This window comes from Danio aesculapii, chromosome 24 (assembly GCF_903798145.1).
Source record: "Danio aesculapii chromosome 24, fDanAes4.1, whole genome shotgun sequence".
Taxonomy (NCBI): domain Eukaryota; kingdom Metazoa; phylum Chordata; class Actinopteri; order Cypriniformes; family Danionidae; genus Danio; species Danio aesculapii.
This window is the reverse complement of record NC_079458.1, coordinates 41,040,263-41,112,351: the sequence shown is the minus strand read 5'-3', so window position 1 is coordinate 41,112,351 and position 72,089 is coordinate 41,040,263.

Here is a 72,089-nt window from a genome sequence, read left to right as displayed (position 1 = left end):
ATCCAGCCGAGCTGTTCTATCAGTAAATATATATGTAATAAATGTAAAAAAATATACTGCTCATGACACCGTGAGCCTGTCATTTTCAGATATAATTACATATTTATTTTTTAATATAAGGGTGAATGATGTGACATGCACTTTTAGCTGTCCATGATGAAATCTACTATAGGTATCTGTTAAAAAGACATACATTTATGTTGTTCCTCTGACAAGATATTATTACAGCATCCCACAGCTTTAGATGATGTTTACAGACTACTTACATTTCATATCATGTGGTTTGACTGTCCGAGTTAAGTGTGACCATACGGATGACAATATATCTCAGCATATTACATTTGTTGTGACATGATTTACACACAGTCTCATAATAAATGGATCTGCACAAAAACTAAATGTTCAATCTTATTGTAAAGATTTATGGTGAAGTCACTATAAGAGTATCCATTTTGATTTTATATCAAATAAACTTTGTGTCACAACATTTGACAATTTCAGACTGTAACAAATTAGTCAATAAAATTAATTCAGGATTATTCAGTTTCTGTACCTGAATACCATTACACTCATCAGTAAAACTGTCAAATGGTGATATTCAATCTATCTTGAGAAACTGTATTTATATTGCAATATTTATAGCAGAAAAATAAAATAATGCAATATCCGATTTTTCCATTTAATATTTTCATATATTAAAGACATTACCAAAAATACTCAGACAAAAAAAAAAATAATATATATATATCAGAATTTTGTATCGAGTATTGTATAGAAGAAAAACCTTTATATATATATATATATATATATATATATATATATATATATATATATATATATATATATATATATATATATATATATATATATATATATATATATATATATATATAAATATAAAGGTTTTTCTTCTATACAATACTCGATTACAATTATCATACGACATACAATTATTCTCCAAAACACCCTTGTGGAGTTCTCCAAATATATATTCTGGCCTCCCAATCTGTATTGTGGTTAGGTACAAACATTTACCTTTCTAAAAGGTACCGCGCCAGTAACTGGTACTGCACTTCTTACTGAGAGTGTTTCAAAGACATTGAGTCACATATGCATGCAACAATGATCTCTTGCTCATCTCTTTCTCCAATCATTGTTGTGTTGGCAGTCAAACGGCTCCAAACATGTAACCTAACCCACCCGCCCTCGGCTCAGCGTCTAACGATGCCAACTTCAACACTCGACGCCTGACTGTGTAGAACAAGCGCAATACAGCCACTTCCCCACCGCTCCGCTCGACTGCATGCAGCGATGCTCCCCTGACATGACAGCTTTCCCCCACACTCTATTAAACATATCCTTAAAATCAGACGCTCTTTTCTTCCCACCATTCCTGAGAACAAAGAGACTCAGTGCTCGTCCTTCCACCGGAACATGAAAAGAGGAGCTGGCGATTATCCCTCTTACTCCATTCACGTTTCGCATTATATTGGCGCATTAGAATGCACCTCAAAAGGCACTTTATCTGTGTAATAAGGCACGCTGAATGAAAGATTGCCCCCTCTCCTCCTCTCATTTCATTATTCATGAAAGGTTCTCTTCAGTTCTTCCTGGTCACTCGCGATTTCTTTCATCCAAAACCCCGGGACAACCTAGAAAATACGGTTTTTCTCTGATAGTTATCAGGATTAGCGTATTCATTAAGCTCTACGGGAGCAAAGGTTGTTCCTGTTTGGGGAGGATGACCCTTGCTTTGCCATTCACTGGAAAAGCGCTTATCCTTTTTTAATGTCACTTATCATTAAAAGAGGAAAATCACACAATGGGACATCCATACCAGCGACGAGAGTCAAAGAGGAATGGCAGACAACAAAGAGGACAGAAAGCCCCCATCTGCATGCGCCTCTAATGCTAATTCAAGAAAACAAGACAGAAGAATAAATGCATATAGATTCATCTCGTCCTGGAGCTCCTAATCACTTTCAAAGCACCCCGAGACTGTTTCTTTAATTTTCATGTCTCTACAATACTGATTATTTGTGCGGGGCATCAACTATACTGACACAAACACTGAAGGCAGAGCGTTTTGCATTCCCGCTTTAATGGAAGTTGGAAATCCATCTAGAGAATTATGATAAGTAGTTCCCATTGGATCAATAGATTGCATCGGGAGCCAATCGGAAAGCAGGAGGAGAAAGAAGACCACCAGTTATGTCAAGCCTGATGTATTGCACAAACAGCCATTTCCTCAATCACGTCGCTTTTACATAAAGCCCCATTCAGATAAATGTGCTTCGTGGCTATTTGTTAGTAATCTGGCTTCTGTTTATTTGCTCATTACTGAGGCTCGCTGAAGGAAACATCACCACCGGTTTGGCTTACACCACAACAACTTAAAGGCGTAGTTCACTCCAAAGCAGAAAAAGCATGTCAGCATTTAAGTCTCTTGAACAAAAAGGAAGGTATTTTGATCAAATGTTGGAAATTCATTGACTTATACTGTATGGATATATGTATGTATGTATGTGCATCTCAGACTTTGTTTATACCCACTTCAGTGTCATCTAATCGTGCTCAAAATGACAGCAAAGCATCTTATAGGGTTTGTTCAACCCCCCGAGTATTGATTACTCGCCCTCATGTTGTTCCAAACCCCTGAGACCTTTTATTGGTCTTTGGAGCAAAAATGAAGACATTTTAGATGAAACCCAAGAGCTCCCTCATCCTCTATAGAAAGCAAGAGTCCAGAAAAATACCAACATTAGGGCTGCATGTGCGATTAATCAAAATCGAATCACAATCGCGATTTGAAACGTTGTGCTTAGCTAAATCGCCATAGTCTGCGATATGAAATATGTATTATTTAATATCCTCCACCTAGAGCAAATGCATGCATGGCGTCTGTGTGTGACAGTCTTACTAGCCAATTAAGTGAGCACACTTTCGTTCTGCCCACTTTTCGTCTGCCGCTTCACAAGCATTATTAGATTAATTAAAATCAAAGAAAGACATCAGTAATATGGGAATACTTTGGTTTCAAAGTCACATAAAATGAAAATGTAATGTTTTGAAAACTTCATGTGTATTTCGCGTGCATCAGCGACTCGTGATGCAGGTATGTGCATCATCTGTAGTAACTGACAGTAATGTAATGTACTATAAAACTATAATTGGTCATTTCATTATCATAGGACTGTTCTATACAGATGCATTAGTTTCAGACTTTTAAAGCAGTTTAATGATTTAAATGCTTCTTTCTGGATATTACGACATTCAATGCGACTACACGCATGACTTTACGAGCTTATGACCTACTAACTACGGTTTGATTTAAAAACATGTTAACAAATTTAGTTACAAATTTAGTTTAGCCTCTAGTGTGGACTTTACCTTCCAGTTTAAGAAAGAACTTATGAAGAGCTGGTGCAACCCTAGGTGATACTGATAACTAATGCCATAACGCACTACCTCACTAAAGACACGGTGCTTTTCAATGCAGTAACCAAAGAGGAACATACACTTCCGTCTCGCACCTGTTTTAGCCATTTTGGAGTCCCACAGCTTTACGTTTAACGTCATGATATTTTGTGAAGCATCTTGGATAATTATTTTGTTTTAGACAATATAAGCTACAGAAAGGCTCTTATCAGTCATATTAGTTTGAGGAGTGTTCTGTATCTTTATAATTATTATTTTTTGTTTGTATAAGCTACTCCATCTCCCTAATTTGAGTTCAACTTGTTTACAGAAAGGTAAGGTCATTTTATTTGTGCTTACTGTTTGCTCTAGAGAAAAATGAGTGTTTAATTCTGAATATTTAAAAACTAAGTTGAATGACTGGAGTAAGTTCTACCTTTTCAGTTCCTTTTTTAACTAACACTCGCTGCATTTTAACGGTAAGAAGCTACGATACAGATTACTGAGCTGAAGCTTGACTACAAAATTAAATCGCAAATCAAATGTCAAAAAAAATTGCAACTAGATATTTCCCCCAAATTGCACAGCCCTGAACAACACAGTCTTAACAGATCATATGCAAGCTATGAGAATACATGTTTTCAGGACTTTATTAAAGAGTTTCTTCTCCACAGATTCAGTATAGCAGTGTTTCCCAACCCTGTTCCTCAAGGCACACCAACAGTACACATTTTCAACCTCTCCCTAATCAAACACACCTGAATCAACTTATAACATCAGGAGAGACTCCAACACCGGAAGTTAATGGGTCAGAAAAGGGAGACATCCAAAATATGTACTGTTGGTGTGCCTCCAGGAACAGGGTTGGGAAACACTGCAGTATAGGGTGCTATGCTCATTATGTGTGTTGCATTTGGCCATGCTGCTGAAATATATCCAGGATGTATACCCTAGGGATACTTGATTTAATCAAGGCAATTTTCACGTGCATTTTGTCAGTAAAACTGGTCCTAGTGAATCTCCAGCACATGTGTTTTAGGCATAGAACAATGACCAGTTTCAAGGTTTACTAGGATTTGGAAGTCGGTTTTAAAACCGCTAAAATTTTCTGTTATACCTTTCCTACGGTATATGTAAGGTTTTTGATGACTATTTTATTTAGTTTTTATGGCAACAGTATCTCCAGCAGGAAAGGACCCTCCACATCAAAAGCTACTGGTCAGCCCATAATTCAGGAAACATCTCAAAAACAAACCACTTATAAACCAACATTCAAGCATGCTATAGAGCTGAACAGTGCAGTGGATTTACTTTATATTCAAAGAAAAGAAACATATCCGTTTTTAGCTGTAAAGACATCTCTGTTTCTGAAAATAAAGACAGCAGAAGTCAATGATTTACTTGAATTATTCAGCTTGACATGTTTACTGCTCCAAAATATTATTAAAGTGTTTCTTAAAATAAAATATATTGGGAAATAATTTACTTAATTGGTCGATAATGACATTGAGATAATTGTTCTGCAATAATGACAGCTGTTGGCTACACAATGAACTACAGCTGCAGTAAATGCTGCACATCAAACTCGATTAATCGCCCAGCCCTAATCTGTACCATTGCCTGTGCTTTATTTCAAACCGAGGAATTCAGGCAGGAATATAGTATACAGCATATACTCTCGTGAACAAGCCCTATACTGACAATGAGGAGTAGAAACTGTTAATGTGAAACAGAAGTATCTACACAACCTCATCATTTTCAAACCTGGAATAATCTGTACCATTGCTGTTTATGGAGGATGAGGGAGCTCTCAGATTTGATGCAAGATATCTGAAATTTGTGTTTTGAAGATGGACGAAGGTCTCTGGGGTTTGAAACGTCATGAGTACGAGTAACTAATGACAGAAATTTAATTGTGGAGTAAAATAAAGCTTTAACTCTTTTCTGGTCATTGGAAATATGATTGTTTAATTAAGAGACAACGCTTCCCTGCCACTGATGAGTTTTTACAGCATGTTTTACGTATTTTACTTGGTATACTGCTTTCTGGGAGCAAAATAGAAGATGCTTGAGGTTAGGAATGTTTGTGCTTTATACGCACACATACAAATGTGGTGTGTTTATGTGCACATTCGCATATGCACACGTACACACACACAATTGTATACATGGGTATTGGTGTGTGTATTATTTTCTGTACTTTGCACTAGAAATAAAGCATTTTCTCAGTTTTTTTTATCAAACATGTTGGAATTTTGATTTCATTTAAGTGAAGATAAAACATGAACACAAAGATAGAATTAAATGTTGAGTTTATTTTGATACTGTGTGTAATTTGCTCACATATTACCAGTGGAAATATTCTGACAGCTGTCAAATTTAGGTGAAAATCATCAAAAATGCTGGGGGTGGCTGTTTTTTTGTGCTGGCAGGGAAAGAGTTAAAATCAGCTGTAAACTGTGCCTTCACTTCAGTGCTCTGAAACAGAAACTAGTTTCTTTTACCTGCATGACAGCTGCTTCGGACAAAATCTGTTCTGTGCTTCTGAAAGTCATTAAAATCTACCCCATGTTCTCTCAAACATGACACACTGCAAACCCTTTTCATAAACAGCCGAATAAAAGAAAGACCCTGAAAAGGATAACCTTTCAAATCTGTAGTGAAGCACGCCGGGTGTGTGTTTGAGAGGTGCAGCATCTCTGAATGAGAATACTGGAGGGCTTTGGCCTTGGATGACCAGCTCCGACACACACACACACACACACTCACACACACAATCACACACTGTCAGCCTGGCACCTGATGGTCTCCATCCGACAGAAAGCAGTCAAGGTGAACCAACGCCACACGAGCTCCCAATTAACCCTCTCGGCTCGCAGGGCCGCGCGCCACCATTTATCACACCGTTTCAATTAAAGCGGCTTAATAAAATGATTAAATAATCATTTTCATCAGCTGGGGCTTAATGGAACTATATATTCTTGTTAGACAGGACACGGTTGCGGCGTGGTGGAGAACGCGTGTCATGCGGCGGGTTTCTGGTTGTGGCGAAATGCAAATGGGGGAAATTACCGTGAGGAAAAACACAGGGAATGGAAATGACTTTGTCTTCGGTCCGGCTGGCATCTCCACAGAAACCCATTTAATGTCACTCACATGTGCAGACAGGATGAAAGTGCGCTGACAGAGTCAGGAGCAGCGGCTCCATATTCAGACACGCTTCAGCAAACACTCAGAAAACCTGCGACTGTTTGTTTGTCATGAATGGCGGCGCTGCTGGTTAGCAGCAATGGCCAATCTCTTCTCTTCCAATCTATAATATAACAGCACATATTTTGCTCACAGTAAGAATTAGTCTTTGTGCAATAATAGCAACAAAACCTGCAATCTGGAACTGGTTTTATTAGCACGACAAAAAAATCAGTTTGTGCAATGAATAAATGTATTAAAGTAGCATGCATGTGTTTGAGCCTTCTTAAACAGATTGTTTATTTGTCACGAATGGGCAATTCGCAGGAATTACAGTCTACTTTATTACTGTGTTACCAAAAATTAGTTTGAGCAATGAATAAATGTATTAAAAGTAGCATGCATGAGTGAGCCTGCTTAAATAGATGGTTTATTTGTCATGAATGGACTTTGGCACGGTTTAGCAGGAATGTTCAATCTCGTATCATTTGTAAGACAACATCAAATATTTCCCACACAATAAGAGCTAGTCTTTGTGCAATAATAGCAATAAAACCTACAATCTGGAACTGGGTTTATTGGAATACAATCTGGAACTGTTCCCAAATCTACTGTCTACTTTATTACTGTTACCAAAAATTAGTTTGAGCAAAGAATAAATGCATTTAAGTAGCATGCATGTGTTTGAACATGCCTAAATAGATTTAAAGACACGCGTTAACTACAAATGCACTTCATAACATCAGTTTTGAGATCATTTCTTTTTTTGTGAGCATATGTGGTTTCATATTACAGTACGAGGAAGAAAGCATGCTATTTTGTATTATTCTATATTGTTATTAAGGCTAGGTTAACTAGCATTGCATTATAAAGGTCCAAGATAGCTTGAAGAATGCAAATCACAATACTGTGTTTATTGTCTTCATGTTAATCAGATTCAGCTTTTCAGTCGTCCGGATAGCTTCTAGTATGAATGAAACAAATATTATGTTATGTGTGGGCCGTTTTTTTAATAATAATAATAATAATAATAATAATAATAATAATAATAATAATAATAATAATAATAATAATAATAATAATAATAATAATAATTAAAAGCAGCAAAAATATATTTAAAAAATCATTAAAACTTATTTGATAAATTAAGGAAAATAAAAAATAATTAAATTAACAGTAACAACAATTAAAACAAATAATAATAATAATAATATTAAAATATAAAGTAAACAAATTAAATAATTTAAAAGATAATAAATAAAATAAAATGTAATTAAAAAGTATTAAAGGTAAAAAATAATAATAAAAAGATTTAAATAAATTAAAAATAAATAAAAATGTCATTTAAAAGTAACATATAAAAAAAAAAGATTATATCTATATTTATTTATTTATTATTAAATAAAAGTAAAACAATAAATAAATTAAATTACACACAAAGATAATTTTATAAATGCTTTAGTTCTCTCTATATATTAGATTGCTGGGCCAGTTTGCATGTTCTCCCTGTGTTGGCATGGGTTTCCTCCGGGTGCTCTGGTTTCCCCCACAGTCCAAATTCATGCACTATAGGTGAATTGGATAAACAAATGTGTGTATGGGTGTTTCCCAGTAATGGGTTGCAGGTGGAAGGGCATCTGCTGCATAAAACGCTGTGGCGATCCCTGATAAATAAAGGGACTAAGCTGACGGATAATGAATGAATGAATGAATGAATATATAATCTCTCAGTGAATACATGTCAATATTCTTCATTGATTTCCTCATCGCAATCAAGAGCAGAAAATATGGTAATATATTAAGTCTATATATCACCAAACCCTAGAGTTAGTCAGTCGATCGCATGATGGACACATAAGCAGAAATAATATTCCTCATTGTGTTGCAGAGCTTTCATGGTGACCCTGGTGGGCTCTTCATCACCTCTGACCGGTAACAACAGATAATTGATATTAAAGAGGCGCATCTAATCGAAGGCTTTTTTTGTGATTCACCCCCACAATGCTATTCATACGCCGGGTTTGCTCAATGAGGCCTGGTTGATAGCTTTCGGGGCATTATTTTTGGCCTATTATTGCAGTGAACGCTCCTCCTCTGTAATTACGCCTCTTTTCCATTAAGCTGCCAGACGAATCAGCGGTGCTGGGAGGAGCTGAAGTGACAAGCTTTCAATTCCTCCCCAAAAACACCACTGATACACAGACAGATGGAGATTTAATGTGCATCTGCCAGCATCTGAGTGAGTGATATGGAAAATATTGATGAGTGTGTAATATGAGGAAAACTAAAATATGAATCGAATGCTAAATCATTTAAATGTTACATATTCATACATATGAATAATATATTAAATATGATAATTATTGAAAAGAAAACAGAGTTACAGTAATGACATTATTTGTATAATATATGCGTTTAGTGTGTGTACATATATATACACTCACCGGCCACTTTATTAGGTACACCTTACTAGTACCGGGTTGGACCCTTTTGCCTTCAGAACTGCCTTAATCCTTCATGTCATAGATTTAACAAGGTACTGGAAATGTTCCTCAGAGATTTTGCTCCATATTGACATGATAGCATCACACAGTTGCTGCAGATTTGTCGGCTGCACATCCATGATGCCAATCTCCCGTTCCACCACATCCCAAAGGTGCTCTGTTGGATCAAGTGAACTCATGTTCAAGAAACCAGTCTGAGATGATTCACGCTATATGACATGGTGCGTTATCCTGCTGGAAGTAGTCATCAGAAGATGGAGACACTGTGGTCATAAAGGGATGGACGTGGTCAGCAACAATACTCAGGTAGGCTGTGGTGTTGACACTATGCTCAATTGGTACTAATGGACCCAAAGTGTGCCAAGAAAATATCCCCCTCACCATTACTCCATGCTTTCATGTTGTTGATGCCAAATTCTGAGCCGAGTATCCGAATGTGGCAGCAGAAATGGAGACTCTTCAGACCAGGCAACGTTTCTCCAATCTTCTATTGAACAGTTTTGGACCCGGTGTGGTCTTCTGCTGCTGTAGCCAATCTGCTGCAAAGTTGGACGTGTTGTGTGATGCTCTTCTGCAGACCTTGGTAATCTTATTTGAGTTACTGTTGCCTTTCTATCAGCTGGAACCAGTCTGGCCATTCTCCTCTGACCTCTGACCTCAACAAGGCATTTGCGTCCACAGAACTGTCGCTCACTGGATATTTCCTCTTTGTTCAGACCATTCTCTGTAAACCCTAGAGATGGTTGTGCGTGAAAATCCCAGTAGATCAGCAGTTTCTGAAATACTCAGATAAGCCCGTCTGGCACCAACAAACATGCCACGTTCAAAGTCCCTTAAATCCCCTTTCTTCCCCATTCTGATGCCCAGTTTAAACTGCAGCAGATCGTCTTGACCATGTCTACATGCCTAAATGCATTGAGTTGCTGCCGTGTGATTGGCGGATTACAAATTTGAGTTAACAAGCAGTTGGACGGTTGAGTGTACCTAATAAAGTGGCCGGTAAGTGTATATATAAAACAGTAATATATTTATTTTATGTACATAGACAGCAAGTACCCAACTATGCACACACATACAATACACATATATCTTCTTATGTCAAAACAAACTTTTATTTTAAGTGTGATTATTAATGATTAATCTTTGCCCAACACTATAATACATGTTATTTTAGCTTTTTTATTGTTATTTAAGCCGTTTAGTACATCAATGTAAAATAAATGAAAATAAATAAAATAAGATATTTAAAATATATTTTAATTTGAATTTATAATTAATGATTATTTTAACTAACAAAATAATTGTACTTTTATTTTACTAACTCTGCTACACCAATACAGCTTTAACATCATGACAAACAAATCAGAAATAAATAAATAAATAAATAAATAAATCTAAATATGTTAAATTTCATAAACAGTGTTTGTTTTATAGATATTCTGGTATAACTTCACAAAATCAAAAAGGATCAAGGAACAAAAAGCTAGTCCAAATACTTGCAAATACACTTGCTACCAGCAAAAGCAGAATGCAGAGAAGTCAAAATAATCAGAGAGAGGATCTGAGAAGCCAGTGAGCTTGTCTGTCTTTCATCATCCTTTTTCCTTTTCACTTCCACTTTCTGACTTCTCAGTTTGTACACTTTTAGTCTTGCTGTCATTTAATAAAATAGAAATAAGTATATTCTATATGATTTTGCCTTGTGATGACCCCTGATAAATAAGGGACTAAGGCTGAGGGAAAATGAATGAATAATTTTGCCTAACAATTTCTCACTTCATTTGTAGTCAGCACTAGTGAATGTCTGAAACAAAAAAAGCTATTGAGTGGATTCAATCAAGTGGAATTTTTCATCAGATCTGAATCCTTTGGTTTCTGGATCTCTCCCCGGACACCAGCTGCTCAGCAAATAAGCAGCGAAATTCCAACACTCCCATCCAAAAATGAATTTCTGTCAAACTCTGGAAAGCACGGAGGTCCTGGAGTGTGTGGATTCAGCTTGATCCCGGGACGCATGAGACGTGAGATCTTACACCGTTATTTATTATTAGATACAGATATTTAGAAAAAACAAGTGGTGCTTCTGCTGTTTTTGCATTTTATTTATCAATTACTTCCCAAATAATGTTGAACAGATTCAGGAATTTTTCACAGTATTTCCTATAATATTTTTTCTTCTGGAGAAAGTCTTATTTGTTTTATTTCAGCTAGAATGAAAACAGTTATTTATTTATTTATTTATTTAAAGGTCAATATTATTAGCCCCCTTAAGCAATATTAGTTTTGGATTATCTACAAAACAAACCACTGTTATACAATGACTTGCCTAATTACCTTAACTTTACCCTAATTAACCTAGTTAAGCCTTTAAATGTCACATTAAGCTGAATACTAGTGAAGAATATCTATTCAAATATTGTTTACTGTCATCAAGGCAAAGAGAAAAGAAATCAGTTACTAGAAATTAGTGCTGATAATTCAGGAGAGCCAATAATCCTGACTTCAGAGTTTGAACATGCAGAAAAAGGGGAATTTATGGGCGCCTAGTCACTCGGGTTGCCAGATAATGAAAAAGTCAGCGTTGTCCTCCATCTGCAATGCCCAGGATGTTTAATTCACAATAGTGCGTGCCTGTGGATTCATCCCGACGGGTGGTTTTGATAGCACCCATTTTGCTATTGTGTGCGGATCCGGCTGCAGCTTTCTTTGGAACAGGATTGCACTTCATAAATTGAATTTACACATCCTCAATATGGCTATTGTCACGACTGAAGCTTCGGAGCATTAGTATGAATTACTCAATAACCTTTTTATCACGCACTCCTAAGCAAGCGCTGGGAGGTGAATGACTGCTTAAAAGGGGCACCTTTCAAATGCTTTATCACTTTCCTGATAAAATATATTATAATTCTGTGCATTTTGAATTTCTATTTTTGTTCTCATATGCCTCTGGGAATGAAGACTAATATGGAAATAGTCAGATCCTGGTGTTCAGTATAGTTGGATATTCATCTGCCAGTTGAGCAGCGTCATTGTGCCATTGTTCAATTCAATTTCAATTCATTTAAAAATACTGTATTTGTCTCCAAGTGGAACTTCACGGCACATTAAGTTAGCTTATAATACACTTTATATAAGTAAGAAAGAAAGAATAACATTGAAATAAAAAAATAAAATATGTAAAAACAAACAAAAATTCAATAAATGTAAATAAATCATTCTGTTGAATCACCGTAACCATGTATGATCTATCAGTTAGCTTATATTAATACACATTATAAAAGAATAAAGTGTAAATAAAACTAACTTAAATGAAATTAAATTAATTAATTAAATAAAATTTATCAAATTAATTAATTAAAATTGTAATAAAATAAAATAAAGATAAAATAAAATAAATCCTTCTGTCGGATCACCGCATGCATGTATGATCTATCAATTTTAATTTAAAAAAATCATTAAGTAAACTCAAATAAAATTACAATTTAAATAAAATTTAACTAAAATAAAAATAATTGAATTAAATTAAATACAGAGAGACAAATACAGTATTTTTAAATGAATTGAAATTGAATTGAACAATGGCACTCATTTCTGCTGCTACATTCGGATGGTCGGGTCACAATTTGGCATCAACAACATGAAAGCATGGATCCATCCTGCCTTGTATCAGTGGTTCAGGCTGGTGGTGGTGGTGTAATGGTGTGGGGGAGATTTTCTTGGCACACTTTGGGCCCATTAGACACGATGCACAATTGAGCATCGTGTCAAAACCACAGCCTACCTGAGTATTGTTGCTGACCATGTCCATCCCTTTATGACCACAGTGTCTCCATCTTCTGATGGCTACTTCCAGCAGGATAACGCACCATGTCATAAAGCGTGAATCATCTCAGACTGGTTTCTTGAACATGACAATGAGTTCACTGTACTCAAATGGCCTCCACAGTCACCAGAACTCAATCCAATAGAGCACCTTTGGGATGTGGTGGAACGGTACTTCCAATTCATGTGCCATGTCAGGATTACAAAGGTTTAATGATGGTCTTATGCTGTGTTCACACTGTAGGATGGATCGGCGACTGCATGACTTTACAATAGGAAGAATCACCAACAACGTTGTCTTGGTCCACGAACTACATCTCACAACCAAACACACGTGAGAAGTGACATGGAAACAACACAAGGTCACGTAGTATATCTTGTGTTATTAACTACATAATGAGAAAGAAGCCTTTAGTGGGGTACTTTTTTCAGTTTTGACCCGGTTGTGGTATTGCTCAGATGGCACATCAAACAGACACAGGTGCTCCTGCCAAATTTACACTAGTTTTTCCTCCATTTCTTAGGTCCAAAATGAGCTCTTTTCACTTCTCCCCCAATCTCCCGCTGGCCTGCAGATACCCATACTAGTGGATGCTGCTCTCTGATTGGCTGTGTAGGTAATCACCGATGCTATTTTCAATCATAAACACTTCACAAGGCATAATTTGAATTGCAGACAGCTCCAGATATTAAGCATGCCAAATATCTCACAGGTGTCAGCAACTCATCTGCGATTCTCTCAGATGACGTCTATGATAGTTTCCACTGTGTGCTTGTTATTCATGTGAACATGCACCGATTTGCCTGTGATTTAAGACATTTGTCTGCGATTTCTCAAAACCTGTCGGTTTTCATTCACTCTGAACTCAGCATAATGAACACCTCTTTAAGTAAAGTTACCCTTTTTATAATTATAATAAAAACATGCCTCCATACAAAGCCAATAAGAAGCACATGTTAAAAGCAGGAGTAAAGGATTTAAGTTTTTCATTCCTCCAGAAGATCTTTCTCTCCTCATAATCAACACGATGACTCAGCTACTTCCCTGAGTTACGGATGCTAAATATATCTTGCATTTACCCACTGGCACATCACTTAAAATCATAATGAATTGTGTTTTATTTCCAAAGACATCTTTTGTGATCAGGGATATTTTAGCCTTTAATGCAAAGCGATCGATTTCAATAAAAAAAGTGCATGAAGTCTCAGAGTCTATTAGAGAGAATATTTGAGTCTTCTTCTGGTCTTTTGTCTGCTTCTGTCAGAGTAATATCATTAGTTCCTGGCAGCGGTGTGTGTTTGAACATGCTTGAAACTAAATGAAGATTAGTGTAATGTTTGGAGTGCATATGAGTCAGGTTTCTTGACAAAAACACAGTAAATCTTCAGCTCTCATTGTGTGTTCTGATTCACACCTGCACAGGACGACTCCCATGCCTAAAGCATGAACGCGTCTATACTGTATTTATGCAGCGTTATTCAACGGAAACACAATTACACAATACTACAGAAACAGGATCTACATTCCAGTTCCTTAGTTTTACAGCTGAATACGACTGTGGATATGTTTTTGTACAGTATTCATGTTTCTGTCTAGACAGAAAGAACAGCAGATACGATTTATTTATAATAGTCCTATATTAAAACAAATCTGACATTGCCTTATTTTGTCTTTCTGTGATATATATATATATATATATATATATATATATATATATATATATATATATATATATATATTGCAATATGAGTACAATTTAATCAGATGACTTAAATGACTTGTGTCTTAAATGAAGTGTTTAATTGTTTTCCGAAGTTTCTAACAGTATTTGGGTACAATAATTGAATAATCAAATGTAAAATAACACTGCACAGTCGTTTTATAAATAATTCACTAAAATTAATCATTAATTTACAAATTAATTGGTACAATTTCTTGTTATCTGGCCTGTTATCTTTTAAAATCTTCACACAGTCACAGGCCTCACATGCAAATGATAAATTATAATCCAGACTCAGTTGCATAGCCTGCAGTGTGATAATTATGAATGACTACATTGCGATATCGAAGCTAAACTAATATATTGTGCAGCCCTGCTAGCAACACGCCACACCATAAGATTCCAGCAACAAGCAATTTGTGTGTCTGCACCAAAAGCGATGCGGCAGAAACATTTAAATACCAAATGCTGCACTCCTAACTAAACTGGATTGGAATTTATTTGTTAAATTCTTTAAATTGGTAAAGACATTTAATGTAAATAATACATATTAAAGCTCTTTAACGTTATTAAAATTCAAACCCCTGCTTGTTATTTTATGTTTTAAGATCTGAGGTGAATTATCTGCTGCTGCTTTCAGTAGTACGACAATAAATGACATGTACATGACATGTAATGAGCATTTAACACTGAATAAAGCACATAATCAGTACCTGAGGCGATCATTCTCATGGTTGTTTATGCTGTTGTTCTGCTGTGATGTTGCCGAAAGAGACAGCATTTCTAAAATAGAAATTTTGCATGTTGCCATTGCAGATTGCTAGGACAATAACAATAAAAAAAAAAGAGCGTCGTGGTGCCGCATCGCGTGTAGTTAAGACACTGTGTAAAGCAGTGATTTCATCCAATGAGAACAAAAGGGTCACTTCCTGATAAACTGACGGCAAACATCAGACAGAGAAATGTAGTTGAGAACATTGGGAGAAGCCTCTGTGGTGTTTTTTTCTTTAATAAATGAGTTGCGCCTCAGAAGACAAAGACGAAATGCAATGAATGCTAGGGATGCACCAATACCATTTTTTTAAAACCGATCCAATCTCGATACCAAAATTCTGAGTATCGACCGATACAGATCCGATCCCAATACTGTGCCGTTTATTTATTTATTTTTTGCCTACTGTATGCTTGCTGTAAACTAGGCTACATTATTTGAGCATTCTTTATGACATTGATCTGTTGTGGTCCAGCTTATGTTTCCATTATTAATATTAAGATTTTCTTAGAAATCTGTAATGGGTTACCACAATTGACCTTAATCGTTGGTAAAATAACCAGCCTTTCAGCAAAGCCTGATATTTTTCTGCAGGTTTGACGCAGACTAAACTAAACTGTCTGAGGCTGTTTTAATTCATAAACATTCCCTTTTCTGTTAATGACTATACAAATTTGCGCTCGTCAGTTTTACTTTTATTAATTTAATCAACTACTTTGACCACAATGAGCCAGGCTTTACAAACTATTCGCAGCACTGAAAGTATTCCCCTTGGAAAAATAAAGTCAGTAGAATGGATGAGAGAACAGATTTTACAGATCGGCACACATCGTGTCTGCACAGCCAGTGCATGAATGAACTTGATGTATCACTGAGACACAGCGCGTATCTACGAACACTTTCCAAACTTAGCAGCACAAAGGGAAGAAATGAGTGCGTTGAGGATCTGTCCAATGTATTATTGAGCCTTTTCTAATTTAATATTTCAAGTAGGCCTACATTGTGTGTGAAGAGCAGGTAATAACTCTCTCTACTCCAGTGTTGCGATCTGCTGATCTAGCAGACACAGCTCAACATGATTTAGAAACAGCAATATACTCTTTGTTGCAGGTCAAAATGAGCCCATTTAATGTAGAACTAAATGCGTTTCACCACTGATTACTTATGTTAACAGGAACAATTAGTCTTAGAGAAAGTTCATGTTGTCATGAACACGACACGCAGTTTGAATTGAGATTGAATTGAGAATGACTGACAGGCGCAGTGGAGGGAAGCGCTGAATTGAATATGAATTTAGCCACTTGAATATTCATCTGTGCTTCACATTAAACTGTAGAACGGCTTCAGAACATTTGGTATAGAGTAGGCATACATCACAACTTTCTAGTGCCTTATAAAAGGCTACATCCGTGGCTTTTGTTGGCTTATAAATTAAACAGAATTTAGTGCATACGCTAGAACGAATTTGGATCGGTACCAGCAAAAATATGCGGTATCGAACCGATATCTGATCCAAGTATCGTGATCGGTGCATTCCTAATGAATGCAGTGAATTCGATGGCTTTTGCAGGCGTTAGACGCTTTTTGGAAGCGCATTCAGATGCTCAAGACAGTACTGGAGGGAATAGTAATAGAATAACAATACTGTCAGTGCAATTGCCTAGTGGTTAGCGCACTGACATATGGTGCAGTAGCACTTCAGGGCGTCCCGAGTTCGAATCCCGGCTAGTGGACATTTCCCATCCTTACCCCCTCTCTCTCTCTCCCACTTCACTTCCTGTCTGTAAAACTGTCCTATCGGCTTAATAAAGGCAAAAAGTCCAAAAATAAATCTTAAAAAAAAAAAAGAATAACAATACTAATGCACTGTGATGACGGACTGACGGCTGAGGTCTTTTAGAAATCAGCAAAGCAAAATTTCAGATATTTCACAATGTGCTGGAAGTACTGCAAAGTCTATTTATGCATCCCTGAAATGCACAATTTTATCATCACATGAGTTTAGATTGATGGAACTAGTGTTAGTTGCTCAGCTGATGCATATTGACTGAATTAAAACGCAGCACTCGTCTTCTGAACGGTGTGAAAAAGAGATTAGCTTGCACGTTTTCATCTCTGTTATGTCAGAGAATGTCAGATCTGCACTCTCTGAGGGCTTCAGCCATGAGAAACTCTTCTCCGGCACTTCAAAGTATGATTTAATGGAATTAGTCGGTCAATAGTTAAGAGGCTGGGGAGCCAAATGTCAACAGATCTCATCAACAGAGAAAGAACCGAGAAACAAGGGGACGTTACATAATCTATTACATTAAGATGGGAAGTTCGCTGCTCCTCTGAGTTTCACCGGACTGGAGAGAATTGTAATTAAAAAGGGTTTCGTCCCGCTCTCATAAGTGATGGAGAATACACAACCACAATCCTCCACCATTCCCTCAGTTCAGAGTGTTGAGACGTAAAAGGAGAGTATGCAGACGTGATTCTGCTTCAAAGGAACGCGGCGGGAGGAAAAGGTTGAGTAGTTTGTGCTTTGATAGCTTTGTTTTCCAGCAGGAGTTCTTCAGTTCAAGAGAACTGGTGGGAATCAAAGAATCGCAGGTACTTTCATCGCTAATTCATTTGTAGATATATTAATGGATGATATTCAGGGCTCAAATTAACATTGGTGAAGGAGACACAAGTGAAAATAGTCTTTGTCAAGAGAATAAATGAGTAGCCATGGAGTTTAGGAATGTTTCGTGTTAAATTATTATTATTATTTTTTATAAACATGACAAATAAAAATGAAAGAGTAAACAGTTTCAGGAAATATAAAGCATTCAAAATGCAATTAACTCAGCTAAAATGAAAATCGTCATCATTTAATTGTGCTCCATTGGTTTCAAACTTTTTCCAGTTTCTATCAAAACTCATTTTGCTAGCTAGAGGGTTATTTTGGCGATCAAGTGACTGAGATGTAATCGGTTGTGTGGCCCGGTACCAATTTATCCACAGCCTAGTACCAATTGATCCACGGCCTGCGGTCCAGGGGTTGGAGATCACTGGTTTAAATAACATGTTTTTACATTGTATTTATGCTACCTGAACGTAAATAGATTTGTAATTAGGGGGCAAAACCCCAACGGTACAAAGGCACTTATTGTTTTTTGTTCCATTTTCAACTATTATTGTTGTTCTTCCGCTGTGATTTGAACAGAAGCCCATATAACCGTTCGTAGGAAAGTTATGAAATTTGGCACATGGATAAAGGACATTGCATTCTTTAAATGGATCAGATTTGGAGCCTGTAAGTCAAACTCTCTAGCGCCACCACTTGTCCAAAGTTGCACATTTTAAATGCTAATAACTTTTGAACCGTTGCAAAATCTATTTTTTTTCCTTGATTCATTGGCTTATGTCATCATAAGGTTTAGTTTTCTCCCTAAAATTAATAGTTTGTAAATAATACTATTTCAGATTCATCTTAGACCATTAGTCCAATTGTCACCAAAATTGAACCAGGTCACCTTCAGACCATGCTGACAAAAAGTTATTAAAAGAAAGTTGATTAGTGAAATAGTACGCAAACGAATTGTTTGAAGATGTCGTAAAATTGAACATGAGACCATATCTCCACAATGCTTTGGGTTATTCTCACCAAACTTGCTGTGTGTTATGACAACTATGGTCTGAGGTTGCCTGCACAGTTTTGGCGAGAGTTATAGAGTTATAAACTAATAAATTATTCATTTGTTTTTGCTTACATTTCCAGTTAAATGAACTTGAAAAGTATTCAGAACTCATTGTTTCGCTTGATCTGGGGCTATCTACAGAGCTTGCTGCTCATGGCCTCTGGATTGCTTGGCCCTCCTATTGCTGCTTGCAGCTATATTTATTAATTTTTGTAATTACACGGTTGACCATCTGTCAGGCCTTAAACCCACCCATACCACCAAACCAGTCTTTAACCTGACCTGTATCCCACCTCAATAGTGTTCTGACTTACATTATGAACACAGTAAGTGCATTGTATTTATAGTTAGATGCAAGTAGTTGTTAAGGACACTTCATATAAAGGGTTTTTCTATTTGGGTCATTTCAATTTATTTCAGGCTACCCAAACCTGAAGAGTGCCTGTACAAAAGGCTTCCAGGGATTTGGAAATATTGCGAGCCCTACATTATAAACAAAAGGCTGTAAAAGCAACTTTACCTGTTCATTATGATGACACTTGTGTCTTTTAAAAGCTTCAAGACACATAAAAGCTTCAGAAAGATGATGTATTCTGACTCTTAACATTTGACATTTGTGTAAACCACAGATATCAATTCAGCCATTTAACCAAACAAACACTGATCACAGGGACAAAATAAAAGTGAGCATGTGCTACAGCACATGTGTCAAACTCAGATTCTGGAGGGCTGCAGCTCTGCACAGTCCAAACCTTCAGGCTTGTTTGAGACCTACAGGTAAGTGTGAAGCAGGGTTGGAACTCAACTTTGCAGGGCTGTGGGTCTCTAAGAACTGAGGCCCCATTTAAACTGACACATTTTAGTTTTAAAACAGTTATAGAATGAAAACAATCCACACACTGGAGTTTCTGAAATGCTCTCCGTCCACACAACACCGCTAAAAACGCACATCACGCGACTACACACACACTCTGGCATGCACTACAGCGTATGCGGATGTCTGAGCTTCAGGCAGTCAGTGGGTGCTTTGAGCACACCTCGCCAGGTGAGAGCAGCGCACGTCAGACAGTTCATCAAGGATCTACTGCTGGATCTCATCTCACTATAGTTGTTAAACGTGATATTTAATTCATCTTGTTTCTATCGAATAACTCTTCAGTCTTTTGAATCTATTACTTGTTCTCAGGTAACGTGTTGTGGCTGAGCGCAAAGATAAGTTCATTTAATAATGTAACCACGTACACTGATTCTGCACATTTGACTCATTGTTTGCCTTTATTTCCTGTATTGTATAAACTTATTGTATGTTATACTCTTTATAATGGCCGTTATTGATTATTAAAACTGATATTCAGTGAAAGAGAGGGTATGTGTTTCACATTTTTCATTTCATTTTGTTTTGTTTTGTTATAAATATGCCTACAGTGAAGATAACGGTCATATAAATATGTATCAACACGACGCCTCAACATTTTTATTGTCTGTTAAGTTAATATCAACATGAGAATAGACAGTTCCTCATATCATGTTTTCATTTTATTGTTAAGATAGTGAAACACCACAGCCAGGGTGATGTGAATGAGGTTATAAAGTACACTGTTCCCTTTGCAGATTTACTCGGTGTACTCTCGAGTTTGTTTTCAATATCAAACTTGCGAAGTCTGAACTTACAAGGAGAGGATGCAGGACTGAACTGTGTGCATTTAATATTGAGGAAAAGCCCCAATCAGATAGACGAATATCTGCAGTCACGTCTCAGATGTCTCTGTTTTTCCCATCCACACTGACACAAAGAATTTTAAGACCAAAACGGCCTCTTCAATGTTGTCAAAATTCTACGTTTTAGGAGCTGGAAAATTCTGCTGTATTGTGGACGGATGGCAGACCCGCTGCAAAACGTATGTGTTATAAAACTAAAATGTATTAGCGTAAACGGAGTCTGAGTTTGACACCCCTGTGCTACAGTATAGCAAAAATTCATCATCCCTTTACTGCTGTGTTAATAACCATTTTTCACCATGCTAATGAGTATTATCCATACAGAAATCCCTTCAGTAATGATAATAAATATAATAATAAAAGACATATGAAATTGTTTGTCATCAAACACACACTGTGTTACTACAAATACCAATTCAGACATTTAACCAAACAAACACTGATGACAGGGAAATAAACATGAGCAGGTGCTAAAGTATAACGAAAATGCATCATCACTTTACTGCTGTGTTAATAAACATTTTTCACCACGATAATATTAAATGAGTATTACCCATACAGAAATCCCCTCAGTAATAATGATATTTAATAATAATAATAAAAGACATATGAAATTGTTTGTCATCAAACACACATTGTGTTACTACAACCCTGCTTTAAAACACAAAGCACACCGGATCTATAGCGCTTTAAAAAGCATCTGTCTCAGTCAAGAAAACCAACGACTGTCTGTTTTTAGCTTTAATTAGATATGATGTCTTAATCTGCGCACAATGGCACTTTACCGCAATTATGGAGCATTTTACGGAGACCAAACAGAAGGTAGGAAAATTCCCTCAATGCCTGTTGACTCTGACGGAAAGCTCATTAAAAAGACGACGCAAATCTGTCGTATTTTTAAGTAAGACTTTTCCTCGGGCCCCTTGAGGACAGTCTAGCTGTAATTTATCACAGCCACTAATTATGCAAAGGTTTAAGTCGCTCTTTTATTTCAGGGGGAGAAGAAAAAGAGTATCACAACAGTGAAATCATCAGCGAGCCAGAGAAACGACGGAAGTGAGCGGATGAAAGAACCATATGTCAGGAACCGAGACTGTTGCCGTATGATTACAAGACACGCGCAGAAGAAGAAAAAAAAGAGCTATTTCAGTCTTTATTCTCGCCTCCAAGCTTTTAGAAATGAGACATAAAAGCTGCAAAAAAAAACCTGAGAAGTGTTTAACCCGGCTGATTTATCGAATTTCATCAAGTTCCTTTTTTCCCTAATCACTGTGACGAAGTTGATTATTGTTTTTCTGCAGGAGAGGCTGCGGTCGCCATGGCAACAGGAGCGGATTATTCACAGGTCATGATGTTAATGACGCAGGGAATCGAATGATAAACAGGTGATAGTATTGTTATTGTAGTCGGCATCGTTTCAGGGCTCGCCGACACACATTTACATATGACTTTAGGGGAGAATAAAAGCGGTAAACAAGCAACCTGCTAAAATAAAAGGTGAAGCAGTCTTTGTTCGTGTTAAAATGACGCCTCGACGCTCCAGTGAGCGTTTCACAATGCACACAAAACCGTGATGTGTATGCGTAATAGCGACTCCGCGTCGCCTGATACTGTTTAAAAAGCAATCTTGTGTGAAACTAAAATCATCTAGCTTATTAGTTAAACCAATGAAAAATGAGGCAGGTTTGTTTCTCTGGCACACACACACACACACACACACACACACAGCTATCGCATTATTGAAAACAGCATTTATGCGAGTCTGTCACAAAAGACTTTCCTCAGCTGAGAGATTTTCATTTTCAGCATGAAGTCACACGATCGTATTAATTAAAACCCAAATTGTTTATCTGGGTTATATGAAAGTTACCTTTAATTATGCGAGTATAAAAGCCGCACTTTACTGTGAGGCTCACGGAAATGTTCAGGCTGACTATTCCACTTTGATACTAGTGTATTATTATTATTCAGATGGGTCTGATATGTGATATTCACAAGCTTTAAATTAGGGTGGATGATTGCAAAACCAATCATAAAAGCTAAATTATTTCTTTGAAAATAATAATAATGATGATTTTTTGAGTAAATTTAAGTATGGAATTAAGTACTTAAAAGGGAGTGGAGTTTTTGAATAGCTTTAAAAAAAAAGGTCACCTACAAGTTAATGATGCTAAATAACTGTAAAACCTGAACCAAACCTGAACGTTTATAATGTTGATTAGCACAAAATTAATATTAGTAATTTTCTTTCATTTCTTTCAAAGGCAAAATCAAGGTTAAAGTGAAGCGCTAACAATGAAAGTGAAGTTAAAATTAACAAAGATTTAAAAACAATAATTGAGGCAGCATGAAGGCTCAGTGGTTAGCACTGTCGCCTCACAGCAAGAAGGTTGCTGTTCAAAACTTTCGTAGGAAAATAAGTCCAGTATAATAGAATGAAACCAAAGATTAAAATCTGTTGTCAGACACAAACATTTATATGAGAAAAGGCTCTCATTTTATTCTGATGTTCCCTTTAGTGCATTTTGTTGAATTTAAGTTACAGCGCATCTACATGCCAACTAAATCTCAAAAGATCATAAGTAGACTGCAGACTGTTAGGTAGACTGTTGGGGTTGGGGTTAAATTTGACGTGCTTGCAACATTTCTTATAGTCAGTTAAATGTGTTGAAGGAGCATATCAGCAGATATTAAGCAGACAGTCTACTAATACTCAAGTGACCAGTAAGTGGCATGTAGTTGCAATGCAACTTTTAGTCAACAACATGTGCAATAGGGACCATCAAAATACAGTCTTACTGAGAGAAGACTAATTTATTCTGTAATGGCGCCCTACAGCCGCATAACTTCCACCTTCCTTTAGCATGTCCAGAAGTTCAACTTTTGTGCGATGGTTAGCATCTTCTTTTGCCTTTGGGTGCTACCACAGGTGAAGGTGCAGAACGTTTCATTGGCATTATGGGTAATGTTAGGTAAAAAACTTGCAAACATACAGTCCAGCACTTCAGAGTCACACTGCTAGCGGTCAAAGAGTTCTGTAAATTTGGCAAGCTGAACGCATTCTGTACTGTACAGGAGACACGCCATGCTGGAGATTGATTGACAATGGTCTACAGTCAATCAGGACGCAGAACACAATGCACTAATCAGGACGCAGAACACAATGCGCTGTAGAAAAAAAGCATGATAAATGACACACAAAAATAAAGAAATCTGCAAAATTGCAAAAGGTGAGCCACGTTATATCATTACTGTATAATAAATATATACACACACATATACACAAGTACTCTGCTTCTCTGAACTGATTCATACAGTACTGCTGTAAACTTATGTACAGTATTTACGGCAGGTACATTATAAGCAACTGTAATTGAATTACCTATATAAATGAACATTAATCCATTACTCGACTTTTTCCCCGAGCAGGTAACTAGTTTCATTACAGTAACTAGTAATTAAATTAGACTGATAACAAGGTAAAAAGCATAACAGAACCGCTCTTTTTTGCTGAAAATATCTATACTGCTGCTTTAAAGTGTTATTTTTAACAAAAATACAGTGGTATTGCTTAAAGTGTTGGTTAGTTTGGACAGATAACAAGGCAAAAAGCATAACAGCCACTTTTTTGCTGAAAAGGTCTATACCAGGGGTGGCAACTCGGTCCTGGAGGGCCGGTGTCATGCTCTGTTTTCTGATCAAACAACTGCTTATAGATAATTAGTGATCTTTGAGACACTGATTAGCATGTTCAGGTGTGTTTGACTAGAGTTGAAGCTAAACTATGCAGGACAACGGCCCTCCAGGACCGAGTTTGCCCACCCCTGGTCAATACTGTTGCTTTAAAGTGTATTGTGACATGTTGTGTATACAGAGTCAAGATAGTTCTCTCAACAGCACAACAGCCAGACATGCTCTGATATCAGAACCATATTAATCATCATCAGCAAGAGTTATGAAACCAAAACTGCTGATTGGTGGAAAATGATCTGCAGGTTGTGCTTGATGTAGTGGATTATAAGAGGTTACAGTTCTGTTAGTTTTAGCTCTTACACAATCCTTCAAATAAAGCCATGTGTCCACATGTGCAGTCTTCAGTGTGTCTAATGAATAGAGAGACTGGCGTTTCTCTTTGTCACTGGACAAAGTGCCCGAAGCAGCCGTTTCCATCACTTTACACCGAGTCAACAGAGCCCAATGAGATCTGTCAACATCTTCATTACCTGAGTGAGGTGAAGTGCTCTGTCCACTTATAGCACAATGACTGGCCAAACCACACATCCACTTTGTTTTTGTGTTTACACTGAACGCCAGACACTAAAGGCCTTTAGAAAACAAGTCATCGCCTTCAGAGACACCAGTAATGCTTGACTTTAGCTTGAATGGGGAAAACAAATATAAGGGGGTGTTTACCAGACATCGCTTTCAGATAGAGGTGAAAAACTTTATGCATGCATTAAATTACATGACAACAGCATTTTGACAAATGACAAACAAAAAAAAGAAGCCCAGCTTGCGTGTTATTAATTATGAATCAGCTTTAAAATACATTTTAAAAAGCAAAAAATAAATGCATGTTTGAGCTATAAACAAATAAATAAAAGGGGGTGTTTCCCTGACATCAGCATTTTCACTGATAATAAACAAGAAAAAGAAACGCAGCTTGTGTTTTATTAACTTGCAGCTTTAAACTAAATGTTCAAAAGCAAAGAACAAACAATGCATTTTAAGCTAAAAATAAATATATACCAGAATAGTAATAAATTACCAGACATCGCTTTCAGATAGATATGGAAAACTTTTTGGAAATATGGAAAAATTGCTTCTGCCGCTGGACGTGACCGAATTGAAGGATAATATTTGTGCTTTACATGTTTGGCTGGTACTATGATGTGCGTCAAATCAATAAATAATTTCATTTAACTCTTTCCCTGTAGATAACGAGAGAAAACGCTTCCCTGCCTTTGACGAGTTTTACAGCAATCCGTGTTTTAGGTGTATTACGGTAGGGGAAGCCCTAACGCATGTCCTATGTGTGACATGATGTCAAATGCTCCGGGGTGTGAAATCTGAGATAAAGTAAGATCGTGGATAAAAATAAGAGTTGTACAACCTTCCTTGGGTTTAATCCCTGCACTGTAAAACCCAACAGTCATCTTTATCAAATTAAATGAGTGTAGTTAACTCAAAACTGACTGAAAGTTAATTCTCCAAGTTTTGAACTCCGTGTTGAAGGCAATGTGTTAATTAAATTCCTGCTTTAACTTAAACTGAGTAAATTCACAGTACTCGTATAGATAATTTTTTTTAACTCAAATGTTTTGTTGCAATCGGTTTCCTCAACAGGGTTAAGTTGCCCTAACTCATTGGGTTTTACAGTACTCAGTTGATTTCAGTTCTCTTCATTTATTGGGTTTTCCTGTGCTCAAATTGCTTCATTTACTCAAATGGATTAAGTTCACAGTACTCATTAGGATTAGTTTTAACTTAAATGGTTTGTCGCAATTGGTTTCCTCAAATATTTTGGGTTATTTTAACTTTTTGGGTTTTACAGTGTACCCTTTTAGATCTTAGGGCTTGACAAGAGACCAAAATCAAGAAGCTTTGTTTTTATGATTTGTGTCATTGATTTAGGTTGCACACCTTACATAGTACACTGAAAAAAAATATTCAAAGATGATTCCTTGGATTTACTAAATTTTTTTTACGTTGAGTGGTTGCAAACAATTTATTTGTGTTGAATTTAAACAAACAAATTAAGTTAAACATTGCTCAATTTAATTTGTTTGTTTAAATTCAACACAAATAAATTGTTTGCAACAGTTTTTTCCAGTGTAGGCTACCTAATATGTTAAATAAAAGAAATAGATATCGATATATATATATATATATATATATATATATATATATATATATATATATATATATATATATATATATATATATATATATATATATATATATATATATATAGAATTGCAAAACGGTTCGCAAATTTCTGGGAATTACCACCAAAAACTTTTTTTTCTATTGTAAAAAAAAAAAAAAAAAAAATCCTAAAAGAAATCGTGAAAACCTAAGGGGTCTGCTTTCTATAACTTTATTATCAATGTTTAAATCTATATTATGACTACTTTTTAATATCCCAAATAACATAACTGTTTTACTTTTATTTAATGACAATGTGTTTACATCAAACCATAATTTCAGTTTTCTGTTTTAATTTCCCTCCACTAGTTCTGGTAAATTATGCCCAGAGCAAAAGATACAGGTATCATCCACATTTAAAATAATGATAGTGATTAACAGTTTTTTTTTTTTTTTTTAGCAATTGACAGCCCTATACAACATTAAAAAATACACTAAAATCAATCAATAAATTTTAAAACAATTAAAATCTAAACTAATTTTGGCTGAACTGAAAACTAAATCATAATTCAGATTTGCCAAACATTCCTCTTTTTTCCCAAGGTCATGGATTTTATTCACAGAGAACTGATAAAGGTATACAGCAGTTTCGGTGCACAATGTGTTGCTTTGTATAAAAGCATCCACTAAATGAGTAAAAGAAAAAGCTGTGAAACTCTATTTGAGCACTTTGTCCTTGGTTGATTAATAGATACGAAGCTTTTCACTTCTTTTGACTTCAGTAAATGGGAAATGTAATATTTGTAGTGAAACGTATGCCAGTGGAGAGTCTCTCAACATGCCGTCTTTGTCATTTCAGTATAAGTTACAAAGCCACAAAAGACCTTTAGAGCAGCTTTTCCATTTGCAGAAGTCGTTTCTGAAAACCTACGATAATTATCAAGTCCTCAATTACTGAACAGTGAGAAATGTAAATATTAATTCATTTCCTCCGTGCTTTTAATCAGCGACGGAAGCTGGCAGTTAACTGAAGGCCTGGTGTGACATTATCTCAAACAATCGAGAGGTGAGAGAGAGACGTCTGCGTTTGTCTGGAAATTAATGATACGACATGATGGAGGTGGAGAAAGTGGGATGGGGGCTGGGTGTCTGTGTTTCTCAAGGTAAAAACTCGATATTTAGCGTTTAATATAGTCTCTATCTATGGTTTTCTCTCTTTCAAGCACTTTTCAGTGGGTGTGTGTGTGTTGTGGGAGCATTTATTAAAACATGCCACTGTAATCCCTCAATGGGTGCTTCTGTTTATGTACATTATTTGAGCCCCGGCTGGGTCATTTGGCATTTCTGTGTGGGGTTTGCATGTTCTCCCCGTGTTGGCATGGGTTTCCTCTGGGTGCTCCGGTTTCCCCTCTTAATCTAAACACATGCGCTATAAGTGAATTGGATGAACTACATTGGCTGTAGTGTATGAATGTGTGTGTGAATGAGTGTGCCCATACACACTCATTCACATACACATTCATACACTACAGCCAATGTAGTTCATCCAATTCACTTATACTTAACCACAGTACTGGGTTGCAGCTGGAAGGGCATCCGCTGTGTAAAACATGTGCTGAAATAGTTGGTGGATCATTCCACTGTGGTGACCCATGATGAATAAGGGACTAAGCCGAAGGAAAATGAATGAATGAACGAATAATAATAACAATAACAATAATGTGGTCTTTACACCAGGTTGCATGCATCCCTACACTGTTCACAATGTAAAGAATCAAAATTAGTCATGTAGCATTTTGCGTTAGCATGTTGCTATGCTATCACCAAAAACAAGATCTATTGAACAACATTGCACTTTAAGCTGAAGAACTATCTTGCAAAATTGCTAGAAAAATATTATGTACTGCCATTATGGTAGACAAAAGAAATTGAGTAGAAATTAGTTTTCTAATTTTAAAAATATGTTGAAAAAATCTATATATTATAAAATAATAAGTAAACTAAATATTATAAAAAGAATGTCAATTTCCAAAAGAGTATTTTTGCAGTGACGCCATAAGAGAAGCATTTTTGGTTTCTTAAAGAACCTTTAAAACAGCTTGTGTAAATGAACAACAAGGGCTGGGCGATAAACTCAATATCAGTATTTATTGACCGAACAACCGTGACAATAATGATTAAAAAAAAAGTAAGAATTGCTATAGTTTTATTAAATGTGGCTGCTGAGCACATGCCTTGGGAGGAATGCCAATAAGCTTATGGGGTAAGCTTGTAGTCTCAAATGGAGGCTTGCATGATGCGCAGATGGCGTTCAAGCAGCGCACAAATGACGCGCGCGCATTTCCAGGAAAACCTGGTTGAAAAACATGTGAACTCATGCGAGTAGAACTAACCAATCTGCTTCACACTTGGTATGGAATATACACATTTCAGTAATAATTACTAATTAGCTCAGACAAACACACCCAAACACTGCAGCGCTTTTCACTTTTCTCCATAAACTTGCATCGGAGCTGCAGCAATGGTTTGTCCATTTGTCATCCTCTGAGAAAACGCTTGATAGTCGCCTGGTTAGTTGTGAATAAAAAAGCATGCAAGGATGTCACCAAAGTGGCTTTTTGGTTTCTTTTCTTGTGCAACCTATCCACTAGCTCCCCATCTGAAAGATTGTTAAGCATAGGGGGTTAATATAGTCACTCAACTTCACAATCTGTAATGTTGCAGTGTGTATTTGAATAATAATGGCTGGTTCCTTTACTTGAAAGCTCAGATTTGATTATCATAATTTGTTTTGTTTACGGAGTTTGAGGTGTACTGTATCATTATTATTCACACCTTACAGAAGCTGATCTACCTTTATCATTGCACACACTTTGTAACATTATTTATCAAGTTTATTTTATCGAGTCTCTTAAACACTTGTTTACATTATTTATCGAGTCTCTTAAACACTTGTTTATTGTATTATAAAGAGATCAGATACTTTGTTTAAATATGTTTTAGTTTTTGACTAGTAAAACTATTTGCTTTAGTAATGTTGGTAAATTAAAATAAAGTGGTTAAATTAAAAAAATGCTAATAATCCTAATTGTATTGTTAAAAATATTCAATAATTACCAATATGAAACTTGATATCGTGATGTATTTTCTTGCAATTTCACCCAGCCCTGAACTGAACCGCATCAGAAGTATTTAACTATTCAACAGAAATCAATGTGCAAACTCTTCCCTCAATAATTAATCACAGCGTTTCCACTATCATGTGCATTCTGGGATTACTTACTGTATCCTTACAATGATATATTTAATGCTGAGTTTAATGTTTTAAATGTTATCTCTCCCACACACTCTTTATGGCTGATTCTGAAGCTCTGAAATGACCTTTTGTGAGTACAACTGTTAAACAAAACAAACGATATACATCCCACTGCAGAAAATTCATTAAACCATGCCGCAATTCAACACTACGAAAATAACCCAGGCATCATTATATTACTCCAGGCCTCCCCATGTGGTGCGTCTCACATGATATAATCGCCCTTTTAAAAGCGACGGGAAACGAGTGCAGATTTACATCAGCGCAGTAACACACTCACACACATGCAATACCAACATGCTTTAATGCTATTTCATGTCACTAAAAAAATTCCTCTACATCGTCCGGCGGTTTCCTGCACCATAAATCTGAGCGGATTTGATGTGTAACACAGAAATGTCAAATCAATATCATCAGAGAGAGTTTAAATGAGCAGATCACACTGACACAGATCTTTCATCTGCAGTTCTCTGTGACAACTCCAAATGATTCATATTTAATAGCCCATCCATTTCACTCTTCAAAGGCTTGTCACTGGCTTCACAAGTGGCATGCAAATCATCTCACTCCTGGGTTTTACAACAGCCTCTCCAGCGGAGTATCTCTCCATCGCAGATATAATCTAACCTGCCTCTCGCGCACAGATCAATGTGTTCAATGTAAATGTGGGCTCGTCACTTTCATAAATGTTATCTTTTGGAGGAGATCTGGCAGTGGAGGTGGAGTGGAGTCTTTGGTTTGTTTACTGCTAGACTCTCTTACTCGGCCACAGCAGGAGGTTCATGTCTGCTCGCCGCTGGATCTGGATTTCGGCCATCTCAAACCTTCACATTCAGCTCGAGGACAGGCCCATGTTACATTCTGTTGTTGGTTTACTTCTTTAGTGTAGCATACATTGGGTTTACTCAGTATAAATGGGTTATCTTAGAATAGAGAATTATGTTAGATATGCAAAAATGACTGGTCATCCATGCAGATTGTTTGCTTTATGGATGGATGTACGGATGGATGGGTATGCGAGTTGAATGATGGGTGAATAGGTAGATAGACTGGACTGATAGAATGGACTGATAGATTATAAAAGGATGGAAGGATGAAAAGATTGATAAATGGGACAAAAGATTACAGGATAGACTGAAGATAGGGCAATAGATAAAAGGATGGAAGGATGAATAGATTGATATATAGGATAATAGATAAAAGGATGGAAGGATGAATGGATTGATATATGGGACAATAGATAAAAGGATGGAAGGATGATTGGATTGATATATGGGACAATAGATAACAGGATAGACTGAAAGATAGGACAATACGGGTGGAAGGATGAATGGATTGATATATGGGACAATAGATAAAAGGATGGAAGGATGATTGGATTGATATATGGGACAATAGATAAAAGGATGGAAGGATGATTGGATTGATATATAGGATAATAGATAAAAGGATGGAATGATGAATGGATTGATATATGGGACAATAGATAAAAGGATGGAAGGATGATTGGATTGATATATAGGATAATAGATAAAAGGATGGAAGGATGAATGGACTGATATATAGGATAATAGATAAAAGGATGGAAGGATGAATAGACTGATGGATGTATCAAAAGATAAAAGGCTGGATTGATGGAAGGAACAATAAAAAAATGATGGAAGGAAGAATAGTTTGATAGAGGGAACAACAGAAAAAGGAGGGACTGACAGATGGAATAAAAGAAGGAAGGAAGGAATGGGACAATAGATAAATTAATGGAAGGGAAGATGAAGATGAATGGAACAATATATACAGTTATGGAATAATGAATAGAATGATAGATAGAATTATGGATTGATAGATGGAATAACATAAAAGGATAGAAGCATGAATGGACTGATGATGTAACAAATGATAAAAGGCTGGATTGATGGAAGGAACAATAAAAAAAAAGTATGGAAGGAAGAATAGACTGATAGATGGATCAATAGATAAAACCATGAAAGGAAGAATAGATTGATAGATGGATCAATAGATAAAAGCATGAAAGGAAGAATAGATTGATAGATGGATCAATAGATAAAAGGATGAAATGAGGAATGGTTTGATAGAGGGAACAACAGATAAAAGGAGGGACTGATAAATGGAACAAAAGGAAGAAGGAAGGAATGGGACAATAGATAAATGGATGGAAGGGTGGATGAATGGAACAATAGATACAGTTATGGAATGATGAATGGAATGATAGATAAAATGATGGATTGATAGAGGGAATAACAAAAGGATGGTAGGGTGAATAGATGAATGGACTGATGGATGTATCAAAAGATTAAAGGCTGGATTGATAGAAATAACAATAAAAATGATGGAAGGATAGAATGAATAGTAGAAAAAATGATAGAAGGATGGATGAACTGATAGATAAAAGGATGGATGGAAAAAAAGTGAATGAATAAAGGGATGAAAAGATACAAGGAAGGATAAAATGAAGGGTGGATGGATAAAATGATGAACGAATAAAAGGAACGATAGATGGAAGCTAGCATGGACGAATAAAATGATGAATGGATAAAAGGAAAGATAGAGGAAGGTAACGGATGAATAAAATGATGAATGGATAAAAGGAAAGATAGAGGAAGGTAACGGATGAATAAAATGATGAATGGATAAAAGGAAAGATAGAGGAAGGTAACGAATGGATAAAATGATGAATGGATAAAAGGAAAGATAGAGGAAGGTAACGGATGGATAAAATGATGAATGGATAAAAGGAAAGATAGATGAAGGTAACGGATGGATAAAATGATGAATGGATAAAAGGAAAGATAGATGGAAGGTAACAGATGGATAAAATGATGAATAAATAAAAGGAAAGATAGATGAAGGGTAACAAGGATAAAATTATGGTTGCAAAATAGGATGGATGGATAAAGGAAAGATGAAAGGAGGGATAAAAGGAAAAAAGGGATGGAAATAAATTTGGATGGATAAATGGATGGATGGAAGGAAAGATGGATGGGAAATAAATAAAAGGCTGGATTGATGGATGGAACAATAGATAAAATGACGGATGGATGGATTCCTGATTATTAGATGAATGAATGGATTAAACCCTGCTTCTTTTAGAAGTTCCTCATTTAGCGACGACTCGTTTGTTTTAAACCCCTGCACCTACAGAACCTGACGCATGTGTGGACAGAGTACGTTCATACAATAAGTAAATACAGCAGTTCTATCAGACTGTGACTGTGAGGTCTGTGTGTTAAATGTAAAGCTGCACACACTCATTTCACACACACACACACACACACACACACTCTTCCTCACTGACAGATGGAGAAGCACAGACTGAAAGAGATAAACATCTGGCACCTGTGTCACATCTATGCGTCTCTACAGGTCTGAGTCCATGTAAACCGATAGGGCTAATCCCTGCTTATAATTCATCTCCGCTCAGTCCATAAATATAGTGTCAGAGCAGCAGTAAATAATGCATTATCTGCTCCGGCATCTCAGGAACACAATGTGTTTGTCCATCTGCTGATCATGACAGAGGAAGAGGATTACAGCACAACCGCAGTGACCCCCACACTTCCTAAATAACTCCATTTTAGCATCACAGGATACAGATTGGTTACTAAAAACAGAAAGAAAGAGAGACAAAGTTCCCTATTCAGTCTCTCTCAGACACCTTGGTATATATATATATATATATATATATATATATATATATATATATATATATATATATATATATATATATATATATATATATATATATACACACACACATACAAACACACTCACCGGCCACTTTATTAGGTACACCTGTCCAACTGCTTGTTAACTGCATTTTCTTGGCCCACTTTGGGTCCATTAGTACCAATTGAGCATAGTGTCAACACCACAGCCTACCTGAGTATTGTTGCTGACCATGTCCATCCCTTTATGAGCACAGTGTCTTCATCTTCTGATGGCTACTTCCAGCAGGATAACGCACCATGTCATAAAGCGTGAATCATCTCAGACTGGTTTCTTGAACATGACAATGAGTTCACTGTACTCAAATGGCCTCCACAGTCACCAGATCTCAATCCAATAGAGCACCTTTGGGATGTGGTGAAATGGGAAATTCGCATCATGGATGTGCAGGTGACAAATCTGCAGCAACTGCGTGAAGCTATCATGTCAATATGGATCATGTCAATAATTCCAGTACCTTGTTGAATCTATGTCACGAAAAGTTCTGAAGGCAAAAGGGGGTCCAACCCGTTACTAGTAAGGTGTACCTAATAAAGTGGCCGGTGAGTGCTTTTCCTAACACTCTAATACCTCATAAGCATTTATAAATCTTAGTTAACATTCATTTTAAAAACTAAAATTAAAAGCTTTTAATTATGGATGATGGTAGTAAATATTGAATATGTCTGACGAAATCAGAAGTAACACTTACTTCAGTAAGTATACACTGAATAGTTTCAGTTTCAGTAATTTGATTTCCTGACATTTAAATCTACATTAAAAGACACATAAGAGTAATATGGATTTGAGAGCATAGGTTGTATTTTTGTTCACACACACACACACACACACACAAACCCACAGCAGAACTCACACTTCCACACACGCACACACACTCACACATAAATTGATCTCCAAGTAGAAGCGTGAAGAATCGGTGGAGAGCGAGTCTGGAATGAGTCTGAGCTCCAGCTGCTCGGAGGTCAAACAACTTTAATTTCAGGAGGAACAGGCGCAGCTCCACACCTCCAGCACACACTCATTTACTGCGCATTACCTCCAACACCCCCCTGCACTGTCTGCTAATAGTATTGACATTGGCTGCGAATGGAGCAAAAATCATTTAACACACTTCTACTTTACAGGCCAGACCTTTCTGGAGAAAAAATAAAATAATAAAAAAGGCAGAGAATTGAAGCTGAAATGTATTAAAGCCTGCTGCAAAGTGATGCGTCACACACTGTCCCAAATATTAAAGCTGGTAAATTGGCAGAGAAGCAGAGACTGCAGGTAAATGTGGAGTGTGTTGAGGAGGTTAAGGGGGATATGGACCCCTGTCCCACCTAAAATGATGAAATTATTGCAGAAAATCTAAATTATAGATGAACAAATGCACAATATCACATTATTAGTTTTTAAAGGCATGCCATAAGTTTAAAGGTGATGTCTATTTTATAGACATTTATTATTTTAAAATATAGTTTTATAAAATTTCATGATCTGTAATGTGTCTGAAGCGTAAATATATAAATCATTAATTAAAATAGTGAACTTTGTCTAGGTATTTTTTGAGCTTTTCCTAACTTAAGCATTTATTAATAAATTAATAATTAGATAAATAAAATAAATAAAAATACATAAATAGCATTTATCTAAATTAACATTCATTTGAATATTAACTATAATGTCTATAATAATGGATATAATAATTGTTTTATATACAGTTATATATTATATAAAAATATATATTTTATAATCTGTAATATTATATCTTAATTAATATAAATAAATAAATAAATGAATAAATATAGGGCATTTTTTTGGGTTTTTTGTGCTTTTCCTAACATTTCTTAAGCATTTATCAAAGTTATCAATTTGAATATTAACTATAATGTATATAATAATTAATTCATAGACATTTATTTATAACATAAAATATATATTTTTATAAGCCAAAAAGAAAATGTATGAACAAATGTCTAATATATTAACATTTGTTCATCTGTAATACTTTTTAATGTGGAAATTAACATATAACAGATACAGACAATCATTAACAGATACAGGCATTTGCTATGTAATAAAAAAAAACTAATTTATAAAATATAAACTATTATACAATTCATACAATACTAGTATATACTATGCAGACTATACATAACCAATAAAGATATATAAAAAAATCAACAAACTTAATTCACCTAGTTGCAGGTAAACATTATCATTTTCATTTGCCTTGCTTTACTCAAATAAAACATTAATTCATTACATGTCTTTCATATTCTTTATATATCTTTTTCATACTTGTACACTTGCATGCAGTACATAAGTATTTTTTTACATTTTATTTACACACTCACTCAATGCTATTTAGGGCTCGAAATTGTGATCGTTTTGGTCGCATATGCGCCGAAATTCTATCTATGCAACCTCAAAATATATTTGAAATCATTTGTACAGGTGAATAAAATTGCTGCCTTGCGACCAGGTTTGACTGCAAAATGTTCCCCCTGCATGCGTGTATTTAGGAGAAATTCACGCAGAATGCATCTTTGCACCAAACAACCCTAAAGTATCCCCAAATGCCCGCTTCACTTTCAAGCTCTTCTTATTGGCCCACTGCTCTAGAACAGAATGCAAATGGATTGGTTAATATCATCTGTAAATCACTCAGTCTTTAGATGACAGAGAGCTACAGCCATGAAAATGTCTGGATACGAGAGGATGAAAATAACACTGACAGATTTAGTTAAAGAGCCCACCTAAAGTTACAGATAATGGCACATCTGACCAGTGATCATGTGGTGAATGTTGATTTAACATTTACACTTTTCGAAGAGTGGATAAAAGACTTCCATTGGGTTAAAGTCCGCTATGAAAATGACTAAAGCCATTCACCGTGAAGTCTGAGGGACAGAGTTTTCAGGTAACAGTGTTTACCACACATTTTAAGCATGAGATGTTCTAACGTTATTTACATTTACATTTAGTCATTTAGCAGACGCTTTTGTCCAAAGCGACTTACAAATGAGGACAAGGAAGCAACTTACACAACTATAAGAGCAGCAGTGAACAAGCGCTATAGACAAGTTTCAGGCGTGTAAAAGTCTAAGAAGCAAAACATTAGTAGAATTTTTTTTTTTTTTTTTTTTTTTTTTTTTTTTTGGAGAGAGAGAGAGAGAGAGAAAGAGGGCGGAGTTAGTGGTATAGCCAGAGAGGCAATTGCAGATTAGGAGGAAAAGTGGAGACTAAACAGTTGCGTTTTTAGTCGTTTCTTGAAGACAGCAAGTGACTCGGCTGTTCTGATGTAGTTAGGGAGTTCATTCCACCAACTGGGCAGATTGAATGTGAGAGTTCGGGAAAGTGATTTCTTCCCTCTTTGGGATGGAACAACGAGGCGACGTTCATTCACAGAACGCAAGTTTCTGGAGGGCACATAAATCTGCAGAAGTGAGAGCAGATACGAAGGAGCACAGCTAGAGGTCACTTTGTAAGCAAACATCAGAGCTTTGAATTTGATGCGGGCAGCAACTGGAAGCCAGTGCAAACGGGTGAGTAGCGGAGTGACATGTGCTCTTTTGGGTTCATCAAAGACCACTCGTGCTGCTGCGTTCTGAAGCAGCTGAAGAGGTTTGATAGAACTAGCTGGTAGCCCGGCTAGCAGAGAGTTGCAATAGTCCAGTTTGGAGAGGACAAGAGCTTGAACAATGAGTTGAGCTGTATGTTCAGATAGGAAGGGTCGGACCTTTCTGATGTTGTAGAGTGCGAATCTGCAAGATCGGGCAGTTCTAGAAATGTGGTCAGAGAAGTTCAGTTGGTCATCAATCGTAACTCCAAGGCTTTTTACCATTTTGGATGCAGTGATGGTTGCTCCATCCATCTGGATTGAAAAGTTATGGTGAAGAGTCGGGTTGGCAGAAACTTCAAGCATTTCCGTTTTCATGAGGTTAAGCTGGAGATGATGATCTTTCATCCAGAGTGAAATGTCTGACAGGCAGGCTGAAATGCGAGCTGGAACCGAGGGATCATCAGGGTGGAAAGAGAGGTATAGCTGGGTGTCATCAGCATAGCAGTGGTAGGAAAAACCATGTTTCTGGATGACTGTTCCTAAAGATGCCGTGTAGATAGAGAAGAGAAGTGGTCCAAGCACAGAGCCCTGAGGTACCCCAGTGTATAGATGCTGTAGGTTGGACACCTCTCCCCTCCACGACACCCTGAATGACCTGTCCGAGAGGTAGGAACTGAACCATTGAATAACAGTGCCTGCGACGCCCAGTGACTCAAGCGTAGATAGCAGGATCTGGTGGTTTACAGTGTCAAAAGCAGCTGATAAATCCAGCAAGATGAGGACAGATGATTTAGAGTCTGCTTTAGCCAGTCTGAGGTCCTCCACGACCGAGAGCAGGGCAGTCTCAGTTGAGTGGCCTTTCTTAAAGCCAGATTGCTTGTTGTCCATGAGGTTGTTTTGAGTAAGAAAGTCTAGGACTTGATTGAACACTACTTTCTCCAAAATCTTGGCCATGAATGGAAGCAGGGATACCGGTCGGTAGTTTTCAAGTAGCGTTTGATCCAGGTTGGGTTTCTTTAGCAGAGGGGTTACCCTAGCCTGCTTAAATGAAGTAGGGAATAGACCAGAGTCAAGAGATGTGTTAATTATGTGAGTCAGTGTTGGTATGACTGCAGGAGAAATGGCTTGCAGGAGATGAGAGGGAATGGGATCTAGCGGACAGGTGGTTGCATGGCTTGATAGCATGAGATTGGACACCTCAGACTCAGAGAGCTGGGAGAAAGAGGTGAGTGTGTGTGGTGTTGGTGGTGTATCTTGCGTGTTTGTTGTAGGTGCAGCAAATTGAGCACTGATTTTTGCAGTTTTGGTGCAAAAGAATGTAGCAAAGTCATCAGTAGTGAGTGTGGAGGATGCAGGTGGAGGAGGAGGGTGAAGGAGGGAGGAAAATGTTTTAAAAAGCAAGCGAGGATTGGTGGCACTGTTGACTTTCTGACGGAAGTATGTCTGCTTTGCAGAAGTAACCTCAGTCGAGAAAGAAGACAGAAGAGTTTGGTATGTTATGAGCTGTTCAGGATTTTTTGTTTTTCGCCAGCTTCTCTCAGCAGCCCGAAGTTTTGAGCGATGCTCACGGAGAACATCAGAGAGCCAGGGTGCAGGAGGACTGGCTCGGGTTGGTCTGGATGTCAGAGGGCATAGTCTGTCTAGACATGATGTTAGCGTGGAGCAGAGTGTATCAGTTGCACTGTTCGTATCAAGTGCAGAGAGTTTGGAAGATGGAGGAAGAGATTTCCTCCAGGAAGAGATTTAATCCTTCATTTAATCGTCACGATGCTGTCAGTCTTGCGACTGCCATCGCGTTCACCATCGCAAAAGAGCATGCATTCACTGAGATTAAACTAATATTGCAGCTCATAAAAAGACCTATACTGCTATTAAGATAACATAAGCGAATAATAAGTTATATGTCAATATCATCTGTGCAATATCAGACACCACCAGTGAGAACAGCACAGTTATTATCGTTAGCTCAGTTCATCTCATTCATGTCAAGCAGTGCGTGCAGGGCTGGTGAGCACATGCAGATTTTGTTTGTTTGTTAGTTTTGATTAGGGTTGATTTCAAATGCAGTAAATCTGTTAATATAAAACTTTTAGTAACGATGCTCATCATTTTTGGCTGGTGTGCCCACATTTTTGAAGTTAGGGTCACCGGTGCTACCAAGCAAAAAGGTTACTCTCGAGCTCTGATATAGTGTCAAAGCTTAATATAGCAAGAGCTCCAACAACAACAGGAATTTGGTACAGGTGTATAACATTATTTAGCCTTTTTTTGTGTGTTAAATTTGGTTGAAAACAGTAATTTCTTGCTATGTAATTCTATTTTCTCAGACAGTTTTATTATACACTCTTATAAAATCTAAAATGGGACAAAACATGCTTAAGGTCTTGTAAGAATCTTGTAAATCAAATGAAAGTGTGGGAATGTAATCATGTAATAGATCTCGAAAGTACTGAGGAAATATTTAAACTACTCCGTGATGAATGTGTGTGTGTGTGTGTGTGTGTGTGTGTGCAGGGCCACCTCAGAGAGCAGTGTTTAAAGGAGCACATCAGGCAAGAATCTCAGGCATTTCTGGACTAAAACACGTCCTTTTCTTCTCTCTATATTTAGTTAAAGAATGTCGCGTTCATGTTCAAAGACTGCAACAAGAAAAATTTCAACAGATATTTCTATTTCTAGCTATTTTAGCAGTATTAATGTTGTTTAATGATTGCCTTAAGTGTGTGACATGTTATATATGTTGTAAATCTATTACGCTGCAGTCCAAATCAGCCCAAAAGGGACAATAAAGCTTACAGTAACAGTAACACACAGCGATATCGATGCAGCCCTAATTCCACAGCAAGCTTTATGATTTTGAGCGTCTCCTCCAGTGTGAATCTACGGTGGTTCGCCAGCTTGCTTGATTAACAGCACAGAAATGCAATTACACTAATGTTTGTTGTCCATGTAGTCGGTGTGCGCTCAAACGCTGGGCATAGTTCACTGTATCTGGCAGCAACAGTAGCGACTGTCTACCCGTTTCCGATAAATCTGCATGGCTGCCACCCAACATCCATAAAAACCCTTCACTCCCTTTAATTGCGAGTGCCGGGAACAAGCCGGCGCAATTCTTCTTTTGTCGAAACTTTCTTTGTCCTTTTCTTGTACCTTCTCACTGGAAGCCATTGATACTCTTCCAAAAAGCGGCGAGCGCTAAAGGTGTGGGAGCTGAATAAATCAGTTTTTCTCATGTGGAAACAAGCCTACACCCTTCTCTTAAGTTGGCGACAGCCTTTGAACTAATCCTCGCAGACCGAGGACTGATTATTTATTCATCTGTTCGTTTGAACGCTACTCTCATTATTGTACCCACATCGCCCTGTGAACACAAGCAGAAAGCTGTCGTTCTCTGGCTTTCTCTCCTGCTTTCAAAGCCTTGTCAAGTGGGAAAAATCCTGCTATGACACATTTTGGAATACAAAAAAAAAAAAAGAAACGCTCCAAATTATGAGGGCAAATGAATAATGCACGCTCCCATCCTGAGTATTGTGGAGTTCAACGCACTGTATGTGTGCCAGTGGCTTATTACTGGCTTAAGATGACTGGGAAGGCATATTGTGCGGGATTTGTTACTGGAACACTCTCAATGGCTCTGATTGAGAACACAGAGTCTGCAGGCTGCCCCTTAAAAATGTTTTTATAAGAGAGATAAGAGAAAGACACGGCATCGGCTGATGAATAAGACCTTGCTTTGGAGAGCGCTGGAGATAGCATCGCTGCTTCTTGGAAGATGCTTGTGCTTCTGGGAAGAGGGAGGGCCGCGCGGAGCAGAGGTCTTTTATAATAGAATAGTTCTCTGAGATGCTCTTTGCTCGCACCGCGGTAAAAGGTTTAAATTGGTCAGTCCTTTCTGATCAGCGGCGCTGAAATTGGACTCGGAGAGACTTCCGGAGCAAACAAACAAACAGCTGGAAGTGAGTCGTGAGCTAGATCAGCTAACAGGTACATATAAGGTCAAAGACAATCACTGCTGAAAATCCCTGCTGAATTCATAACACACACACACACACATACGCACACACATACACACATGTAGAGACAAACACACACATACACAAACACATGCACACCAACACGCACGCGCATGCACTCACACGCACGCACACATTCACACTTGTGCACAGTCATGCAGGCACACCTACACACACACACGTATGCGTGCACATAGACAGACACACACATGCTCGCACACATGCACGCATCCACATGCATGCATGCGCACATACATGCAGGCGCACACACACACATACACATGCATGCGCACACACACACATATACACGTACGCGCACACACACACATGCACGTATGCACACATACACACTTGCGCACAGTTATGCACGCGCACACACATTTACACACACTTGCTCGCACATCCACAAGCACAAATGTAGGCATACACATGCATGCAAACACGCTCACACACACTTACATGTGCATACACACGCATGTACACCAACACGTGCACACATGAACACACACACACACGCATACACACTCACAAATGCACACATGCATGCAGGCATATGAATGCACACATATGTATAAGCACACACATGCACACGCATACACACATGTACAGACAAACACACACACACACGAAAACTTGTACACACATGCACACACACACACACACGCACAGACACACAAACGCGCATGCACACGCACACCAACATGCACGCACATGCACTTACACGCACGCACACATTCACACTTGTGCACAGTCATGCAGTCACACCTACACACACACACACACACGTATGCGTGCACACAGACAGACACACACGCTCACACACATGCATGCATGCGCACATACATGCAGGCACAAACACGCATAAGCACACATGTACTAACACACACACATATACACGTACGCGCACACACACACATGCACGTATGCACACATACACACTTGCGCACAGTTATGCACGCGCACACACATACACACACTTGCTCGCACATCCACAAGCACAAATGTAGGCATACACATGCATACATGCACGCTCACACACACTTACATATGCATACACACGCATGTACACCAACACGTGCACACATGAACACACACACATGCATACACACTCACAAATGCACACATGCATGCAGGCATATGTATGCACACATATGTGTAAGCACACACATGCACACGCATACACACACACACCCAGACCCACATGAATCTGCTCATAATCTCATTGTAATGATGGTGAATATGAAGTAGGGTGAGCGGTGTGACCAGCAATCTACACAGAATGGGTCATTTTCTTCCAGGGTAACGATATATTTCATGATATAGTTATTAAAATAGGTAGTTATGCCAGAAAGTTTGACTGTTGACTATGAGCATGTAGAATTACTTTTGACTCTGTGTATGACTTTGTATAATATAAAACTGTCTGTGTGTGCGTGTACTGTAATCACATTCACACACTGCTTAGTGTATTAGGATATATACTTTAAAACAATATAAAGGGTGTGTATAAGCATTCTTATATAAAATTATATGACTTTTATAAGTACTTATTCGACAATCTGAGAATTATTATGCTTTCAATGCATGCAGGAAGTCTTAATCCCACACACCATTTCCATAATCAACAGTATGTACACCGGTAAAGACTTTACTCCAGTACATGGTTCATTAAGTCTGCAGCTTTCTCCACTACATTATCTCTCTGAGACCTCTATAATATGGCATCTGATACCTGTTTTGATTTATGATTCATTGTAGGTGTCATCTAACAGCATACATCAGGTTAAACCGTTACACACGAGAAAGAGAGAGAGAGAGATACATACATGCAAGTCTACATGTCATACTAACAAGAAACTATGCCTCTAGCCACAATTTGAAGGCTGTAGTCACACAAGTTTACGATGCAGTCACTGAAATATGTTGGTAATGACAGAATCTGCAGATGTAGTTAGTCAATGATGCTTTTGGGAAACGCTCCCTTGGACTGTTGCACATTAAATATTCGCACTACACTTGAAACACAAAACCACCCAAGTGGACTTACTGTGTTGCCGCCAAAAACTCAGACGGTCCTTTCCAGATTTGGAAATATGAGGAGCTGGATCATGCCAAATGTCCTTATTGGTCTCGAGGTGTTGCATAATCAGCTTCAGTGTAAATCATCTTCTGCTTTTTTGTGGAGATCAGACAAGTTGATTGAGCTGATATATGTTCCTGTTGACAAAAGAAAAAGATAATTTTACTTCCAGCTTAATGCAAATACCCAGACATATGTGCAAATCTGATACACACTTCAATATGATGAAGCAAAATCTCAAGTTTGGAAATTTAGGAAAATTGAATGGATGTTGGCACAGTGTGAGCAAGTATTGTCAGTAGGTTAGGAAAATAAAATAAATTAAAATAAAATATAAAAAAATGAATATAGCAAATAAATAGACAAATCAAATAAAAATAAATCAATATAATAAAAAAAATTAAAAATTAAACAAAAATCAACACAAATTAATTTAAATTTCATTTAATAAAATACCTAATAAAATAAAATAAATGAATAGCAAACAAATCAAATGTAAATCAAATCCATGAAATAAAATTAAAATGAAATAAATTATTTAAAAAAGCAAATAAATAAATTAATCAAATAGAAATAAATCTATATAATAAAATAAAATAAAAAATTTAAATAAAAATCAACACAATTCAATTTAAAAATCATTTAATAAAATACCTAATAAAATAAAATAAATGAATAAAATAAACAAATCAAATGAAAATCAAATCTATGAAATAAAATTAAAATAAAATAAATTATTTATAAAGCAAATAAATAAATAAATCAAATAGAATATTATATATTAATAAATTAATAAATATAATAGAATAAAATATAATAAAATAATATAATACTTTTAATAAAATAAAATAAAAATTACAGTTAAAACATGAATCAATTTTAAAAAATCATAAAAGTACCTTATAAAAATGAAGTAAATAAAAATTTACCAAATCAAATGAAAAATAAATCAATAAAATATAATAAAAAATATAATCTAATAAAATTACAAAATGAATAAAATAAAGATAAAACATAAACATATCAACTGAAAAACAAAGTAATAAAATAAAATAAAATATGCAAGTAATCAGATGACAAAAACATGCAACCCTGTCAAATCAGCCAATGGTGTGCATTTGGGGGTGGGGCTATAAATCTATTCAACCAATGACAGTGGAGAGCAAAGCTCGGTCTGTAACTTCTCTGAAAAAAGTATGTGTATTTTTTATGCACATAAAATCATTTAAGCTCACCAAAGCTGCATTGTGCATCATCATTACAATCAAAATAACTGTTTACTCTAATATACATTTATTTTCCTTCAATATCACATGATCCTTAAAGGGGATCTTTTATCCAAAAAATCTCTTTTATAAGGGGTTTAAATACAGTTGTGTGGCAACAGCCTGTGAATGTAACCAGCTGCTAATTGTAAACATTTATGAATTTTATTGTTTATTATCACACTTGATGAAAACAGTCTGCAGAAACACTTTGATTGACATTCTCCCTTTGTACGTGTCATCAGAGGGGGAAAGCCCCGCCCACTAGTGACCCTCTTTTCACCATTAGCATAGGACGATAGTCTTGTTTATGAACACACAGGCATCCGTAGCTCCGCCCTCTTTTAAAAAAGATTACAATCTCATTTGAATTTAAAGCAACAGTCACCAAAACGCCACAATTAGTATCAAAACATTATTTGTGTGCTTTATTTTGAGCTGAAACTTCACATACACACTCTAGACACGCAAGAGACTTATTTTACATCTTGTAAAAAGGGTCATAATAGGTTTCCTTTAAGAAATAACTCTACTATGATGATTTGATGCTCAGGAAACATGCTGAAAACAGTTGTGCTGCTTCATGCATGTTTTGTGGTGATCATAATACATGTACGGTTCATTGAAGAATGTCAAAGTCAAAATAACAACACTTGAAGTATCTTTAGCACACACAGACGTGCATATTCAGCATGCAGCTCAACACATCACATGAAAGCTGAAAAACAGACTGCGTTCAGACACGTTCTTTTGCAATAACCGTAAATTACTGCACTCTACATTGGAACAAATCAGCACACTCCCATACTGGCCTGGGGACAGCCGTCACTTCTATTGTGTTGGTTTCTCGTGTTCATAAAGAGCATATCTTGGAATGAAATTGCAATTATATTACATTCCCATGTTTTGGCAGAAGCGCGGAGTCTTGCTCCGTGGCGTGCTGTGTCATAAATCAAACGGCTCTTAATTATGGGAGCTGAATGGGTTGACAGAGGCCTGACGTGGCCTGATCTGTCTTTTCAATACTGCCTGGCTCTTTTATAGCCACTAATAATGGGAAAACTCACTCTGGTGGCCTAACAAGAGCTGGCCATGGCATTGACAGTTCTGACCGCAATCAGAAAGCGTTTAATGTGTTTAACACACCTCCTAGATAGGGCTGCAAAATACAGATCAAGTCAAAATTATTTGCCATCTTGGGATTTTTTTTTTCTTAAATGATGTTTAACAGATTCAGGAATTTTTCACAGTATTTCCTATAATAGTTTTTCTTCTAGAGAAAGTCTTACTAGTTTTATTTCGGCTACAATAAGAGCAGTTCTTAATTTTTTAAACACCATTTTAAGGTCAATATTATTCGCCCCCTTTAGCAATATTTGTGTCCGGTTGTCTACAGATGAAGCCATTGTTATGATGACTTGCCCAATTACCCCAACTTTAACCTAATTAAGCCTTTAAATGTCACTTTAAGCTGAATACTATCATCTTGAAAAATATCTAGTCAAATATAAAATATTATGTACTGTCATCTGTCACAGTAGCACTTTCTAATGTATGGCAAACAAGGTCTATCAAAACAAGTGTGTATATTTATTTACAAAGCACTTACAACCAGACACAGGAACATCAGTACCAGGATGGTGACAATATAATACCGGACAAGGAACTAAACTGAGGGGTATAAATACACAAGGCATGATTTAACTGATTACAAACAGGAGTGAGACACAGGTGGAACTAATAAACACCAACTCACAGTGGGAAAACAGAACAAAGGAATCGCATGACGTAATTCTGACATTATCATGGCAAATATAAGAGAAATCAGATATTAGAAATGAGTTATTAAAACTATTATGTTTAGAAATGTGTTGAAAAAATCGTATTTATGTTAAACAGAAATTGAGGGGGAAAATATACAGGAGGGTGAATAATTCAGACTTCAACTGGATACAATGAAGTGCTATTTTACATATGATTATTCAATTTCTGCACTCCCAAAAACACAAAGCAGTCTTTATTTTACTTTTATATTTGCCCTGTTGTATTTATTTATGTTTTTAAATTGTTTATTATTTTCTATACATGACTCACACCAAGAATCATCCCAAATGAGTCTAAAGTTATGAATTCTTTCCAAATAGAGAGCTGTTCAAGATATCTGATTAAGTTATATTCATATCAGAATATACAGTTTTATGTACAGTATACAGAATTATTAGCCTTCCTGAATTATTCATTCAGACTTCAGCTGTATACAATGAAGTGCTATTTTACATATGATTATTCAATTTCTGTATTCCCAAAAAAGAGAGCTATTCAAGCTGGTGAAATTATATTCATATTGCAATATACAGTTTTTTATATACAGAATTACATACAGAATTATTAGCCACATGTATATTTTCCCCAATTTATGTTTAATGTAAAGAAGATTTTTTTTCAGCACATTTCTAATCCTAATAATTTTAATAACTCATTTCTAATAACCGATTTCTTTTCTTTGCCATGATGACAGCAGATAAATTTGACCAGATATTCTTCAAGATACTAGTATTCAGCTTAAAATGACATTCAAAGGCTTAACTAGGTTAATTAGGGTAAAGTTAGGGTAATTAGGCAAGTCATTGTAAAACAGTTTTGTTTGGAGACAATCCAAAACTAATATTGCTTAAGGGGGCTAATAATATTGACCTTAAAATGGGTTAAAAAAAAATAAAAACTGCTTTTATTCTAGCCGAAATAAAACAAATAAGATTTTCTCCAGAAGAAAAAATAGAGGAAATACTGTGAAAAATTTCTGAATCTGTTCAACATAATTGGAAAAACATGGGAAGAAACAACAAAATTTACAGGAGGGGAATAATTTTGACTTCAACCGTACACTTTTAAGCAATGCTGGGATGTTTTTAGCTCAATGGTTGGATCAAATATGGGCAAACCCAACCATTGGGGTTAAGTAGCATCGTTTAAATTTAAGTGAATTTAATAGAATTTGTAATTGGGTTTGGGAATGCAAAAATTTCCAAATCATCGATTATTAAAAATTAGATAAAGACAGAGTCAGAAATTAAACATTTGGGAAATCAGGACTAAAATGAAACTGAAATGAACAAAAATGCCCCAAAAATGTAAAATTAAATGGCTCAAAATGATGCTGCACAATTACACTTAAATAATTAAAACATACTGGGTTGTTTTAAATCTAATGTTGGGTCAAATATGAACAAACCCATCTAATGGGTTAAAACGTGTCATTTAATTTTAATTAAAAAAAGAAATTCACCTAAACCTGAGTTTGTCTGTCTTTTATCTGACATTGGGTTTAAACAGCAGCATTTTTAGTGTACAGAGTGTGAAAAATATCCAAATAATTGATTATTATATATTAAATGAATGCACAATTAACTGGAAATTAATTTTGACTTCAACTGTATATAGCAGAAAAAATAAATGTCTTTCTAACAATAAAACCGATCGGGCTGCCAGCAGAAATGAACACTTTTCTTTGGTCATTAGGAGGATTGGTGTGAAAAATGGCAGAACTTGAGCTCTAGCTTATTCAAAGAGGAAGCATTAAGCGCTGCTAGATGCTTATTTTGGTTGCTCTGCATATTGACGATAAGCCACAGCGCGATCATGCATGCTAGGCATGATAAACATCCCTTTGAAAAGCTCTCCGCGACAGTAGCTCAGCTAATCTCCGTGATTATACTGGTATCCATTACATGCTGCGACTTGAAAAAAGCAGTTCAGGGTGTGCTCTTTGTTGTGGTGACAAAAGTTCAGCCCTCAATTGCTCAGAAATATTGTGGCGGAGCTGCTAAAGAGAAGCTTCAAACAGAATTCATTTCCCGTTAGCTTCTGGCTGGTGGTAGCATCAAGCTAATAATCAGTTTCTGTAGGCCGTAATGACAGCCTGGAGGTCCAGTGTGCGACATTGACACCCTCACATGTTTACTTGATCACTAAAACAGACATCTTTTCCATCAAACCCTGGAGAAAACACAGGCCAGCATTTCAGAAAGAGGACAGGACTATCATTTAAGAGTGTGTATTTATAGAAATCAGTGGAGGTTTTCTAATATGTTCAACATGGCCAACATCTGGATTGAACGCAGAAGGATTGCAGCAACATTGCCCTAACGTTCCCAAAGGTTGCAAATTCTGTTTTTGCATTCAAGCGGTAACTTTCCATAAAAAAGTAGGACATTAAATATCTTTACTTTTGTTATTTCCATTTTATTTTAATAGCAACAACATGGACATATTACACAGAATGTTTCATAATATTTTTATAACCATAAAATAATCTTTACAGAATGTTGCATGAAGTTTTCTTCTAATAAACCAACAGCAACAGATATGAACAAAACACACAAACTCATTAAATGTATAAATATAACTATTTGAAACTTTTAAAATGTAAAAAGTGAAGAGAAAGAGAAAGTAAAGAGGCTGAATGGAGGAGGCTCATTCTTTATCCTCGCGCTGCAGATGCTCTGTTTAACTGTTTTCTTGCTAGTGAAGTGCTCAGTTTTTCCCCTTCCAAAGTCCGCCATGTATTGCAAATGCACCATGGCATGATGCAACTGACTCTTAAACGGAATGGGAGATGAGACTCTGATTGGTTTAATGCACGTTATGCTCAAAGCACACCCAGAACAAGCACAACCCTGTTAGACCATGCGCCGTGGGGCAAACCATATTTTTCCGTCATTAGGGACACGCCCTTAATCCTTTTGCACCCTGCACTTTAGACTTTGTGCCTAGATCATTAAAATAGAGCCCTTAATGCTAAAAATGCATGCTTTGGGAACCAAAAACTGACAAGTAAATAGAGAGTTGTGACCTAAACTAAAGTGTTACCCATTTTATTTCCACAAAACAAACTTTCAAACATACTAAATCTAATGTTAATAATGCATGCTTTGGGAACCACAAACTAACATTCCCAGAATCTATATAAAAACCTATTATTGGTTTAAGGTTTATTTTCTATATCCACAAACAAAACTTCCAATTTAAACTGGAACTGTAGGTGAATGTTAGAGGAACATTCTGCAAACCTAAAAATAACATTTTATTTCCATAAAGCAAACTTTCCGACCAACTTAAAACAAATCTAATGTTAAAAATGCCTGCTTTGGGAAACCAAAAACTAACATTCGCAGAACATTCTGCGAAACCCAATCTGTGATCTGGGTAGCTCGTAGGAGGGCAGCTCCTTCATTTGTGGGTGGATTTCTGGAAGTCCTTACTGAGGGCTTGTTTAATTTCTCATTTGCCCTTAATCCATCATCTCCTACAACTCACTGCTAGCTGATTGGTCCCGCTGCCAGTTACCATAGTGCAGGGACTACAGAATAGTGTAAATTTGTGTTTGTCTTAGTGCCAGAGAAAACAAACACTTCCTCAGAGAACGTGTGTGTTGTGTGTGTGTGTGTGTGTGTGAGCTGTGGAAAATCGGAGGCTGATCACACCCGGGAGAACGGCTGCAGCTGAAGGATTGTGTGTTCACATAATATTGGAAAACATTGGGATTTCTGACATGTTTTATGTGCTTCTGTGGCTGCTAAATATAAGGCTGTGAAATTTACCGAAATGAAATACTGTAATTAGTCAGGCACTGTTATCATAAATTGCTTTAATTGCTTTGAGCTGTTCACAGAGGTACAGTACTTTTTTGTGTGTGTTTAAAGATCATCATATCCGAGGTGAGTTCATTTGTATTTATATATGCACACATAGATTTTTATACTTTTAAATAAACGCAAAATTCACAATTTTGCAGCAATTTGAAAGCAAATAATGACCTAGCAGTAGATGGAGATTTTTTTTTTTAATGAATAAACTCCTGACGGAGGAAATATTGCAGCAGAATTCATTATTTATTGAATTTAATTATTTTGTGAGGATTATTTTGTGCGCCGTTTAAACCTGAGCTTAGAACAACATCAAATAAAATCATATTAGGTTAATATATGTTTGTGTAAACTGTAATAATGTTAAACAATAATTATTAAATATTACTTTAAAAGAAAAACATTTTATTATGTCTTTAATATTTTTATAGATTCAATACAATTTTAATATGATTTTTCAGAGTTTCTGCAGGTTTTACCAAGTCTAATGCAATGTTGAAATAGTTTTGGATTTTTCATTAGTTAAAATTTATTTCATTTTGACTTTTTGTTTTCAAATTTAATTAGTTTTAATTAGTTTTTAGAGGTATATTTACTAGTTTTTATTAGTTTTTATATTTTGAAATTGCTCAGTTGTAGTTTTTATTAGTTTCAATATTAGTTTTATTATTATTATTATTATTGTAAATAAGAATATTTGTTAGGAGCAAGATTCAAAATCATCAGAATAAATATAATAAAAACTTAACCAAAGATATATTGTTTGAAACATGTATTCAGAGGACACATGAACACTAGCATCTACCACTACCATCTACCCATCCTCAAATTCAAATGAAAAAGCCAACAAGATAGCAGGCCTACATGTGTGCAAGGCTGCTTCTGAGGTTATAGACACAGTATCACAGTAGTGATGGAAAGTTCAGATTTTCAACGCGAATAGGATCTTTTGCTACAATCTTTTCATGTTTGGACTTAACATATCAAAACTGTGTAGTCAGCAATCATAATTTTAGCCAGCTACAACATCACCATAATCTGAAAAATTTCTTACAATTAAGTTTTGCAACTTAACTGAAGCATGATTCACTCATTTAAACTCCATTACGATTTTCAGTCATGTAATAAACGTATGTTTCACCAGATCCTCTCATTTAAGAACTTAGTTTACCCGCGCTACAGTTGTCCAAGTTTAGTTCAGTCACAGCAGACAGTCATGTACGGTTTGTGTTCAGATCACTGAATCACGCATGCGGAGTATTATCAGTTCACCGCTTCTCAAATCTGATCTCAGTGTACTTTTCTAATAACTGAATAACTCAGTATATATTGGTTTATTTCAAGTAAGAGGGGGTATTAGGCATGTTAAAAGTAAGCTTGTGGATAAGAGTGCTTACTGGAGACACGAACTGTTTCAAATGATTCAGTTCAATTTGGTGAACTAGTTCAACCGGTTCACTCCGGTTAAAAAGAACGATTCGTTCACGATTGCGATCAATAAGTCAGAAATCAAACCTATTATTGGGCAGAAACCTGTTAAATTAATACTTTTAAGTCTTTGTATTTAATGCTGTCACTGTGCTGCTGTTATGTCCACTCATTGTTTTTGTTGGGGGAGGAACAGCGAGGATGACTGGAGCTGTACGGGTCAAACACCTGACAGTGCAAAGTAAATAGATTTACTTCTAAATGGTACAGAGTAAGATTATGTATTAAATACAACTACAAAGATGAAAACAAAGGACATTTTAGCTATAATTTCAGTTAATGACAATGATTTTAAGGTGAGTGCTGGCTAACAGGTTAATGTATTTACTAGCATTAACTAATTATGAATAATCCTAAAAGTTAAACTTGTCAACATTAGTTAATGCACTGTGAGTTAATGCACTAACGTTATTAAACTTAAATAACATTAAGTAACGTAAACAAAGATGAATGAATCCAGTATTAAATGTATTACTAATTGCTTGCTCATGTTAGTAAATTAACATTAACTAATGGGCCATTATTTTAAACGTTACCCATTATCAGTTTTTGTTTGACGAGTGCCACTGAGATGCATTTGAAAGATAACAGTTATGCACTCCAGGCATTATATTCCTCCTTGTTATGAACACCTATGCATACTAATAAGCTCACAATGAAGCATTAGACAGAGAAGTGGAGCTCTGGCAACCTGTGAAGCTTATCTAGTGGCACATGGAAGATTTACCACAGCTGTAATATCACAGTATGGGGTTCACAATGTCCACTTTCCATCAGACTCATCCGTGAACACATTGAGCAGCACATGTGCTCTGGACACATTAGCATATTAAAGTTACAGTCACGGGGAAAGAAGTGGCTGGAAAAGCAGATGGCGGTGTTTTATGCAGCTGATATTATGCAAACTGTGCCCCGAGGCTCGCCCCCATTTACTTCTCTTTAATTGGCAGACGAGTGTGTGTGGTGCCAGACAACACAGGTGGCAAGGTAGAGCTCCTGCATGCAGCATCCAAAGGGAGAATTACACATTTATTTATTTCTCCTCAACCCCTCATAAAACAGGCCGCTCTTATGCACACTTGATCATTAGAGAGAGCACAGACGACAACCTCTTTTTTTATGCGTGCTATCATAATCTTAGATAATTAGTTGTAAACCAGCAACAGAACGAATTAAGGGTCAACTTGTAAATGTGAGCGATTACATATCACTTATAAAGCACCGTCAGAGGAAGCATTGGGAGTCAGCTACTTCTAAATGATTATGAACAGTATTGGGGTTAAAGTGCTATATTTAGAGGTTCGTTTGATTAACATTAATTGCATGACAGGCAGATTAATTGATCTAATTAAATCAAGCTTAACTGCGCATCACTATTTTTTCTTTATCTGAAACAGCAGATGAAAATAATTTAAAGATTTAATATTGCAGCAAATATTATTAAATGTACTGTTTTTATAAATGTATTATCATTGAAACTGCTGTAAATATGCTAGAAGAAACATTTAATGTTTGCTAAAATGATGCATAATGTAATTTTGTGGATATGAGATCAAAACATCAACATGTATTTATTTACACACAATGTACTATAGTAAGTGTACTGAGATCACAGTATTTTGCAAGGAAGTATGTGGAAATTTGTATTTTTTCATTAATAATAAGTGAAAACTGCAGTGAATGGCATAAATAAGTATGTGTTTGAAGTAAAGCTGGCCAATACTGGAAAAATATGTGACTATTGCGTTTGTGATAATTATTAAGATATGACATTTGCCCAGAAAAATGCTATTTTTCATTAGCTATGTTTTAAAAAATTTTAATTAATTAATGATATATATATAAATAAATAAATGAATATCTAAATAAATTTTTTTCAGATCTAATTTTAATTCAGACTTATAAAAAACTGTGTCGTGGTGCAAACATTTAGTCTTTAAATCACTATCAATGTTTATTTCTCTCTCGTCTCGAGTTTATTTTCAGCACTGGGTTCACCTTTGAGCCACTCTAGCCGATAGCAGAACAGCAACTACTAGAGAGGTGGGGATAAAGATAGAAGTGCCCATCTGATTGGTCAAATTTAGAGAAACAACTGATGCATTGAATAAATACACTGTAAAAAAAATACAGTAAAAAAAAAAATCTATGAAATAAAATTACAGCTTTTTACTGTTGAAATTACGCTATAATTTTTTATAGTCTAAGTTTTAGCATTTTAACCGCTTATTACCGCAATTTTAACATTAAAAACTATGTAAACAATCTAAAACCTCTAAAACGTCACTGTAAAAAAATTACAGCAATGAAAATCAATTAAATTACAATGATTTTTTAGTGTAGTTTTTTTGCATTTTTACATCATTTAACAATGAACTATGGTATTTTTTTACACAGTAGTTTTAGCATTTTTACAGCTTATTACCGTAATTTCAATGATAAAAAGCTGTAAAAAAATGCCAAAAAATGTAAAATATTAAAACAAATTACTGTAATGAAAAATCAATTCAATAAAATTAGGGACATTTTTTGACAATGTAGTTTTAGCATTTTTACAGCTTATTACTGTAATTTCAATGGTAAAAATCTGTAAAAATGCTAAAAGTATGCTGTAAAAATTACCGTAATGAAAATTAATTTAATAAAATTACGGTAATTTTTTACAGCGTAGATTTAGCATCTTTACAGCTTATTACCGTAATTTAAATGTTAAAAAGCTGTAAAAATCGATTAAAAAAATACACTGAAAAAAATATATATTAATGAAAAATCAATTCGACAAAATTATGGTGATTTTTTATAGTGTATTTTTTAGCATTTTTACAGTTTTTACTATTTACATTACTGTAATAAGCTGTAAAAATGCTAAAACTACACTGTAAAAAATTACCGTAATGAAAAATCAGTTCAATAAAATTACGCTTTTTTTCAGAGTGTATAAACCAATCTGTGATATGCAGATTGCAAATATTACTACTGATAATTTTGCAATATATCATGCAGCACTAGTTTTCCAATACTGTTGGTAGAAGGCTGTTTTCCAAAAGCCTGAATAGACTATTTTTAGCACATTTGTTCCTGCTCACCAAGGTAACCTGGACCTCTACCCAACATGCACACTGGATAAGAGGCACCAACCCAGTTTCTTGGCACTTTGAACCTTTGATTAACTCTGATTCAGCGGCAGCGTGCGATGCTAATAACAGCACACATCTCAACGGTTCTTAGTCCACTGAGGTCTTTGAGGTCAGCTTTTAAAAATCCACCATTAAAAGAGTAAAACGTCTGCTTCAGAAACCGGACCCCAAGCCCTTCCAGAAGGAGGAAGAATTTGACAGCAAAATGAGCTTTGTTCACATCTGATGAAAGACCTACTTCAAAAAGCGATGGTTCAAAAATTAAGCGTCATACGGGAAATGAAACCCAGTACTTGGGCGCATGCTAAATTAAGGCTTTTCCTTTTGAAGATTTTCATTTCCTTGCATGATGAAATATGCTCCTCATCACTTGGGCTGAGTAATACGTTATCAATAGTGAGCTTCCAGAAACTTCTGAAGATACTTCATAAATCATCCTGAGACTGCCTGAACCTCTGGAAATTAGCGGATTGGATCTGGGCACAATCCCATGAAAAAGATCCTGGAACTGGTGCCAAATTTACAACACCAGCAAAACAAGAAAATGCTAAATTTGTATATACAAATGCTGCAACTCCTCACAATAAGATCTTATTAGCTAACGTTAACTTGAGAATGTGCTAGACATTACTTATTACACTTGTATGTATTTATAACAAAAAATGAACAAGAATAAGAAACTGTAATACAGCTTTTTTCCTCCATGTGTTACAGTGTTTTCGGTTTAACTGCAGTTTTCGGAGGTAATTTTGTTTATTGATAATTTATACAATGTCAAACAATCTTGTTAGTCTTCTTTACAACAATTTGGCACACAAAATACCCATTAATTACCTTATATTTTGAAACATTGCCACTATACTGTACCTCAAACCCCTAAATATGACCTATATGTCATCAATAACTTCTCACTAATCCAAATTAGAATCAAATGTTGTATTCTCACGCAGTTTAAGTGTAATTCAACATGCTTTTTTTCTTGTGTTCTGCGTCCTGATTAGTGCATTGTGTTCTGCGTCCTGATTGGCTGTAGACCATTGTCAATCAATCTCCTCCGTGGCATGTCTCCTGTACAGTACAGAATGCGTTCAGCTTGCCAAATTTACAGAAATCTTTGATCGATAGCAATGTGACTCTGAAGTGCTGGATTGTATGTTTGCAAGTTTTCACCGCACAATGTTGACAAAACGTTCTGCACCGTCAAACGCACTCGCGGTAGCATCCAACGGCAGAGGAAGATGCTAACCATCACATAAAATGTTGAACTTCTGGACATGCTAAAGGAAAGTTACGCAGCCGTAGGGCGCCATTACGTGATTAATAAATGAAGAGGTAATTGCTGGAAAACAGCATTTTTACTTTTTGCATGCTGCACTATGAAACCAACTCATTTCAATGGTTCATGCCGCACCATCAACTGTACTGAACACATGCCGCATTCATAATTCAAGCTTAGTATTCAGGGCTCATTTACATGTAGACAGATCTTAAAATTTTTAAAAGTCTTTATTTAAAAAGTCTTACACAATCACTTTATATTGCTTAATAAGAGAAGAAAAAAAAAACAATTGTCCCAGAAATTTGATTTTGGTGCATTTTGAAACTTACTTTTTTACAGAAGCATTTATTTGATTATTAGATTTATTATTATTATGATCATTATTATTAATTTGTTTATTTTTATTATGCATTTTTGCATTTATCCTTCTATGTATCTTTTCTTGCTGCACATATTATATGCCTGTAAAGTGCATTGAGATGCAACTTTTAAAGGCACAACATAAAATAAAGTTTATTATTATTATTACTATATTTGTCAATGCAAATATGCAACAAAATTGTTTTGAATAGTTTTGTTTCTATGTTTCTATGATGCTATCTATCTATCTGGCTAGCTGTCTGTCTGTCTGTCTATCCGTCCGTCCGTCCGTCCGTCCGTCCGTCCGTCCGTCTATTTAACTATTATTTACATTTAACTAAGATCTAAATCACAATTTAAACATTCAAAATAACAACGATGACAGAAAATAAATGAGATTAAAATCTGGATGGGGGGGGGGGGGGGGCATAAACATGTAGTTTCCTCCATTGCCAATAATTCTTCAAGCAATCTAACATCTAAAGGAATAAATCAGCCACAAATGACCTTGCATCATATATTATCAACGAGCATCTTCTGTGCCAGTATGAACTATGCAGTGTTTTGGCTGAATCTCCTGAACACACTTCAGAACAACATCCTAAATATTTCAGAGCACAACCTGCCGAGTCACATTTCCGCATCTCGCGACCTCCAGGCTGGCAGCTCGGATCATAAAAGAGTCATTGAGAGATCAGGCGCAGGTAAAGAAAAGCTGCTGTGTTTTATGGCCGTTAGCAGGGGATCTGGAGACTGAGGGTAAGTAGGCATGAGGGCATGTGAGTACACTTGTTTTCTGACACGTTTTCACCTCTCTCTGGGCCTCCGGCAGTAAACACTCTAAATAAATGATGCCTTCTGAGATTCTCATTGGCTGATTATTGCCACTCGCCATGCCAGCTCCTTTATTTATTTCCTGCTATAGAGGTGAGACAATGAGTTCCGCCTGCTTTCTGGAAATGACTTGTGATGAAAAAGTACTTGGCAGCTGATTAAAATGGTTAATTTAAGCATGAACATAATCATAAATAGTGGAGAGGGATCTTTAAGACAATACAGCTTTTCAGCGCTAAATTAAAAAGGGGATTTTCACCTTCTCTTTTGCCATCTTTGTGCCATGCAGAGATTTATTACTTGAATGTATTATTGCATTATGAGCTATTATTTCAATATACATATTAAATGTATATTATTACTATATATTAATATAAGCAATGTCGATTTCTCTGGGCTCAAAGGCATCTGGGATGGACCATCACACAGTGGAAACATGTACTGTGGTCAGATGAAGCAGTACTTTAGGGTTTTTTTTTGGAGAAATGAACACAGTGTGCTCCGGACCAAAGAAGAAACTGTTACCAGCAACAAGTCCAAAAGCCAGGGTCTGTCATGGTATGGGGTTGTGTCAGTGCCCTTGGCAAAGGTAACTTGCACTTCAGTGATGCACCATTAATGCTGGAAAGTACACAGAGATTTTGGAGCACAGTATGCTTCTTATTTTCCAGGGAAGCCCATGCTTATTTCAACAAAACCACATTCTGCACACATTAGAAAGTCCTGGCTGCAGAGAAGGATGATAAAGGTAAAGGGCTGGCCTGGCTGCACTACTGATATGTCTCCAACAAAGAATGTGTGGCGCAAAATGTGACAAAGACCCCGAACTGTTTCCCAACTTAAGACTTGTTTGCAGGAAGAATGGGACAAAATTACACCTGAAACACCTCATCACTTGGCGTCTTCTGTCATTAAACGTTTTTAATTGCTGTGTAAAGGAGTGAAAACATTACAAAGTGCTAAATGCTTTATTGCTCCAAATTTTTTGAAATGTGTTGCAAGAACCAAAATGGTAAGCTATAAAAATCATAAGGAACACATTAAATGATGTGCTCCTGTATCGGCTGCAATAAAATACAAGTCAAAGTAACTTTAGAAATCACTACTTTCTTTTACTTGCATTTTCCATGGGGGTTGGGTATATGTTAGGGTTGCACGATTTACCAGTGCTATGGAAGTATTGCGATACTACGACTCCAAAATACTGGCGGTGCCACTGTAGTTTGTAAACGGTAGTATTGTCGTTGCTCACACGTTTGTGCACGATAGACCATTTTATTTTAATAGCCTGTGGAGCCCTTTAAGGTTTCAAGTTCTCTGATGTTTCAAACGCACATCTGAATCGGTTCATTTCTGTTGCTCTCAATATGATTTAGTAGCTACAACAACCGCGACAATCTCTTAAAAAGAACGACTCACAAAGTGAAATTTATGAATTACCTTTGATTGTTACCTGATAAGACTGAAAAACAAAACAAAACAAAAAAACAACAGGTAAAAAAACCAAAATAGCAACAGGAATCATTGAAACAATTTCTGACCACTTAATATACCACTTAATATAGCCGAATTTTGTTGGAAAAATGCTATTTTGTAACACATTTCATTTGGTCTAATTTGTATGTTTAATGCATTTTTTGTTGGCCAGTTATCTACAAAATAAACAAAAATAAAGAATACATATTTTTAAATAATAAGGGAATTATGAATGAAATTTAAGACCATTTCTAACATGTTTAATATAGTATTTCTGACTATTTTTGTATAATTTGAGTTATGAATTACAGTATCGCAATACTACTTGGTATCATGATACAGCTGGTCTAGAATCGTAAAATTAATTAATGGTATCGCAACAACCCTAATGTGTGTGTGTGTTTGTATGCGTTTGTGTGTGTGTGTGTATATATGTATATATGTATATATGTATGTATGTATGTATATATATATATATATATATATAAATAAACACTTTACAAAGAGTAAATGAGTATTAATATCAGGAGAAAATATATATATATATATTTTGGCAATGTATTTTGCATCAATGTGACTGGATGATAAACTCCGAGAGATGCACAGAAATCAGTGTTGATGTTTACTGGTCAAAAACTGGTCAGTTTTAGTCAAAAGCATCAGAACATTGTGTTTCAATCTATTCAAAATGTTGCTGATGACTCAAATCCATTAATCCAGCATTGATTTCCTCCATTTTCATTAAAAAACCATCCCTGTAAAATCCAATTTTGTCCGCTCCTCAAAACGAAATTATAAAATTAAGGCAAACATTAGCGCCAGTTCGTAAACCCATTTCCCTTCCTTGTATCAACTTAATTGCTGATGGGCTCCAAGCATTTTCACCCATTTAGGTAGAAACAAATTTGGCAATAAACTCTGTGAATAAGAGAGAATACACATTAGCTTGTGCTATAAACCCTCTTTCTTCGCCCCAAAGGGATAAAGTGGGGTGGTACAAAACAACTCAGAGGGAAAATGTGAAGAACTGTGGGACAACAGAATTAATAACCATCAAAACCTGAGTAAACCAGCCCCCATAGACCAGGCCATATTAAGAAATGTGTTCCCAGAGCTGGTGTGTTTGTTGTAGATTATTCTTCATAAGAGGCACAGATCTCCAGAGAGAAAGACCACAGGAGATGCCAAGTGTTGAGACACCTACTAAAACTACAATTAATCCCCAGAGCCAGAGATTCAATCTGCTGTCGGCCTCCAATATAACACAATCACAGAGCGATGGAAATATAAAAACAGTCTGGGTGAGCGCGGGACAATGCTTTCATACAATATGTGTCAAACAGGCACGAGCAAAGGAGAAAAATAAAGGGATTTCTGGTATATTGAAAAACTATAGAAAATATATATTGGTCTCGCAAACTTACCGTCAACAATTCATTTTGAACTTTATTGTGTTCAACATCAATGTCTTGGTGCATGTTTCTATGATGAATGCTTGTATATAAAATGCAATATAAAGTGTTAATTGTTAATTACAATGTATAGATGATAACTTATAATGTCAGTAGAATATATTCATTAAAAAGCTCAGTTTTGATCTTTTCTTTATTATCTTTAAGTATTTTGGATGAATGTTTTTGAAGAACAGAAATCTGGAAACATGCTAATTCATACTTGAAATATGCTAATAACACTAATTCATCCTAATAGGCTAATAAGCTAATAAATCTATCCATACTTGTTTAAAATAAAACTACTTCATATCTCCTTTGACTTTCATCGTTTTCAATATCTTGGTTCTGGTTTCATTATGTTTTTATAATGAATGTGTGTAAATAAACTGCTACGCAAATCAAGTGTTCATTATTAAATTAATTAATTATTAATAAATTAATTATTAATGTACAGATTAATAACTTATAATTTCAATGGAATATATTAATTAAAAAGCTCAGTTTTTGTCTTTTCTTTATTATCTTTAGGTTTTACGGATAAACACTTTTGAGGGACAGAAAACTGAACACATGCTAGCAATATGCTAATTCATGCAGAAACATGCTAGTAACATGCTAATTCATACTGGAAACATGCTAATGTATAATTGAAACACGCTAATAACACTAATTCATGGTAATAAACTAATAAATATATTCATACTTTTTCAAACTAAAACTCTCAAGCCACCACAAAATTTGACTTCAAACTTTAATATCTTGCTTGCCTTTTATTGTTTCAGTTTCAATGTCTTGCTTCTGCTTTCATCATATCAAATTATGGTTCATATCAAAATGTTAATTATTAATATCAATGTATAGATTAATCACTCAGTATGTCAATAGAATATATGAATTAAAAAGCTCAGTTTTTTTCTTTTCTTTATTGTCTATGTATTGTATACTGTAAAGTATTTTAAAAGAACACTATTGAGGGTTGGAAATCTGAAAACATGCTAGCAACATGCTAATTCATACTGAAAACACAAATCATTCTAATCTAATAAATCTGTCCATACTTTTCAAACTAAAACTACTTTCTTAAGCCGCCATAAAGTTTGCCTTCAAACTTTAATATCTCATTTAAATTTTATTGTTTTCAATTTCTTGGTTCTGGTTTCATTATGTTTCTATGATGAATCGGTGTATATAAAATTATAAAGAAAGCATTAATTATTAAATACAATGTGTAAATCACTTATAATGTCAGAAGAATAATTAAATTAGCAAGCTCAGTTTTATTTTTTCTTCATTATCTTTATCAAGTATTTTGGAAGCACGCTTTTGAGGGATAGAAATCTGGAAACATACTAGCAACATGCTAATTCATATTCATATATTAGCCGTGGCAGGAATGAATTTTTGTGTGGCGCCCCGCCATGGAAGAATGAGTGTAGCAGAAACAATGACTTTCTTACAAGCCACTTTTCACGTTTGAGTTTTTTCAGACAGATAACGTTAGTCCTGTTTTGAATCTGCCACTATGCTGACACATAAGCTTTTGTAGCAATACAAACTAATAACATGTATAAAACTTTTTTCCCCACCATAGATTCACATACAAATAAAAAAAGAATATCCAGAGAAGCTCAAGCACTTTTTCTAATGTATAATCCTCATCCAACCTAATGTGGTTTAAAAAGCTTGAATTTTCAGCTGCAAACAATTGCACACGTTAGATGTGACGGACGTTGTGGCCTCAAATTTCAGGCCAGTTCATCTCTTTCTGACTGGCCCATGATTTTAATAAACTGGCAGATCTAGCTCATTCTCCGGCCAAAAAGATGGATGCAGATGAAGCAGCTTGGCCTGCTCCAGTTCTTTAATTATACTGTGTGTGTGTGCGGGTGTGTGTGGTTTCAGGTCTGTGTGATATACTGACAGGAAAATCAGAGAAAGTGACTAGATGTGCAGGAGTATCAATCCATCCATCTATATTCATTACAACTGTGTATAAAAAGCTTTACTAAAATATAGCAGGGGTGCATGGTATTTTATTGTCTATTATTTAAAAATAATAGCATTATAATAGGTGGATTGTGCCATTCACTTTTGCAAGAAATAAAATAAACATAAAACTCTTAATTAGGCCTGTCACAATAATCAATATATGAACTTATCGCACAACACATGGACAGGACCTCAATCATTGTTAATGATGCAATATATAATCGCCTATACATTAAAACCAATTCTAGCAACATTTTAGCTGATTGTGCAACAATCTCTATCTCTATTGGAGCTATCATGGCCCATTTCCACGGAGTGATACGGTATGGTATGTTTTTATGGGAGTTTCTACTGTCTAAATGTACCAAAAAGCGAGCCGTACCACTTTTTGGGTACCCTTTCGAAAGGTTACCTAGCATAACAAAAGGGTACCAAAAGGCGGAGCTAGACACAAAGCTGAACGCTATTTGTTTACAGAGATATGTGACTAGCATGTACACAAGCCAGAAAAAAGAAAACAAAAGATCCTCCAATTTTTAATTACACAGCCGAGACAGTACACAGTAATAATATATACATATAATAACCAGCCGTGGTCGACCCTAGCTTAAACAAATATTGTCGTTTTCTTGATGAACAGCCACAAAGCCAAGAAGAGGAGCAGAATCTACCCTGTAACCCGTAGCTGTTTAAAAGGCCTAAAGTGCGAGCGGTTTCGCTTCCTCGCGCGTCTATATATTTCAAATAACGAACTTCTTGAGTATGCGTGATTATTGAAGTGCCTCTGACATTTGATCCTTTTAGAAACTAAAATACACGAGAGTGAAGCTCCAAAAAACAAATGAGAAGCTCGAAAAAACAAAGGAGCAAATGATTCTTTCAACTTAAGACAAGAACAAAGAGCCATGTTTTACCTATTACCATCACCTTTTGGACTATTATGAACTCTGAATGACAGAATTACTCTCTAACAGAGGTCACATGTGCTGCTGAAGATTAATCATACAGATGAGAGGTCTGCACTGACTGTGGGCTTTATTTCATGTTGTTTTTTTAACCCAAATAAGGACTAAATGTATGCTGTATGTATGTAATTGGTAACATAACAGAGACTGTAAGGGTGTGTATGTGTTCATATATGTTCATTTATTTATTAATTTTATGTAATCGCTGACGTTGCAGTAGGCTATTTTGATTATTGATCTGCAGTTATAATCAAATCCTGTTTATAGAAAGGTTAGTAATGAACATTTAAACACAAGTATTTATGTGTATAAAGCATCTGTTTTGTGAGAAGTGCTTCTCATATGATATTTGAGCGACCCGTACAGCTTTACTTTGACATTTCCTCCAGCGAGAATGACGTTGACTGAAACTTTCTGTCATACACCACTGGTACCCTTTTGGCAGTGGAAACGCAAGCCTGGTGACCTGTACCGACCCGTACCGTACTGTACCACTCAGTGGAAACGGGCCATCAGTGTCAGTATGGTTAAAAAACACTGTAGTATTTACTATAAATTACTTTAGTATATTTTCATGTGGGTGTCTGACAAAGGATAATAGATCTGGTAGCAGATATCACAGCCTATGCCAATGCCTCAAAATTAAATAGTTAAAATGCCTATAATTAAATGAAATATTCTTCAGAATGAAATATGTGTTCTTCGGAAGAGTGCACTTGCATTGTGATGATATTATATTGTCATTCAGGCATTATATGAGTGGCATTAAACTGACAATCTTAAAATATCCTTTATCGCAATCTATTTTGGTGCAATATATCATACAACAAAAAACAGATATCGTGACAGACCTACTCTTAATATCCTCTGAAAAACAAGACACTTGACAGACCCTTTTTGCTATGCTAGTCATTATAATTCAAAGTCATTTGATTGTTTTGATGCACAAAAACACCTTTGGGCCACACTGTATATCTACACTATATACAAATTAGGAGGCAGAATAAAATGGGTAATTTACTCAATACTATTCATATTTCTGTATTCAATAAATTGGTGCTAAAATGACATTTTTATTTCTATTTTAAACTGCATATTATTTTTAAGATACTTGCTTGTTAATTATTTCCCAAAAGTGGAGGCGTATTCTGAAATGTTTCAAACCGAGCATGTCCCCTGTGCTGAATTGACTGCAACCCCCATTTACAACACAATACGAGACGAAATGAAATAAATAAAATGATGTGGAGCCCTTCTTAACCTTTTCATATCCCGGCAGACTACTAACTAACTCCGCAGTACACTGGGAAGTATTTATTTTAATGAATCTTCACGGCATGACTCTTGTAATTATTCGGTTGTTAGCCCAACTTGCTTCATTGTTCAAGCAGACTTTAAGGTCAACAACCTTATTAAAGGTAGCGACTAATTTGAATAAGGCGGTAATTACTATTGTAAAGGAAAAGAATTCAATTAAAAGACAAACTCGGAGGACAATAAATAATTTCCCCCTGACGAGAATTAAAAGTTTATTTGCCAGGCCATTCGGCAGTTGAAATCATAATTGCTTTTAAAATATTCAGAGCATAAAACTCAATACCACTAATAAATGATTGGAGATTAACTAAATTAATACACAGACAACAGGCCCATTTCTGCCTGCCTAATTCAATCATTTCATGCTAAAAAGACAGCCTGTACTCTCTAGTGAATAACATTCTTGGTGATATGACAAAAATCTCTTATGATAATATACAGTACACTACCTGTATGACAAAAGCCTTGTCGCCTATTCACGTTTTAGGAACAACAAATAATAACTTGACAATCAGAATCAGACTATCATGTAACAGAAGTGGCTTATATGAAAGGCAAAGGCCTCTAGATTACGCTTGTTTGAGCACAATAAAATAGGATCATGTCTTGATTTTGAATGATTTCTTTAGGACAGTAAGGTCTGACTCTGCTTAGACAAAAGTCTCGTCATTAACAGAAATAATATCCAGTATAAAATATGTGGTCATGCTGCAGTGGAAACCGAATGAATATTGTGCCATGAGCCTGGAGGACTGCATCCATACATTTCTGTGTGACTCATATCAAGAAAGCGTTCTAGCAGGACTCTCAGAGTTCATCAAGATTCTTTGGATTCATCTTCAACGCCTCCTCCATCTTAACCCAGACATGCTCAATAATGTTCATGTCTGGTGACTGGGCTGGAAAATCCTGGAGCACCTTGACCTTCTTTGCTTTCAGGAGCTTTGATGTGGAGGCTGAAGTATGAGAAGGAGCGCTATCCTGCTGGAGAATTTGCCCTCAGCTGTGGTTTGTAATGTAATGGGCAGCAAAAATGTCTTGATACCTCAGGCTGTTGATGTTGATCATCCACTCTGCACATCTCTCACACGCCCCTATACTGAATGTGACACCAAACCATGATTTTTCCTTCACCAAACTTGACTGATTTCTGTGAGAATCTTGGGTCCATGTGGGTTCCAGTAGGTCTTCTGCAGTATTTGTGATGATTGGGATGCAGTTCAACAGAGGATTCGTCTGAAAATTCACCTTCTGACACTTTTCCAAATATGAAATATTTTCAAAAACTAATGATTACAGCTCCAACATAAAAACAGCTAATTAACTAAATTAATACATGGACAACAGACTCGTTTCTGCCTGCCTAATTCAATCGTTTCACACTAAAAAAGACAGCCCGTCCTCTCCAGTGAATAACATTCTGGAGAATATTCAAAAAACAAATAATAAGGTGAGACAGGTTGCAAGATTTTAAGGTTCAATTCAAAGCACAACACAGTGCATGCTGCGCATACATAATGTGCATGATAAGAAAAGCCCTGAGTGCTGAAGGGATTGAGAAAGAGAGGCTTAGACTCAGGGAAAGTGGCTGAGATTCTCAATATCATGATAATAATATACATCATGAAATAGAACATTTCTGCAAATTCAATCACTTTTATATATCAGTCAGCATCATATACTTTTTGACATTTTTTTTTTTTTTGACAAGTATATATGAAGAAATTCATATTAGGGTCGGGCGATGTCGAACAATTTGGCATCATATGATGTCTAATGTGAAACACCGTAATGGACGATGGCATCATCGTCGTAATAAATGAATTATTTATGTGTAATTAATTAATTCATAACAAATTAATTATTTGTAGCCAACCATTTCAACTACCTTTTGTTTTACCCATAACCAAATCATACATAAATAAAGATAAGTTACACACAAATGATCACCTGTCAATCACTTTTTCCGCGGGACTCTGGCATGAATAAGCAGAGTGATCTGTGTCCTTATAATGGCGTCGACAAACTTGGTTGGTAAAAAAGGAGCACAACCAACAGTATCTTAGGTTTTCACTAAAATTACTAAGTACAAGCGTTAAAGAGAAAGATTGAAGCAGTGTACTGACACTGTGACATGTTACCTGATAGACTTAAAATACAGAAGAGTCATTAGATAGAGACAAGATGAATTAAATATCACGTTTAACAACTATAGTGAGACGCCATTCAGCAGTAGATCCTTGATAAACTGTCCAACGTGCACTGCTCTCTGAGGTTTTGTGCTCAAAGCTCCCATGACTGCTGTAGCTCAGACGTGCGCATACGTTGCAGCGCATGACAGAGTGTGTGTGTGTGGTCACGTGATGTGCGTTTTCAGCAGTATAGTGTGGATGGAGGGTTGTTCAGAAATGCTAGGTGAAACGCCAGTGTGGATGTGAATCGTTTTCGTTCTAAAATGCCGTTTTAAAACCAAGACGTATTGGTGTAAACAGAGCCTGTGTGCGTATTTTTCGAGCGACAGGGGCGGGGGATCACGATTCAACCCTAATGATCATATGTGACCATATTTCTCACTCTACTTAGAATCTCAGGACAAATGTTTCACTAACACTTTTCAAAGACTGATGCTCACAGCTCTAACATACATATTCGAAATTAACTAAACTAATGCATGGATGACAACACTAAAAAAACAGCCGCTCCTCTCCTGTGAATAACATTCTGGAGAATATATATATATATAAAAAAAACAATACACTGAAATAAATAAGTCATTGCATTTACTATTGTTTTAAGGTAAGTGGTTGCAAACAATTCATACATGCTGATTTTAAACAAACAAATTAAGTTGAACATTAATACATTTGATTGTTTAAATTCGGTTATAAATTGTTTGCAATCACTTACCTTAACCCAATCAAATAATAAACCGAGACAGGTTGCAAGATTTTAGGGTTCATTTCAAAGCACAACACGCTGCATGCTGTGCATACATAATGTGCATGATAAGGAAAGTCCCGAGAGCTGAAGAGATTGAGAAAGAGAGGCTTAGACTCAGAGAAAGTCTCTCTCTCTCTATTCTGCAACCGATCCTGCCCTCTTTCTCCTTGACAGTAAGTCCTGGCACCTCGTCAGCACACTGCCATCCCAGACAGAAAAGAGAGAGAGAGAGAGACAGGAGGAGCAGACAGTCCTGTTATCATCTCTTCTCCTCCTTATTTACTCCCCTCATTGTGGCGGGTTTAAGCGAGCGGCGTAATCTTCAACCACCCAGCCAGTCTGTCCCCGGCTTCAAAGCCAAGGTCCAGATAGGTCTGGGATGGAGCTGGGCTATCTGCTAACTTTCTACCGTCAGCCTGAGGAGATAATCATTTCAATCCTGCCCGGGAGAAACGGTTTAATAATGCTGTAAAGGTGACGTCTGCCGGCCCTTATCAGGAGAGGCAGATGCATCGAAAGGAGGCTGCGGGTGTGGGGAGGACCAAAATAAAGAGAAAAAATAGAAGAGTGAACTGATAAATACTGCCGTTCTCTGTCTTGGTGGGATATTTGTGATGTTAAAACATATTTAAAATGTCACACTGAAAAATAAGTAAGATAAGTGCTTGCAAACAAGTGATATGGGCTGAAACAAACAAATTATGTTCATCATTACTATATTTAATTTGTTTGTTTACATTCAGCCCATGTAAAAATAGTTTGCACTTTGAAGGGCCCCTATGATGAAAATCTTCTTTTGTAAGCTGTTTGGACAGAACTGCGTGCAGGTATAGTGTGTCCACAGTCATACAGGAGTGATAGAAACACAATAAGTCTCTTTATTTTAATTTCCTGATGTTAGAATAGGATTTAAATCCCTCCCATTACGAGGCCCATCGCAAACTTGACGTAGGAATGCGGATTCCCCACCCACCGAATTGATTGACAGCTGTGTATTAACATGTTTCTGTAGTAATGCGTATAATCGTATCGACAAGACAGGACATGCACAAAGCAACCGGGACCAAAAGATCTGTTCAGCTCTCTGTGATCATCAATCATCATCAAATGTGATCAAGATTGAGTTTTACAAGTTTAAAATGTTTTTAAAACAGGACATGTTTGTAATAAAGACAGTAAAATTGCTAGGTAATTCATCACCACAGCCGCATATCAGTGCAATTATAGAAGAAGATCTCGGTTTGTGGACATTAAATCAGATTTATTTTGTACATTAACATAACGAATATCTATATAGCAATGTATAATAAAGTGTATGCTGTCACATTTACCATGCAAAAAGTGCAAAGCTAAACTTGCGTGTTTGTGCACGCATGAAAACTTTATAACAACTTGAATTAACTATAATAGGCTTGAATTAACTCCACAACAAATACAATAACAGTTAGGAAAGTAAGTAAGGGAGATCTGCTTCATTGTTGTCTGTCACTGTGCAGTTTATCTGATGTGAAGGTTATGGCTCTGACATGCATGTGGGAGCGGTGGGCGGGGAGAACCAGCTCAATTGCATTAAAGGCACAGGCAACAAAAACAGCTACAGTGTCATAACAGCTCAAATTTCGCAGATTTAAAAAGTTATAATCAATAATCTGATGGGTGTTTTGAGCTGAAACTTTACAGACACATTCCGGAGACACAAAAGACTTATATTAAATCTTGAAAAAGTGGTAAAATAGGTTCCCTTTAACAAAATGTAATGAATCCAATTAATCTTTTTTTTGTCTGTGAGGGCGGGACTAACCTTTAACTCCCATTGAGATCCACCAAAAGCAAACCAAACATATCCAATCAATTTTCCATGTGGAAAAAAGTAAGATTAGACCTACATTGGTTCTGGTCTGAAAAGTAGACAAGTGTGAGAAGAAAGTTTTTCCATTTATTAATTAATGTATTCATTGTTTCATTGAGATTATATGAACTGGAGAAATGTAGACCAGTGAATGGATTATTGAAAATAATTTAACCAATCTTTTGTTTTTTTATCATATTTGTCCCGGAGAATTTTTTAATCACTTCATATAATCTGACTATCGCTAAATGTCACAGTCACCCAAATCTCCCAAATCCAGATGAATTGTTAGAGATTTTCTTAGTTGTATCAATTGAAAAAGTTTAATGTGGGTTAAACTAGTGCTTTTATATAGTTTAAACATGGTCTCAAGCTAGAAATGCAAATTAAAAATCTAGCTTTATTCATTCCCTTTAGCTTAGTCTCTTATTTATCAGGGGTCACCAGAGCGGAATAAACCGACAACTATTCTAGCATATGTTTTATGTAGCGGATGCCTTTCCATCCGCAATGTAGTACTGGGAAACACACACACACACACTCACTCATACACTACGGACAATTTAGTTAATCAATTCCCCTATAGCGGATGTGTTTGGACTGTGGGGGAAACCGGAGCACTCGGAGGAAACCCCTGGCAACACGGGGAGAACATGCAAACTCCACACAGAAATGACGACCAATTTAGTTTGTTCAATTCACCTATAGCCCATGTGTTTGGACTCCCACACCGAAGGAAACCCACACCAACACACTCCGCACAGAAATTCCAACTGGCCCAGCCGGGACTCAAACCAGCAACCTTCTTGCTGTGAGGGCACAGTGATAACCACAGAGCCACCGTGCCACCCTTTCTAGCCTTTTGATGGGGAGATCTTGCCTTTCAGCAAGGCCAATGTTAGAAATCTGTGGCTAAAAAAGGTTGGTGACCACTGTTTTAGAGTCTCCTGAGTTTAAGTGTATTTCTCATGAGCTAAACGGTGACTGCTGCTCCTAACCAGCCTTAAGCTATATCTGCTACTTCACATCATCCTGATCATCTCTGTACACGGATGATTCACAAAGCTTTTCCTTCACGATACGCCACAGTGATCGTAAGGCGTTCCAGCAGCCATAAATACCTGTAGCGCATGACACATCTGCACCTGCGTCTGCCTTTCATCTGCCGAGATAGATGGACACACCAATCCTGCTTTTCAAGAGAGCTTTACACATGACCTATAAAGGGGTCGAGGGTCACAGGCTTGATGTAGCATAAGAGCCGCTGCCATTTTTATTTCTATGAAGTTATGATTCTGTTTCATTCTGGTCCAGGAAGAGTCAAAGGTGACGGTCGAGGCATTTCATTTCTTCATCGCGTGTCTCAAGAAAATGACTTCACGTGTGTTTGTTCTTTCTCTGAGGTGGATTGCACTCTGTCCAAAAAACATCCTATTTCATTCCTGCTGAAATGGAAAAATTGTTTGGACTGGAAGCAACCAAGATTCAAGGTAAATTGGACATAAATCGGTACACTTATGGCATTTTCACAGCAGAGTGTTTGCTGTGGTCAGATGCTTGCAGGTTTAGAAGGTGTAAAAGCTAGTAAAAACTCGATGTCGCGCTACAAACAGGAGCACAATGCACTGTAATTCATGGAAGTTAACTCATTTATTCATTCATTTTCCTTCGGCTTAAGTCTCTAATTCAAAGGTCACCACAGTAGAATGAACCACCAACTATTCCAGCATTTGTTTTACACAGCAGATGCCCTTCCAGCTGCAACCCAGTACTGGGAAACACCCATACACACATTCACATATACTACAAACAATTTAGTTCAATTCCACTATAGTGCATCTGTTTGGACTGTGGGGGAAACCGGAGCATCTGGAGGAAACCCATGCCAGCACAGGTGAGAACATGCAAACTCCACAAAGAAATGCCAACTGGCTCAGATGGGACCCGAACCAGCGACCTTCTTGCTGTGAGGGGATAGTGCTAACCACCGAGCCACCGTGCTGCCCATGGAAATGAACTATTGACAAATAAAGATGCGCAATAAAATACTGCTCAATTTATTTACCTATATAAAAATGCTTGTTCATCATAACAGCTGAAAACAGCCATCAACCTATGATGAACCACGGGGAATAAGCGAAAGTTTTATAGTCATCTTTTTGGTTCAAGTGAGAGTGAGGTGGTGTGTCAAAAAGAGGCACACAGACATAAATAATGATTACTGAAAGCAGGTGAAACAGAGGACACACAGATGTGTCTGCAAATGTGTATAAACTGTGTCAAGTGCACTGCAAAGAATGTTAAAAACAAAATAGAAAACATCAAGGATTTTATAAAAGACGCTGGGTCAGATAGCCTGTTGATAAAGTATAAGTTCAAGTTTGGCTTGCATCATTTTATAGTCAAAGTCAAATAACACAAACAGTAGAAAAATGTAAAAATCTAAAATAATGTTAGTAAAATTGGCCAGGTACTAATAAATATACAATAAGTGTTTAACAGAGAATACACAACAAGCCATTTTAGCTTAAAAACTCAATAACAATAAAAAAACGATACATAAAAAACAACAATACAATAAAAACAATACATTCAAGGTAATATATATATATATATATATATATATATATATATATATATATATATATATATATATATATATATATATATATATATATATATATATATATATATAATGCTCTTATTGT